Raw genomic sequence first — 59,111 nt, 5'->3', positions numbered from 1 at the left:
CGCTCCACACGGGACAGCGCTCCACACGGGACAGGGCAGCTCTCAGAGCCACCGCTCCACACGGGACAGGGCAGCTCTCAGAGCCACCGCTCCACACGGGACAGCGCTCCACACGGGACAGGGCAGCTCTCAGAGCCACCGCTCCACACGGGACAACGCTCCACAAGGGACACGGCAGCTCTCAGAGCCACCGCTCCACACGGGACAGCGCTCCACACGGGACAGGGCAGCTCTCAGAGCCACCGCTCCACACGGGACAGCGCTCCCTCAGCTCCCCCGCCCTCCGCCACCAAAGGGCACTTACGGACCAAAACAAGCGCACAGCGACGACGGCCCGGGCCGTGAGAAGCGGCCGCGCTGATTGGTTGCGGCTCGGCGATCGGGGCGGGGCTGGGCGAGACGGCTTTGCTGATTGGATGTAGAGCTGGACGGGGCGGTACGAGCGCTCTGATTGGCTGCGGCGCGGCGAAGCTTAGGGCTGACAGCCGTTAGCGCGCGGTTTGAAAATGGCGATGGCGGCCCAGAACGCGCCGGGAGCGGCGGACGGAGGCGGCGTCAGCAGCTCCATCAGCAGCTCTGTCCATTCGGTCCCGCCGGAGGCCCTGGAGGCTGTGGCCGCGGAGTGGATGCTGGAGTTCGCGTGTTCCTGCCTGTGCCGGCACTTCGCGGAGCAGAGCGGGGAGGAGTTCTGGCGGTGGAGGGACGTTGCGCAGGGTGAGGGGCGGCGGCGGTGCCGGGCTCTCCACAGCCGCTCCCGGGGCAGTGAGTCCTGAGGGGCCCCGGGGGCAGCGCCCTCCTGCACACCGGAGCGCTACAGCACTCGTTGCGCGTCGACCTCCGCGGTCAGCAGCGCTGGGGGTGATGCTCGGATCAGGGGCCTCAGGAGGTCCCCGGGCTACCGGGGAGCCCGTGGAGGGCTGGGCGGGTATCGGCAGCACTCGCACACGGCAGCAATACAGCAGTGATAGAAATATTTCAGGGAATTATAGTCTGGCAAACAGAGATGAGATTAAATGAAGTCTGGTGACTGGGTTTTGAATGGAAAAATATATGTATTTAAAATGGGAAATAAACTTTAGAGTGAGGGTGGTTGACAACTAGAAGTAAAGGTCTACGTCTCGGACAAATTTGATGGATTTATGATGTTTTCTTCAGTAAGAAGTAGTTTTCCTGAGGATATGAGGTTAGAACTTTAGGGGATATTTTGTCTGTATATATGTTCTTGACTCAGGTGAACGCAGCAGTATGACTTGTTTAAACTTCTGCAAAGAATGAAATACAGTGGCATGCAGAATGATCACTAAGTAGATTGATATGAGATATGGTAAGAAATCTAGTGATAACTTACTAGAGTACTCTGAATGTGGGCTGTTAGATTAAATTATTTATATTGCTTCTCGATATGTGGCCTTTGGACTGCAATTCAGCAGGGGAATTGTACTGAAGTTTTGTGAAGGTGGGAGGCAGAGACACTGTCAATGCAAAAGCAGAGTGAAAATATCTCCTGGGAAGACTGAATGCATTAGTAGAAACTATTAATTAAATTGTACAGAATTCAAGGTCATGCGGAAATAAGAAGTAATAGCAAATTTTGAACTTGTTCCTACTCTGTTTAGCAACAGAGGAAAGAGTTTGTCACTCTAAGATTATAAAGTCAATATTGTAAAAGTCTTTGGGAAAAGCTAAGCACAGTCATAAGATTGTAATAGAAAAGTAGGTGTGTTTTTTTTCATAGAAACACAGCACTGTTACTCTTGCATGTGACAAAGGGAGACCCTACAGAAATAATGATTAGCTGTCAACAAGAAAGTCAATTCAAACTGAAGCAAGTGCAGAAAGGTAGGAAGGCAGTGGTTCCAGATGATACCCAGCAGCTCCTTTGAACCCCAACTATTCTGTGATTCATTTTTCGTTTTGAATGGTTCTGTATTTTGCTGTGAAGTTGAATTACTATATCCAGCACATTAGCATAAGAAATTCACAGTAACCTGAATGATGGGAATAAATTCATAATAGCTCCCTTTTTAAAATGTGTAATAATCCTTGTGACCTTCCAGCCTTGCAAGGACTATTTCCCTTGTAAATATACATTTCTGAGTAAGCTTTCCATTTTGCTTTTACTGCTTTAGTTCTGTAAGTTGCTATAGCAACATGTTACCAGTCTGTCTGTGGCTCATGGTTTGTGGGCATTCCCTGGAAGTGTTCTTTGGAGCAGACAGCTGCCTTTTGTACTACCCTACTTACCAAAAAACCCCCTACATTTAATATTATGGTCTTTGAATTGGATGAATATAACCCTGTGATTAATTCTGCTGTTTCTTCAGAAAAGTATATATTCTTCTGGTCAAGCTCTTAAATATTATTTCAGTTGTTTTAGCAAGGAAGAATACTAATTAAGTGGGCTTCATTGGTTTCTTAAGGAATTAGAAATTTAGTAAAATCTAATAACACAGTGTCTAGTATATATCTAGCCACACTGTGGCAGTGCTGGAGCAAAACTGACTTAACTTTTCTCTTCTTTTCCAGCTCTTATTAATGGCCTCTCCCAAATACCTCCACATCAGAAAAAAACAGTATATCTCTGCCAGCTTTTGATAAGAATTGCACAAGGAAAAAGCCTTGGTAAATACTCAGGTTCTTTTTTTAAAGTAAAATAGTTTAAAAATAGTTGCATGAACTTCTACAGAGGTACATTACATATTCTTTCACATAGCCTTTACTATACATATATATATTTATTTTTAATCTAGATATAGCTATATATAAATAAATTGAATGAGTTTCACTTTTTAGACTATCTTTTTTACACACGTGACTGAGCTGTCTGCAGCACTGGTGTTACTCTGTGCTGACTGACTTAGCTGCATGGAGTTTGAATGGCCACATACTTCTTAAATTACCAGGCTTTTTTTGTCAGAGTAGTATCAACAAAGGAAATATACTGGCAAGGACTGACTAGCTCTTGGTGAGCAATACTTACAAGTTTAAAACTCAGGATATGTGTTCTTTTCTGCACATTTAACTCTAGAGATTAAAGTAGGACAGACAGCAGGAATGAGAAGATGGATAAAAAGGATGACTGCCCATGTTTCCTACAGAAGACTGTAAGACTCAGCTGGCAGCAAGTCCTTGGGGCTCTTACTCACTACATCTTCTGTTTGGCTGCATTTGCAACTTTTTGGTTCAGCCAAGATGATTTTGTTTGAGTTTCTGGAAGACTAACTTCTTTTTTTTTTCACTGTTTGATAAAACTCTTTGGAATTTAAAGACTTCAGAAGCATGAGCATGGAAGAAAAAAGTGTATTCTAGCCTAGCAATGCCACAAAGTCTTGTTTTTATACAATTAAATTTCCTATGCTTCTTATCAGGTATTATGTCATCCTGATTTAGTTTAGCTTGGTAATCAAATTCTAATATTTAAAATAGTTCATCAAATTATTTAAAATAGTATACAAATTATGTAATTTTTGTCTTAATGCTCTAAATTATATTGTTATATATAAAGCTTGAGAATATTACTTCATTATGTGTTTTTATCCTATCAGTAGGGAATGATCAGTATGCTGAGGAAGATTGCATGTGTGTAGTAGGTATTACATCAGGTGCAGCTGCACAATGTACATAGAAAGCTAATATATGGTAGCTTTCCTATTTTTCTAGTTATTAAAATATTTGATCTGCGATGATCACACAGTAGGCTGTTTCAGCTCTCTAAGAGCTAAACACTTTGGTTTTACACTATTAAAATAAACAATATGAATTGTCATGTTACTTGATTGAGACAACAATTGAAGAAACACGTTTTTGTTTTAGTTATGTGTATATATGCACATAATACTGTTTGAAATTTCACTGTTTGACATTGTAGTGGATATAAAAAAAAATTTTCTCTTCAGTATTTTGTAAATTGTTTACCTTCTATTTGAAAAACACTTAATGAAAGGAATAAGTTATTAAAAGAAATCCTGCTGATACCATAAAATGAAGGCATAAGTGAGGCTGTAGTTCAGTGAACATCTTGAATTTAGCTGGCAGTGCCATGGGAAAGAAGCACTTGTGCACCTGCCAGCTCCTCCTGCATCTGTTACATTGGCACACTCACTTGTGCAGGTGTGCAATAACCAGACTGGAAGCTGCTTGAGAGTGTTAAGGGGATGAATATTTGGCTAGACTAGATTTCTGCAAGAACTGGTGAGTGATCCTTTGCTGGGAGTTTGCACAAACCTTGGTGTTGGCACAGCAGTACACTGGCGTGAGGGGTTGCTTCTGCTTTTTAAGTGACAATCCTGTCTAGACCTGTTTGAGTTTCCCTCTCAGTTTAAGCACTTCTAATACAACAGAAAGTTAAGACATGGAAATAGTGATAGACACAGGAAGAAAAAAACAAACTACTTAGCATGGTGATTAGATATTACAAAATTCATAGTATTAATATCAAATGTTGTGAAATCTCATGCTAAGTTTAATGTATTATTAATGTCAGACCAAATACCTAATTGCAAGTGGCATTTTAAGTGAACAATGATTAGCTGACATAATACCCCCTGAAAATGCAGCAGTAATGTTAGTAGCAAGGGTAGGAAGAACTAGTTTCTGAAAAGAATGCAGTTGCTTCAGGTTTCTTAAACACACCTAAAAACTGAGGAAAAAGGAATTGAATTTGTATAATACATATTACTTTACTGCATATTACTGCATACTGTAATCTATTTAACTCTATCCTTTAATTTTCATAAGTTAAGTACTTCTGTTTTTTCCTCCTTTAAGGATTACAGTTTGAAAATGATCAAAGAATTTCACCTTTGGAATCTGCTCTGTCTTTCTGGACTTTACTTGAAAGGGAAGAAATTAAACTGGAAAAACTTCATGAAGAAATTCGTCGCTTGATTCAAATTCAGGTCTGTGTGACTTACTCATAATGCTTCAGATGCTACCTACTCAATGGGAATGAGTAGCTGGAAAGCTGCCTGGTAGGAAAGGACCTTGGGGGTGCTGATAACAGCAGCTAAACAAGAGCCAGCATGTGTCCAGGAGGCCAAGAAGGCCAATGGCATCCTGGCTTGTATCCAGAACAGTGTGGTCATCAGCACCAGGGCAGTGATTGTCCCCTGTGCTCAGCACTGGTGAGACCACACCTTGAATCCTGTGTTCAGTTCTGGGCCCCTTCGGACAAGAAAGACTTTGAGGTGCTGGAGAGTGTCCAGAGAAGAGGACAGTGTCCAGAGAAGGACAAAGGAGCTGGTGAAAGGTCTGGAGCACAAGCCTTACAAGGAGCAGCTGAGGGAGTTGGGAGTGTTAAGCCTGGAGAAAAGGAGGCTCGGGGGGACCTTGTCATTCTCCACGAATGCCTGAAAGGAGGCTGTAGCCATGTGGGAGTTGGTCTCCCAGGTGGCTAGTGACAAGATGAGAGGAAATGGCCTCAAGTTGTGCCAGGGGAGATTTAGATTGGGTACAAGGAAAAACTTTCACACAAAGGGTTGCACAACATTAGAACAGGCAGCCCAGGGAAGTGCTGGAGACACTATCCTTGGATATGGCACTTGAGGATACGGTTTAATGGTGAACATGGTGGTGTGTGCTAGGTTGATGGGTGGACTTGATGACCTTAAAGGTCTTTTCCAACCTTTAAAATTCTATTCTATCTTACTGAAACAGAGCCATTTTTACAAAAATCTTGGGCTATTAGCAGACTGAATTTAGTACAGAGTAAATAGATCTGTACAGAGGACCTTTTTCTAGCTCATAGAGTTCCTGTTTGTACCAGTTAAAATTTGTTTGAAAAGCTGCCAATCTGAAAAAGATACCAATTGAAATAAATTTCAAAAGTAATTTCAGAACTAACTGTTAGAAGTAGATATGTGTCAGTAACCCTTAAATATATAATCATCTGAATTTTTGGAGTCTTAGAAAACTGTAGAATTTTGAACAGCTTTTTCTGAATCTCAGGTGGAAAATTTCATCATATCTTTTAATTACATTTTTGTAGATTGTAGCAGTCCATATGGAAAACAGATATTTCAAGGAAGCTGCCGAAGTTCTTGAAAGGCTGTTCACAGACTCTGAATCAGATAAGGTAGTAACCTGTTTAAATTGCATTAAAAGCTCTTGACTTTCAGATGAGAAAAAGGGGAGTTGGTTTGCAAAGCTAGCAAATCCTGCCTGCATAACTTCAATTTCATTATTGTCTGTGCAGTCACTTTCATACCTATGTCACTTTAAAGTACAAAAGAAAATTTATGGCCAGGAGATTGATAGATATACTGGATGATTTTTGTGGGAATAAAATGCTTTTAGCAGCAGTTGTCCTTCATCCCCTCTTCCACTTCATATGAGGAGTGAGATGGCACTACAAATTCTGGGAATTTGATGTACCAAAGCATCCCAGGAAAGGAAAACTCATTAGCTTCTGTAGTACAGACTGAATGCTATTATGCCTCTGACAGGAAAAGACAACATATGTGTTATGCCACCTCCTGGTTTGAAGTTGACTGCATCATTCAGAAAGTTGCAAGTTTGAGGGAATATCTCTCTAATATAATAGTGCTGTAGGTGAAAAGAAGTTAAAAATGCTTCCTATATAGGACACATGTTCTATGTAAGTAGTAACCTGTGTATAACTTACTCTTCAGATACACTTCCATTCAGAGGATTTGGGTGTTTGGAAAGTGTAGATTGAGGTAATAGTACTCAAATTCATAAATAAAATGTAACCTATACATAGAAGATAATTCTCTAGCTATATTGGCTTCTGTAAAATTCAGAGGAATTGGTAGACAAGATGTGAATTTATAATTATCAGTATTGATTTATCCTTAATGGTGCTGTAGTAAGTTATCCTTCTCCTGAACACTCTACAATCCCTTTCAATAGCAGTCTTTTTGAGGCAGCAAATGAGAAGAAAGAACCAATAATGGGGGCTTTTTCTGGATGTTTGTCCTCCACTGACAACCCTGCTTTCAGTGTTATTCATAAAGGAAATGAAGATGTAAATCTCTGGTCAGTTACACTTTACCATTTACTGAGCACTTAAAGTAAATACCTGGCATTATGTCTAGTTGACTCTAGAACTGTTTCAAACTCTAGTGTGAACTGTATAGGGATATTCAGGAAACTGTATAATCACCATGTTGAGCTTTCTGTATTTCCTTTTTAGCATAGATACCAAGTTGCTGCAGGATTTGTGTTGTATAAAACTGTGCTTTTCTTAGCCTTTAAGGGTGAAGCTCGCAACCGTAATTAAAACCAAGGATCCATATGTTCCTCTTCTCCAAAGCTTCAGTTACAGTCTTTTGATAACTAAAATCAAGTCTTACATTGAACTTTTCATGAAAGAAAATGAAACTAACTTCTTAATACAGGTATGTTGAAAGTATTTTAAAAACTTTTGAAAAAATTTACCTGATACAATTAAATAGATTTCTCCTTTCAAGGGAGTTGCTTAGCCATTATTCTGTTACTGCATTAGATGAAAAGGAAACTTTGCCTACCTTGGGATTGTCTTATTTTCAACCTTTTTTTTTTAATTAACATGTCTTGGAGAAAGTTAGTAGGAAAGAGACTCCTCTTAAATATCTTCTATTAATGTTTTTCCCACAACAGTTTTGATTAGAAAAATAGTTAGGACAATAGTGTAATTAAAACAAGATCTCTTTAAGAGATGCGGTTCTTATATGGGACTCCTTAAAAAGTGTAGCTTTATATTTAATGCTTATTTTCTTTAAGCCTACATGACTTCCCATACTAAAAATAAAAAATCAAGACCTGTTAATTTGGATAAAAGCTTTAGGAATGTCAGGGGAGTTAGGAGATAGAAAACTATTATTGCTGTCTTCCTGTAAATACAAATGTTCCTTACAAACAGTCTTGCTCAAAAGTGATTTAAAATTGGCAAGAACAACATTCCTTCTTCAGTTCATCTTCAGGAGGATTGTAAAGAATTTCTCTTATGTTTGCTTCGTATAAAAGAATATTGAATTATTCAATTACAAAAGCACAGACGTCTAAAGGTAATAAGAAGCAAATTTTAAATAAACAATCCTGAAGTTCCTCTGTGTTTTTCATTTTCTTACCAGAGAGACTGGACAACTTATTACGTACACTCAAAGTATAATACAAGGAATACTTTTTAATGGTTTCTCTTGAATGTCAGTTTTCAAGTTTATTTTTCAATAAGGCTTTCTTTGAGTCTAAGAGGAAGTGGAGGCTTGGAGGTGTCAGAGAAGGCCCAGAATTCTATACTAGCATGCCTAAGGGCCTCACTGCCTGCATCCCCATTGCCTGCATGTTTGTCCAACTGTCTGCACCCACATTGCAAATCTTACTTTGAACAGAGTTATTCTGGCACGTGGAAGAGACAACTTTGTCAGGGATCCCCACTTCTGTGCAGCACACAGGTTTCCCAGGTTGCCCTGTCTTCTCTGCAGAAGAACATTCTAGTTTTAACTGCTAATTTCTCTTTCTTCTAGTGCCAGATGTAGAAGTATAATCATAGAATAGTTTGGATTGAGAGGGATCTTTAAAGGTAGTTTAGTCCAACCCACTTGCAATAAGCAAGGACATCTTTAATTAGATCAGGTTGTTTAGAGCCCCATTCAACCTGCCTTGAAGGTTTTCAGGGAACAGACATCAACCACCTTGCTGGACAGCATGTTCCTTGTTTTGCCACTCTCATCATAAAACGAAATTCTTCCTTTTATCTCATCCAAATCTACCCTCTTTTAGTTTAAAACCATTAACTCTTGTTCTACCACTACAGGTCCTGGTAAGAAGTTTGTCCCATCTTTATTTAGTGTAGGAGGCCCTTTTAGGTACTCTATAAGGAGTAATGAATTACTACTTCCTTCTCTTGGCACTAGAGGAGAAATAATCTTAGTTTGTGGCTAGAAGTTTGAGCAGAATGTTAGAAATATTTTTTGCCAGTGCAAAAAAGGTTATATTACAAGCCTCAGGTCTGCTTAGACATGTCTTTTGAACATGTTACATGTATGCTTTGTCTTACCATGTGCTACAGAACTAGATAAACTTGACACCTGTCAGTTTTAGTTTTTAACCTAGTTATGAAAACCAGTCTTTGGAGTACTTTGATAGTTTTTGCAGTCTTAGTTAAGTTCTGCAATTTACTTAGCGCATTAAGTTCAATCATTATGCAACTATTTGTTGTATTTCTTTGCGTCCATATAATAATCAATTGCAGCTATGACTAAAATTTCTCCAAGTTATTAGTTGTTAAAGATCTTTATGGATTTCAATTTAACATGCTAAAGTTGTTTTGAAACTACTTACTTTAATGTTAATACCTCTGAAATATCTGTCAAACAAGCACTGCTAGTTCTAATAAAAAGTATGCATATTAATCTTAGTGCCAACTCCCATCTAGGTACTGCCTGGCTTTAATTTTAAGATATCAATTACATTTCTCACAGGAAGCCACAAAACATGTGGTGTCTAAAGGGTTGGGAGCTACAGCATTGCAAAACAGACCAGTGGAAGTCAATGAAAATGGCAAAAGTGATTTGGAAGCAAAAGAAAGGTTTGTATTAAGTCTTATACTGCTAAGGGATGTGCTTGGACAGTAGCATGAAACTTATAGATCAAAGAATAGGTAAAATGGGGGGCATTAAATTCCAAACTGCTGTCCAATGGAAAATTAGCTACAAGCACATTCCCTATTTTCTTTAAATTTATGTTCTTCTGTGGTTGTTACTTTTGGCATTTACATGAAAAAGCTTGTCATTAAGTTTAATTATTTGTGAGGTTGCACAATTTGCAGTTTAAACAGCTGTCATTCTATAATAATAGAAGCACGAAAAAGACTCTGCTTTTTTAATGTTTGATTGAGCTCCTTTTAGTTCTAATTTCAGGCTATAGGTCATCTCAAGAACAAAAAGAATAAGGAAATGGAGTCAGTCTTACATTTTTCTTACAGCTGAACCCTTAATGATACTAGTGTGAAGGGCAATAGTTACATTGCTTCATGATTCTGACAGTGCAAACCTTCAGAACAATTACAGGATTATTTTGGAAAATGCTAAGATTCTAGGTTTATCACCATTTGTTCAGGGAGAATAAGTTGCTGGCTTTAGCTGGGATAGAGTCTGTATTTCTTCATTTTTTGGAATACTTGGCATCATTTAGTTAAGAAAATGCTGATGCAGACAGTATAGAGGAAGACAAGTCATAAGATTTTTTAAATGTTTTTTCAGAAGGGCAGCTCCTGACACATCTGAGAGATATGATAAAAGACTCATTCAAAAAAACCTATGTAAATAATTCCCAATGAAAAAATAGAAGTGCAGAATGTCTCTTATCTTCAACTTAAATATCTTGGGAACAGGCTACCCAAGGAAGTGGTCACATTACCAAACCTGACAGAGTTCAAGAAGCATTTCCACAGTGGTCTCAGGCACATGGTATGACTCCTGGGGATGTCTGTGCAGGGCTAAAAGCTGAACTCAGTGATGCTTGTGGGACCCTTCCAACTCAGCAGATTCTGTATTTCTCCTCCAGGTACAGGGAGGCAAGGTTAAGAGTGTGAATGCATTGATGCAGTTAGTGATTGTATGGCATTGCCTCTGTAGAGAAGTCTTAGGATTTTCTTTCATTAAAATATTGCTGAATCATATAAATGGCAAGTTGCTGCCTAGGAAATGATTTTTTTTGTCTTTTCTTTTTAAGGTTGGTGAAAGAGAAACAGTATATCGCAAGTCAGTCATCTGGAGACATAAAAAAACACATAGGAAGGTAAAAAAATTTGTTGTTACTGCTCTGGTCACAGACTTTTCATCAAGTGCTTTGTATTTTTACTTCAGATCTATATCTTTGCAGGAAATGTTCAGGACAGAAGCCCAAAGAGAGCAGGGCTCTTCAGTGTGAGTATTAGTTTATTTTTTACACTTTCAAAATGGTCATGTCAAACACTTATTTCTAACTGCTATCCAATGTGATTGGGTTAATGCAGAAATAATTGTGGTGGATAAAAACACTCCAAGTTGTGTATGGTTTCTACACAAATGCAAATTTGGTGGTTGCCATATTTAGAAAGCTGTGAAGTGGCTTAATTTTCTCTAGCAATTAATTTTGCAAAATCATTCACTATTTTCTGATTTGCTTGGTTGGTTAACAGGACTTATGGTATTCTGTGCAAAAGAAAGCTGACAGAGGAGTACTGAAATTAATTTCTCCCTGAATTCTGTGCTAGATAATGTGATTGGGAAGGAACTAAAGAAGTTAGCTGATTGGAAAAACAAATTGTATTGTAGAATGTACAAAGTCAGGATGTTTGTGTGATTTCCTGGTCTTACTTCTTAAAAACCTATCACAGATATTATAATAGTTATAACTAAGTTCTTAAGACCATTAGCACCCTCTTACCACAGCAAGATGATGTTATAGTTCCTGTACATGGCCATGGAAGGACAAACTCTTAAGATGCCTTGAATGCTTGCCACAGTTAAAACCTGATACATGTACTTGGAAATGATGGAATTTGTATACAAAGAATCATAACTCTGATTGGTTCTTACTTCCCATTCTATGTAAAATGAGAGTAGTGCGTATAGTAAAAATGTTTTTACCAAAATTAAATGTTTTGTTATTATGTACCAATTTTTACCTATTTGTTTAAAATATAATTCTGTGAATTCTATTGTATTGAAATTAGGGTGGGTTTTTTGAAAAGCCTATTTTTGAAGCCCTTGGACTATGGCAAGATTCATGTGTATTCATTTATAAAAGTATACTTATATGTAAAGAGATGCTGAAATTTTCCCAAAATAGTGTACATTCTTGTCAGGTCTAAATGGTAAAATGCAAAACTGCTGCCTTGATGTTGACTCCTCTTTGTTTTGGATTTCTATTAACTGTCTTCTAGGTCTTAACGACCTGCAAAATGCTGGAAATCATGGAGTTTCCTTGGCATGTAGCCGAAGAAGACAGGTTTGTACCTATTCTCTCTTCTAAATGGAGATAAAATGAATCTGCATGCACAGATTATTCTTCTCAGCTTTAATCTAATTTTTAAATCTAGTGCTTAGATTTAAGATTCTGTAGATTACTAAAGTGCTACTGTTCCTGAAATTGTTACAGTCCCTTTATTTTAAAGACAGGAAATATAACATATTTTTACTGTCTCAAATATTGCTGTTTCTAATGCTTCCAAGGCTTTTATTTGTTGAAATACATCATTTCCAAAGTTTAGTGTGAAATAAAAAATTCTTTCTACAGTTTGGATTAAAGAATTCAGGATGTCATTAGCCTGTGAGAATTCTGGGCAATTTTCAGAGGCAACTCGTTTTCCAGCTTAGAAGGTTAAAGATTTAGCAGTTTTATAATTCAATACTTTTTTTATGTGATGTAAAAACATATTTACTTGGGAAACTACTCTAGTTTTTATAAACCAAATGGTAGGGTCTTATAATCATTTCAAATGGTCCTTTGTGCACTCTTTATAGGTAAGCCTATGAAAAATTGAATTACATTAAAATTACATTACGTTCATTGAATTACATTAAAATAACCCTATTGTGTTCACTAATGCTAATTGTGTTCACTAATTCCCATTGGTGGGACATGCAGAAGTGTCTGCCTTAATAGAATGCCATTTGAAGTTGATTTGATGTTGGGGTCTTTCAAGCTAATTTTTGATTATAGCCAATTTTCCTTTATAAGCCTTCAGCATTTTATCATGATAACTCAAGAAATTACCATTGAATACGTGTATTGCCATTGTTGGATTCCTCTTCATAATATCTCTTAGGAAGCAATGTGGAGTCTTTCTATTTATATTATAGTGCAAGTTATGATCCATTTGGATGTGAGCTGTTTAATTTTTCTGGTGTTCATTTTGATATTTCATTTTTCATATAACAGGGAAGACCAAATCTGCTTTTTTTGTTTCTTCTAGAGGAGAGTTGTACTTAGTCCTATTTCTTTAAGCATTTTTACTGAAATTGATGTACTGTTAAATCTTCAGTTATATGCTGTCCTCAAATGGATTGAAGTCCTAATGAGACCTCATCTATCCTTGAGGTTTAAGCCCCTATAAGTTTTTAACTTTCTCCCAAATCTCTGGAATAGTTAGATCACTGACAATCTCTTTAGAAGCTGCAGATAAAACCAGTGCCTTAAAAAAAAAAAAAAAGGCACTCAATGGATTTGCTTTTTGCCTTTAAAGACAAAAATTACTTTATTCCAGCATATACTTGGATAGTTACCTTGTTAGCCAGTTGCTGGTAAGCATGAGCACTTCCATCAAGCTTGTTTTCAACATCAAGAATTAAACTATTTCAACCACAATGACACAGAGCTAATGAAAGCTTTGTAGTCACATATTTTTATGCTGAGCTAGCCTGTTACGGGGTCACCTACAAGCACTGTGTCTAGGTCTAGGGCTTACACACACATCTTGTTAGAACAAAATAGGAGTTGTTTGCTTAATTATGTTGTTATAGTTCAACCTTAATTGAAATATAAAGACTAAATTTGTAGAGAACTGCATCTGACAGAGGCATTGAAAATTTTAAAAGAACTTAAATGAAACTTAAGATTCAGAACTGTGTTTCTTTCAACACTTAGAAAAGTTGTAGGCATCTGCTCCCTCTGTTATATTTATGCCTTGCTCCCTGCCACTAAAACCTCATAAATGTTTTATAGAAAGCAATGATAATTGGCCTTTTAAACAATAAATCTGCTCCTCTGCTTAATCATCTGGGTTATAAAATTGTCCACATGCATGAAAGAATGCAATGAATGTCAGAGCTGTTGACTTCTAGAACTTCCTTTTCCATGTAGTCCCTCATTCAATGTTGGCATTGTTTGCTCTTGTTTTGTAAATGGCATTTCATTGCAATGGTTCAGTGCCCATTTTCAGCCTTTCATTGCAGTGTTTTCAGTTAGCTGCATAGAACAATCTGCAGTGCTATTGAAAGGACACATACTTTATTTTCTCATTCCTAAATTAGGGGATGCAAGTGTCACAGAATTTAGGGAACTGTTTGTACTCAATTTTGTATCCAGTAATTATATGGCAAGTCCTTTGAGTTGTCTGAAGTCTGGATACTTGATTTAAATTAAACAATGTGTCTGAAAATCTGAGTTTCAGATTCTGTCAGACTTGTAGGGAAAAAAAGATCCGTATATTTAAAGCTGAAGGAGAAAACTCAGAGCAGAGTCCCATAATGCATAAAGGAAGACAGGTTACTAGAGCAGAACTGACTCAAAGGAATAACAAGATCTTCAGATTTGTGAGGGAATGTCTTCGCATTCTGCCTGGCAAACTCAAGCTTGCTCTGCTGGTGTTCAGAGCTGCCCAGATGTCACGTTGCTGTGCACCAGGCACTGCGCTGATATGAGCTCAAGCGTAGTGCTGCATTATGTCCAGGCTTTCAACCACTCTTGTAACAGTGCAAAGCTGCAATCTACATAAATTCCGTCCCAGAGGGGACAGAGAGATTGTCAGTGAGTGGGGCAGGGGGCAAGTTACTGCTCTGTTCTGTTCCTCAGTGAAAACAGTCCCTGATTTACCTGTAAAGCAGGCCCTCATTTATACAATAAATGGAAGAAAATTTTTTTAAAGCTCTATTTGAGCAATTAAAAATCAAAACAAGCTAAAAACAACCTTTTTAACAGCAAATGTAATTAATCATTTCAAGTAACAACGGTTGTGATTGTCTCTTTTGATGAAAGTATTTGAATTATCTGGTGCTGTAGGTCAAGCATAACTGTGTTACTTGAATAAAGATTTTATTTAGTAAAGTTTTCTGGCATGCTCTGAAATGAGATGAACTACATTATTCCAATGGAATCTCTGCCCTTTTAATAAGAGTAGAAAAAAAAAACTATTCACTGCTAATGTTGCAAACCATCTGTGGAACAGGAAGAATTAGAAAAAGGAAGTATTTTTGATAAAGGGTAAACTACTTTAGAGAAGTTTTAGGTTCCTAACTGTTTAGAAATACAGTTGAACTACTATTACTTGTAGTTCTTTCACAGCTTAGTGAGGTTTGTCAGTGATCAGAGTTTACTGAAGAGGCCCTGATACTTGCATTAAGCTGGAATAAATCCAGCTTTGAGATGTGAAGTTTGGTCTTTATACACCTCAGCTTCCACTTTGTGTAGATGCCACATTTTCCCTTTTTGGAGAATAACCAGGATACAGTTTTGATCTGATACAGTTTTGAGACTGAATGTTATCTACGTTCCTTCCCCCTCAGAGACTCCCCCTTGTCTTTCATGTCTGAGCCCTGCTGCAACTTTTAGAAGTTTAAATTTAACAGAAGGGTGGAACCATGCCGAATAGCACTTAAAATTGTCACCTGGCCAGAGACTGTACTGATGATGCTTATAAGAGAAGAATCTTTTAAAGATCCCAGAGGGGTTCCACATCATTTTCTTCCTATTTCTATGGATGTGGGTTCTTGTGCCATTGTCAGTCATATTGGCTGGGTGTTCCTGCTGCTCATCCTCCCTTTGTGCCCAAGCAGGAGGGTATGCATTTGTGTAATGGCAGCAGCCATAAGATTTACATTTCCATTGGATACATTATTTTATGAGTTAAGTGATGTTTGTTCCCCTGTACTTCATGTTTCCTTGCACTTATCAGATCTACTAGCTGGCTTTAAGCTGAGGCTATTCCTCTGCACCTGCAATTTCCTTTCTGCCCAGTTAATCAGTTTTAAAACTTCTTTACAGTTTTGAAGATTTCAGTTGTAAAGGTGAGCCATAACATGATTCTCTGATGTTCACTTTTGCTTTATAGCCAATACCATTTATCCATTTGATAGTTGGAAGTGATCTATTACTTACAGGAGGAGGTTTTATACATACTCTGGGAAGCCAACCTTTCTTTTATTCCACCAAGCTATAAATTTTAGGCTGTCAGATTCAGCCATTTACAATTCTTTTGGCTCTTTAATGTTCTATAAACATTTTTTATTTCCAATCCTGTTACTCCAATTAACCCAGGGCTTTATTAACACAGGTCCCCTTTGGGAGCCCCCATAAAGCTCTACAGGTTCAGTTACAAATTTATCATTTATCTCTAGTTTCCAGATACGGTGCTCAAAAGAACCCTGGGACATCTGTACTCTAACAACTAGACAGCTGTTTGAAAACTTGCTCTTATATTTGCTATAAGCTCTCTCATTAAAACCTTTTTCTGCTCATATATCTGGTGTTTTCTTGCCCTAGAAATGGACTCCAAAAGAAGACTTGGAGCTGAAATCAGGAGTAAGGGAGTTTGGAGTGGGTAACTGGGCTAAAATTTTAGCCCATGGTAACTTCAACAACCGAACAAGTGTCATGTTGAAAGACCGGTGGAGAACATTGAGCAAGATCAAACAAAGTTGATTTGGACTACAGGAACGAACCTTTCCCTACATAAGGACCTACTCTAGCTTTTTCGAATAACATCTTATTTTAGTCTCAGAGTGTCCAGCAGTGCTGCTGTTCTAAAACATGAAACGGAATAGTTATAGGTATAAAACATTTCTGTAAGCTCATGTACTCTGGTAATGATGGCTTAAATGTAAAGTCTGGCCTTTTTTGCTGCATGCAATTACAGATAACCTAGATTTTGAAAGGTGAAAATGTTTGCAATTATTTAAGAAATGTCTGTTATGTAAATAGGGGTATTAGATCTGACTGGCAACAGCCAGTTGGTGGAGGCTAATAAAAAGTCAAGCGTTCTGTATGTTTAAAGGGCTGTATCTGTTTTTAGATTGACCTTTTCATAATTTTACTTCCTGCCATATAACCCATTCTAATTTGTTTTGTTTCACTTTGAAATTTAGGTCAGACTTGATATTTCTGTAAGTAAGTTATATCAAAAAGTATGTAGGTATGTATGTATTAGTATTGCTAATTTTCTGAGATAATGGTTCGTTGGGTTTTTTTCTGCAATTAAAAAGTGTAAATTCATATAATGTTGTATTTTTAAGTAACAAAGGGACTGGTTAATTTTTTACATGGAAAGGAACCCTATTATAGTAGCACTTAGCATTTCTTGGTTAGTTTGTGCCACTTACCTTGTCTTGACCAGTGACTTCTTCCAGACCAGCAGGAAAGGGAAAGCTCAAAAACACATGGCCAAAGTGGGGCTCAAAAATGAGTCTACACTGTCAGTGACAACAAAGATACACTTTAATGGGGGTCACTATCAAGGTCTCTGCTGGCCACTGCAACTCTCCTGCTCATGGGAGACTGGAACAGAGGGATGATGGCACTAGCCTGTATCTCTGGATTCAGATAATTTGGAAGAGATTTCCACTATCTCAGACAACTCATGCTTTCCACTGTCATACCAGTTTGAAGCTAGTGACTTGAACTAACACAATACAGCATTCTTTTAAAAGCTAAATCCCCTGAATTCAGATGTTTTCTGTACCTTTTTTACTTGGCTAAGGTTTTTATTTTCCAAGAACCTTATAAGAACAAGCACTTGTCTGAATTGGTCATATTAAAGCTCTCTAAGATAATTTTCCCCATTAAAAAGGAAAACATATACCTAGGAAGTCTGAAACATTCAGAAAGTATTAAAATAATCTCTGCTCTCTGTTTTGGAGGCTTGCTTTCATTACAATAAAATAGTAAAATGCAGTTCAAAGGTTTGTTTCACAACACACTCTTATTGTGGCCAGAACCTCAAGCAGATCACCTTCCTCATTCTTACTAAGAGACTCTATGGCTTCTTCCAGGAAGCCTTTATGTTGCACGGAGATGGTGCCTGTCTTAACAGGAAATTTTCTTAACCTACATAGCAGTCTTACCAGTGTTCAGATGTTGTAGGTTCCTATGTTAATCATTGTAGATGAGCACTTTTAACTAGTAATAAGTAATTTTTTTTCCCTTAGCCAAGGCCTTAGTCATAAAGTCTTGTCTAAGTTCATCTGCCAGAAAAGTTACTGTGTATTATTGACATGAAAATCTGAGGAGACCAATTCCTTAATAATGCTGACTAGGTCTGTGTCTTCGTGAAGGTGGCTGAATGTGAAAACTGCAGCGTAGAGGAAGAATACGTACACAATTACAGTGTAAAAATTGTCTAGATGATACTGGAGAGGAACAAAGTACCTAAACTGCAATCAGTTTTAGCTTTCAAAAACTTCATTTTTATTCACCCTTGCTCTTAAATGTTGACAGTAACTATTTTCAGACTTGAAAATATTTGGCTGGCTCACTACTGAGTAGAAGTATTGCCTGGAGACAGGGCTATGGCCAGTAAAGATGGAGAACTTAAGGAAAGAAACTACTCTGGTTAGAAACATTAGCTCTTTAATTACAAAAGAGAAACATGGTAATGTGCTTCTTGTGTTCTAATACAGAGATCAGTCTTTGCATTTTGTATTAAGGCAGAATTTCCTGAAATGATTCTGCCACAGTCCTGACTCATTTAAAATTTGTTAAGGCTCCAGAAAATACAGCAGAAATATATAGGTTTCTTGGCATTGGTGTTAATTTTCTTAGTCTTTTTGTTGCAATTTTAAAGGTCTTTTAAACTTTTATGTAAAAATAAAACTATGCACCAGGGGACAGGAACAGTGTTCCAGTTGCCGGATCTTTTTCCAGGTTCCTTGGCACTGAGAATTGCCAATTGCTTCCCAGTGTAAGATTTTATCTCTGAAATGAGAATAAATATGAAATTAGAAGAGTAAAGCTGTGCATTTAGCGTTACTGGATTGTGTTGTATAAAATGTCAGAACATTTAATCATGTAAGACTTTATTAAAGTTATCTAGCTCTTAAAATGCTTTCTGGAGTAGACATTATATTCCGAAGTGGAATACCCAGGATGGTGGGTTGAGCAGCTGGTTGTACAGGTATTAAGTAGTATGCATATTAATAAATATATGGGTCAAATAAAAATCAGTTCTGAATAATAAATATCTACTTTCACAATTGCATTTCTAAAAACCAGGTATATATGCTTGAGGGGAGTACCAATCCACCACTGTTAAATCTGCAATCAGATTTGGACTATGGCAGGAAATACCCTTTTTAAGGAAAAATGCCCACAGCTATAAGAAGTTCTCTTCCACTACACAAATTCCATCACTTCTTCACAATAGTGAATAAAGCATTAAACTCTTATATTGAAATGACTTCCCAATTTTATCTAGGTTTTAAAAGCAGTTTCTGTGAGAAGCAAAAGCATAAAACCTTCTGAGCTCTACAAACGATTGAGCCGTTCCATTTCTTAGGTCCAATAAATGCAGCTGGTAATGAGATCCTGAGAAGTCTGAACTCCTGTGCTGGGTTTTGGCTCACCCGTGTGCGTTGTGGCCGTCTCCGGAGCAGCGCTGCGTGGCCGTGCTCATGGCCGGCGGCTGGCAGGTGACGCACACGGTGTGTCCCTCGCGCAGGTACTGCATCCAGCGCGCGTACGGACGCGTCTCCAGAGCACAGTGCTGGGAAAGAGATTCCGTCCTGAACTCCACACAGTATCTGCTCAGGAGGAAAAGCACCACGTTATCAGAGATCAAGCATGAGCTAAGTAGGTACTTTGAATGGACTTACATATTGTAAGGGTGGTGCAAGTTAGACATCATCATTGCTAACAAATCTCCTGACCCTAACCCAATCGTGGATTCTTAAAAACATTATGCAAACTATTTCTCATTGTATGCCCCCGTCCAGTGTTTTATGTATAATCTCACTTTCTGGTAGTGTCCTGTATTCCTAAATTATTTTGAAAAACAGATCTCAGTAACCCATATTTTTGCTTCCATGCTGCTGAAAGAAAATGGAAAAGAGACTTTAAGAGTATCAATGAGTTTTATTGTTCTAGGAAAAATAGCACAGGACAAAACATTATGAGCATTACAGACCCAGTAATAGCCTAATTTAAACTTCATTACCATCTCTACTGGTAACTAAACAAAATTTCTTACTGCTTGTGTCAAACAGTTTTAAAAAGAAAGGTCTCTTGAGACCAATCCCATTCAGCCCACATTGTTCAGAGACCTACATATAATTTCTCAGACTTAGGATACATTCAGATTTGTTTTAGCATTGTTTACTGCTGGCTTTCAAAAGCAGCTATCATCAAATCTGCCATGATCCCAATGTCTAGTTCGTGACAATTAGCAAGTAATAAAAAATATCTAGAACATGCAAATAAACTGCAGGAGAGAAAACAAGTACAAGCTATAGCTTATTGTCTAATGATTGCAAATTTAATTATGTTTTTCTCTGTAGACAGCTGTTTTCTACTGAACAAGATGACCCACATACATATAATAAATAGATTACCCTGCTGCTTCTTTGTCTGAAGGCCGGAGAGAAGATGCTGCTTGTCTTTTTCTTTCTTTACCGTATTCAGAGGTAGTTATGAAAGCAGGGACTGAGGAAAAAAACAGTTATGGTAAAACAGCAAGGCACAGCTGAGTCATATTTCAATTACTGTAACAGTGAGTGAATGAATCAGGAGCTTGTGGATGGCAATGCTGGCTCACTTTATTGAAAAAGTGATAAAATGTTGGCAACATGGGACCTCAACCCCATTCCCTATAGCTAAGCTCTCTTTATTCAGAAAGAAAAAATCTAATAATGCATGCCATCTAGCCAGTGAGGAAACAGGATGTAGTGGAATCCCACAAGGAGTACTGTTTTGAATTTGTGTTCTAACTTTGCACAGAGATAATCTGATACTTAGATTCAGCTGAAGGAATACACAGAGCTTAGTTGTTTGCTTAACTGAAATTAAGAAAAGCTAGAGTAGAAAAACAAATTACTGAATAGAAATCAATATGACAGTAGAAAGTAAAGTTCTAAATTATAATTTTAACCAGCTAACTGCAGATGGATGCTTGGTTTTTTTGCTGTTCATTGACATGAGTAAAATTTATGATGGCTGTGATGGACACAATATAGAGCAGAGAGATGAAATTGAGAATACCATGTTCGTGGCCGCAGTCCTCCCCCTGGTAAGTCAGGTATTCCAGGCAGCCAGCCTTCTCCTCCAGAGCTGGACACGGTTCCCCACCGTTTTTAGGTTCCTGTTGCACATAGCGCCTACGGACCCGCAGCCCGGGATGACATTGTTCTGCACAGCCACTCCAATGACTCCACTCTCCCACAACACAGGGAATAGCTGCAAAGCAGTATTAAAACATTATTAGTGGTCAGGACTTCTGTTTTATCCTAATTGCTCTCAAAAGCTTGAGATAAAGAGCTTTTTGTTTGGTTTGGGTTTTTTTACTTTCTCTTTTCTAATTCCATTTATATGGGTTTGAACACTCTTCCAGGATTTTGGCATACTCCAATTGAAAATTCAAACCTACCTGCAATGCTTGGCTCCCTATTCCATCCCTTGTCCACAAAGAAACAACCCCTCATCCAAACCTTTCACTACAGCTGTGGGGCTCTTCTGTACCCTCTACTGAGGCATAAAGCATTAGCCTCAAAGGAGACCAGCTCATAGATTACCTGCACCAGACTGGTCTAACCCTCCTTGGCAGCTCCTACACCACTAGATTCTGTTTAAAGGCTGGAACATTAAACAGCAGCATGCTTGATTCCCTTCAGATCAATTTCTAACTCCTTTTTCTTCAACACTGAACTGTGTCCACTGCCACAGCTTTGCTTCCCTGTTTTAACTCAGGTCCTGCTCATTTCCAACTACAGAACAGTCCACTGGATATTTGAATTTCAGTCCTCATAGATAACAAACTTCCTCTGGACTCAGTCAAAAGTTCTGGGGAAAATACCATTATTTCTAAAGTAAACTTTGAATCACAAGAAACTGCATTTCCCTCAGGCAGGAAAAGGTTTTGTGGTATCACTCCTAGAATACAAAAACAGGTGATGGATACATTTTTCCTGAGTGAAAAACTACACAACACAGAAGTCTTCACTTTATTTTTCCATTAAAACAATATGGAACTGTAAAGAACACATGGCCATTTTACATCTCCATGAAACTGCTTTCCTCAGCCTCATCTCCAGGAACACCAAGTCTCTGGTTTTGAAAACTGTATAACCTAAAAATTTTCCCTTTCCCTAGCAGTTAGAATGAATACTACAGCTTTTCAAAGCTTCACTGCAGGCTGAGCCCTGAGGGGTTGGATTAAGATGATCTCTGGATGCTTGCTGATGGAACAAACACAACCCCTCCACCTGGGAGCTTCAAATCTGCACAGCTGTGGCAGGAGGACCCATGAAAGAGCAGATAAGAAAAATGTCTCGCGCATGGGTATCCATCATGTGGAAGAATTCTCTGAGGATAAGCAATCATTTCCCTAAATGAGTTGTTCTCAATTTGTAGCCTACAAGGACATTTAATCTGACTGGTGATCTGTTCCCAGTAGCCTTTATTCCTGGAGGCCACCCAGTAGGTGCTCCAGGTTAGAGAACAGTACAAAATACACATTATCATCAATAGGTGGGCTATCTTAAACTGGTTCTGGATTGTTTTGGGTCATGCTTCTCATTATCTAGTTAAATAAAACTTTTCATTTCCCAGGTGTACTATTTCTCATTAGCTTGTCATGGAACATATCACATGCTTTCAATTTTTTTTTCTGCATTTCCGGATTATGATGTAAATCCCTAAGAAGCTTTACAGTTTAACCACAAGTTGCATCCTTGTATCAGTGTTGCAGGAAAGTGATGGGACCAAACTAGTCTTTCAGGAAAATATTTCATGTCCCCTGGGATTCTGCCAGTAGAAGACACTGGGAAGGAAGAGTAGAATATGATAACCTCCTTGGGATTTGTGACTCTTCTCATAAAACATAGAAATTGCAGTGTTTGCTCTGTCATTACATCTCTAATTTCTTGGACTACTACCAATATCATAAAGCAGATAAAACCTCTAAAACCTCTGAAAGAAGCTACTTGGCAGATGTCCTTACCACTTTACTAAATTCCCTTCCTCTGTTCTCACTGCGCTGTGCACCAGCTGTTCTGACCAAACTCGCCCACTTTGGAGTGCCCTGACAGCACCAGGTGTATTGTGGCTGAGGATGCTGCATCCCACACCCTAAGGAATTCCACTGAAACAGAACCACAGGGCTGCCACAGGTATTGGGCCACCAGTTGTCCATCCTGCTCAACAATTAGTATTCTCTGGTGTTTTCCTCTACTTACCAATGAACACCTTCCCAGACAGCTCCTGTGATTTGTAGAACAGTGCTGGACAATCACAGAAAAAACCCCTTTGACACATGCAGACACCTGACACTGTAGCACCAGGCACTGCCCTCAGACACATCCAGGTACCCCAAAGTACATGACACAAACTCTGTGGCTGTGAAGGCACCACACTGACATGCTGCAGTACAGCCCTCAGACTGTTTGTTCGAAGAATTGTGAACTAGAAAAGAAAACCAGTGATAGTTAAAATATCTTAGACTCCACCATGAGATAACCAGGACAAGTGCTAAATGCAGTATGGACCTCACAGGCTTTGCCACCTGGCCGCAGGGTCAAAACACAGTCCTTAACTCTATTTGATTTATGGTACAAGCACAGACTTCAATGCTTGGTCACACATCTTAGTTCTACTCAAGTATCCAAAGGACAGTAAGTGTCCATCCAGCCTGTTTCCTCATCTATTGATTCTCTTCCAAGCTGGCTGTACGAATGACCTGCATGAATAAGAATTTCCATAGAACTTTAATCCCATATTAGCACCTTGATATGCAGATAACATCAAGTCAAACATCAAATTTTCCATGAAGAAACTCCCAAAGGGACTGAATAAGTGCATAACAAAGTGATGACTTCATGTCTTACTGGAATCAAACCAAGCTGACAGTTAAATATTGGTCATCTGCAGAAATACATGGTAATTTTATGGTTATCAAGATTTAGAATAAGAAGGATGAATTGCCCTAGTCATGTGGAAAAATAAGAATATTGGGTTGCTAGAATGGAATTTAGGCAGCGGGGTAATAATGTCGCCCTTGCAGTCAGTACCCAAAAACTATTAAGGGACAGTGGATCGATTTTGTGCCTTGTTGGAAAGATGTCAAATTCCACAGCATGACAGAGACTGGGTCCATGAGCTGACATAAAAGGAATGGTGCCATCTCTTGGCACACAAAAAGAAGCAACAGGGACCTATAACTACATCTTTATAGATCCCTCTCTGTGTTGCTATTTGCTCAGCTTAGTTAACACAACTATGTTCAATGATGATTCATTGAAACAATGAGGAGGATGCTAGTCAAACAAAACTGAAGGAAGGGATTTGTTCTCAGGTACCTACCAAAATGGAAGCTAATGCAACACTTGAAATTTCAAAAAAAATCACAGAAAAATTGCATTGCTATCTTATGAAAGACAGCTTGAGTAGCCAAAACTTTGGTTCTCTCTTCCATTTGCAGCACTATGAAACACAGATCCTTATTTCTGAGTGGAACTCTATTTAATTTTTTCCCATCTTTGGAAAAAGAAAAATGAGGATTGCAGTATGTTCATTGTACAACATATATTGTAATATATAAGGATTTCTAGATTTTCTTAGTGTAACCACTTTGATTCAGATGGTGAGCCGATTCCTTTTTCAGGCTTTCTCACTGGACAGTAGTTCCTATTAAAATGCTATGTACAAAAATATTCTTTCTTCAAAAATATTCTTCATTTATTCAAAAATATTCTTCAGTGTTAGAACTCTGAGGAAGTTTATTTTAAAACTCTTGAACTTGGCTTCAGCAGTCCATGAACTTCTGCTGAGCTATCTATTTATAAAGTACCAAAACTACAATGATTTTTCAACATGACAGAATTTAACCCTGCCGCTGGCACCTTTAGCATGTTCATTCTTTCAGAGGTTTCTTTCATTTTGGAGCATTGTTTTTGTATGATTCCTAACATTTCTTGCATCCTAGCATCTCTTGATTTCTTACATTTGAGGCACTTTACACTTTCCCCAGAGGATGAAATGTCATTTCTGCAGGTGCTGAAATCATGAGTTGTGAACAGGCTGACAAACAAGCAATAGCATGAGAACCATTGATCCCCTTTCTTCACATTTCTATTTTAAAGTTTTGAACTATACATTCAAAACAGTGAACACCCCTGGTGTCATTAAACACTTAGATTTTAGCAAGACTCAGTGGGGAGACCCCAATATCCAATAGGAAGAAAAAAGACTCTAAAATTTTCATCCATACTTGCGTAAATTGATACAAACTTCCACTGGAACTCTTTAGAATTTCTGTTTCTACAGAATACAAGCTAATGACTATTTGCCATAGAGAGTATATATGACAATTTGCTTTAAAAGAACAACTTCTTGTAAATTTAGAATTTTGGATGTGTGAATTCTAGGACCACCTTGCCAAGGTGCCAAAATTTTGCCCTCCCATGCTGCACCCATGAATGCAAAATGTTCTGTTCCCTCTGTTTGTGTTTGCATTGGTGCTCACACAACTGGGCAGCGAGGCAGTGAAGGGACTCAAACCAGGCAGAAACAGGCAATAGAGAAAACAGAAATACTTCCCTGTGTGTTTAGCTCCCTGAACTGGGCCACCAAAGACTGGCAAATTCCAGCTCTGTTGCAGAAGAGGCAGTGAGACAGGGAGGCTCCACTGAGACTCCATCTTTCTGACTGGATCGAGGGCACCCACCGCCCACACAGGGTGCAAGTGTGGTGTACTTATTTTGTAGACATATAATGCCTTTTGAGGCAATCACCACTGAGCCTGAGATAAAAAATACCATCTTGATAACAGCAGGGCATCATCAGGTGCCAGAAATCACCCCAGAAATCATGGTAGTGAAAGTTCTTAAACTAGAACATCTCAAGCACAATCTTAAGCTTCTTGTTGAAGGATTTCGGCTCTGTTTTAATGCTAACACTACGCATGTTTATCAGCTCTCTCCTTTTATGCTTGAATATTAAGAATCATTTGATTTACTGAAAAGATGCAATATGCTGTGGCTGTAAGACAAGCATCTTGCCAGTTCTCCCTCCACTGACTTTCCTGAATGAAAGAACAATCTATTTTAAAAATGCTAATTTCAAAAATGCTACCCTCTGTCTTACTTTGTGGTGCATTTTTTCCCTTCTGCTACTCTGAGAAGATTATTTAGCTGTGGGAGAGCTGACCATGCTCCTTCTAGAGACCTGGGGTCATAGTTCTGCTCTGCTGAGTTCTTCTGTGCAGTTTTACATCCCTTAGGATGGGTCTACACCATCTGACAATTGTATTCCCCCTTCCCAATCCAGGCAGATGTAAGCCAACTTGGTTCCCAAAGCTATGTGGCTATGTCAGCATGGCGCTGAGCCTGCTAAATACACCCTAATTAGCAGGACTGTGCAGCAGAGGCTCATGACTTTTTGGCTGTAGGCTGGCGTGCATCCAGCAGCCGGGAAGAGACATTAAGCTGACTGAGTACTAGTACTGCACCTGCAAAGCAAGGTCTGTGTCCTGCAAGCCAGGCACAGAGAGGTCTTCAAATTGTGAAGACTGTAAAGGGTAGAAACCCCACAGAAAGAGGCACTATGAATAGCTACAAAGCAGACACGCAGTTTGGCAGTTTGGTTTCCCTCCTTGTCATTGCTCACTGGGAGGCTTTGCCATCCCCCGAGGGCTGGCAGAGGACCCTCTCACTCATGCTCCTATGATTATTTTAAAGCCTTTGCCTTCACAGTAGAGTCCTGCGGATTCATGCTCCTAGACAAAACCTCACCGTGGGGACTTCCCCAATTATTTCATTGATACTTGTTTGTCAGGATGTGAGGAATCAGCTGAGAGACACAGGCAGCGCTAAATTAATCTCCCCGCTGTCTCTGCAATCGGACATCTCCCCTGCAACCAATCTGTGTTTGGGACTTGCCTGAGTGAAAAGTAACATAACATTTTAGAAGAAAAATAACTTGAGACTGTCACTGTACTACAGCTGATCCGGAAACCTTTTCTTTCTAGTGGGAGAAAAGTCTCTATCTCCCCTCCCGAGCCCGCCGCTGCCCTGGCGCTGCCCAAACCTGGTGCCTGGGCTGGGAAGGGAGGAATCTGCCCCTCTGGCAGCCCTGAGCCCATGCCCGCACGAACGCAGCGAAACCTCCGTCCCGCGAAGCCCCGCAGGCAGCTCCCGGACGCGGGGAGAGGGCCGGGGCCGCGGGGTCCCGCCGGCCGCCCTCCACCGCGCCCCCTCACCAGGGCCGGGGGCGGACGCACCTACCCGGGCACGCCTGGCCGTGGTCGTGGCAGCAGTCCCCGGCTCGCCGGCAGCCTCCGTCGCAGTAGCATGTCCCGTAGCCACCTCCCTCCCTCCATCCCTCGCCGACGCAGGCGGCATCCCGGCCCTGGCAGCACCTTCCCTGGCAGCTGCCCCCGGCCCCGCTCCCGGCCCACAGCAGCCCCAGCCACAGCGCTCCCGACAGCGCCGTGCCGCCCATCACCGCCACACCGACCGCCGCCACACCGACCGCCGACACACCGACCGCCGCGGCGCCGCCCGACGTGCGGCCCCCGCCACCGCCGCGCGCTGCGGCCGCCGCCAGCCCCCGGCGGAGCGGAGCAGAGCGGGGCGGGCTGGGCGGGCGCCCGGCGGGGGCGGGAGCGGCCGGCGCGGCCCTGCCCGGCCCTGCCCTGCCCTGCCCGGTCGGGCAGCGGCACGGCTGCCGCCGCAAAGCTTCGGGTGCGGGGGCAGCGGCAGCTGGGGCGGGTACGTGTCCCCAGGGGTGTCCTGCCAGGTGGTGGGTGTTTCCCGCGGGATCCGCATGGCAGGACAGCTGGCGATGTCCCACACCGCGATGTTCTGTATCAGGATGCCCTGCCCAGCAGGAACCGTGTCCCACACTGCAGGACTCCCGCAGGTCTGACCCTCGTAGTGATGTCCTGCACGGGGATGGCCCTCACACCATGACCCACACTGCTATGTCCCACTGCAGGGACCTCCACAGTGATGACCTTCAGTGTCCTCCCCGCGGCAGTCTCCCACATGTTGACAACCTTTACAGCAATGTCCCCCTCAGCTGTGTCCCATACTCAGTGACCCCCACAGCAATGCCTCACATGGTGATGTCCCTCCCACAGAGCCAAGTCCTGTGCAGCAGCAGTGTCCCATGCTCTGTGATGAGCCACAGAGCAATGTCCTTCACAGTGGTGGCACACAGCCGTGTCCTGCACAGGACCGATCGGCACGGCAATGTCCCAACCAGCAGTGTCCTGCACAGCCGCACCGTGTACAGTGGTGACCCACATCACAGTGACCCACAAAGCTGTTCCAGGGCATCCCCAGCCATGTCCACACAGCCCCGTGGGTGGGAACAACCTGGTGCCACTAGCCATGGTTTATTGGTACAGGCACTTTCTCATTTCAGGGCATATCCCACACAGCATTTGTGTGTGTTATGTTTTTCACGTTTGTTTTTCCTTTTTTTTTTTTTTTTAATCTGTTTCCAGAACAAACAAAAGAAGCTGTATTTGCAGGTGCACAAGAAAAACGAGGTTGATTCCCAAGTAACTTCTTAGTAACAAGAGGTTTGGATTCTGGTTTTCAGTCCACTTCAGTGCTAAGAGGTTTTCAGGATTAATGGAACCTGATAATTTTAGCCAAAAGTCAAATCCCAAAAGTAAGTAGTGAGGTGACTGCAAAAATATGTTAGCTTTGCACACTTCAATTTGCAGATAGCTACTAAAGCAAGAGACATCTGGTCTCCCAAAGCTGCCCACGAGGGGAGGTAACAGTTTATTATATTATCTACTACATGTGGGTACTTGGACCCCCTGAGACAGCTCTGGCCAGACAGAGTTTAATTTCTTCTAGCCATCAAATATTACTGTTAAAATGTTTTTTAATCCCTGAGGATTGGGTCTGATCTGTTATCCAGTGTGCCACTAATGAATTTGCTGGCATTCTGCCAGCCTAAAACTTGAACTCCTGAATAGCAAATGTTGGGGGAGTTCCTGGGGTGAGTGAGAGGAGAACAAGACTTCCAACCTGCCTTGGTAAAGCAATGTGAGAGAAGGAACGCCTCTTTATGTTTTCCTTTCCTTTATTGTATTCCTGTGCTTCACCTGAAAGGCAAAATATTAGCAAATAGTAGTAAGTAACTACCTTTGTAGGTGGATAAATCGTGTGCAGATGACTTATGCTGAAAGGATGAGTCAATAAAACTTGGATGAGCCCAGAACGGGTCAAAGAGGGGCTTTCTCTTAGTGGATATGTTTACAGAAAAAACAAGAAAATATGTCTGCATAGTCTAGCAAAAGAAAACAATACAAATGAAACATGTTATCATTTCTACTGGACATAGTAAAGCAGATTCTTCAGAGCAACCAGGAAAAAAGAAATCTTAATTAAAGGAGAGAACAAGCTCACCCAGTTTGTTCCAGCAAATACTTTGGTTTTTTTCTTTTAGTGAATTTCTTTCTATTAGGAGTAGCACTAGGTAACTATGAAGGACAAAGAAACACAGTGATGTGCTCTTGGCAGTGACTCAGCATAGAAACACTTACAGGCAATTCCAAGAAAACAGGCAGAGATTTCTTTCCAGTCTGACATGAGATGGTCCACAGAAAGTAGGTGTTGCTCAGTACCTGCTGTTGGTTATCTTTTTGTCATGCAAATAACTTTACAAGCAATGCAGAGATTTAAAATGCACGTGTAGGTAAGCTTAGGGAACATGCAGAGTCCTTGCTCTTTCTTGTAAGCCACAGAGGAGCATTGCATGGAGCAAAGGTCATCAGGCATCTGTTCCTCATGTGCACTTCATGCCAAAATACTTCTTAATCCCAGAGGTGAGGAGAAATCTAAGGACTGTATTGTAGTCCTCTCAAAAACAGGTGTTACTGTTGGCTCTGAGATTTTGAAAACCATGATCAAGCTGAAGTTGTGAGCCATTTTCCCCTCCATTTCTGCCCTATTTTAGCTTTGGAATCTCTAAACTCAGATTCCCAAACTAAAGAGGGGAAAAGAAACCAAGACTGTGAACGTTATTTTTCAACTATTTTTTCAAACATGTATACGGTTCCAGTGGGTTTTGTTCCATTGTTTTATTTCCAATCCAAGTGTCCCCATTGCCTTACATGGAGTTCTCCCTGGTTTAAAATATCACAAATACAAAACTGAGCCAAGTATGTTCCAACAATAAATTAGAATGAGAACTGTTCTCTGGTATTTACCATGCTTACCAGTATTATTATTTACCATGATTGTTTATGCTTTCTCTATATAAAGAATGTAAAGCAGACCCAAGTTTACTCTCCATCTATTCCTGTGGCACACATCTACTCATAACAGTAGGTAGAAGACTGAAAGCACCTGCAAGTGGGAAAAGCTTCGGACTAGGTACAAAATATGTGTTTGATAGTAAAATACCTTTCTTATTTTCTCAAGTTGAACTTACAGCTGCAGTGATTCTGAGTACCCGATGTAAGGTCTATTCAAGTAAACTTCAAAGTCTCTTTTCAAATATATTATCTGCCAGCCAGCAGCATTCCACATGACCACACCTCCTCACGAGCAAACTCTCTGGAAGGTCCAAACTTGCACAAATAGAGCTAATTTTTCTTTGCTGCTAGGAGGTTAATCCAATGACATCAAACCGAGGGGACTTCAAAAATCCCGCAGGGCATTTCTTTTTCTTTCAGACTCATGTTTGCACACAGCTTTATTTATTTGAGAGAAATACCCTTCCGAAAGCAACCTGCTTGCATTTTGTATTGAGACAACATGGTGACTGATGTAACTACAAAGGCTACAGGCTGTCTCTATCCTGCTACACAGGGCCAGGCTTCCCAAGAGCCCCACAGTCAGCTACAACTTGATTTGTCATAGGACGCCCTTGTTCCCATTGTTCTGGAAAAGTGGACTTTCTCCTGATAAGAAATAATCCCTGCTAAGGTGGATAACCAAATCATGGTATTTGCTAGTGTAGCTGACAGCTTAAAGCAATAGCAACATTTTGTGTGTAAGAGAAATGAGGAGTATTTTGTCTTCACTAATGATCAACCAGTATAGAAACACAGCAGAGGATACATGAAAGAGGGTTTCTATAGTTTCATGGCCCATGAGGTTTTGCAGAAAGCATGATGCTCTTTCAATTACTAGCTTGAGTTTTCTCCATTTAATCACTCCTAAGAGGACAGGCTAAATACCTGGCTGTATTTGAGAGAGGTCATTTGCTGTGCATCCACTTTTCTTTGGCAGTCCTGTCAAGCACAAGCCTGTCATGGGTCATGGGAGATGCATTGACTTGCTGCATCTCAATTACAGCCACTGATTTTGGTTGGGGTTAGTAATGATGCACAAAATTGCTTGAATTGGAGAAGTTAATGGAAATATAGAAGAACTATCTATCAGGATATATTCAGCTGATTTTTAAAGGCCTTCATCCTCCCTGTAAGTTATTGAAGAAATGTCCAAGTAGTGTGATGAACACAGAGCTGCTGTTGAGCTTCCATGCAGAAAAAGTCAGACAAATCTGTGTGTCCAGCCTAAGCATGTAACAACTGGAAGACATCCTTGTTCACATCTGTCTTTTCCCCTGAATTTCTCATTTTCAGATTCAGGGAGCCAAACGGAAATGGAGCACCTGAGCCAGCATGAGGAAGGGGAGGTAACCCAGGGCAGAAGGCTGCAGAACTGTCTCCAGCAGCAGCAATTAAAGATGGCTCAGCTGGTGCACATGGTAGAACATTCCCCTTGCTCTATCAAGCTACAACTACATCTCCTGTCTGAATTAACAGCTTCTGGCTTATGGAATAATAGTATTGCATTAATAAGTAAATTTTCTTATGTTAGTTTTTATTTCATCTTAATTGTAAATGCTGTATAATCTAAAAGTGTTAATGATGTTCCAATTTTCATTTGTCTTAGTAATTTTGAGAACAATATTCCCCCGGGGGTCACTCTTGAGGGAACATGCTGAGTGCCTGGCTGTATTTGGAGAACCAATGATGTGTTTTTAAACTTCTGATCCTGGAAAGTCAGCCTGTTATTCAGACAATCTGTTCTGGTTCTTCAGGCCAAATAGGACACTGCTTTCAAAGGCTTTGCTGAGATGTGAAGGCATCTATTCATTATGTGTGAGGAACACAGTCCACCTGACTCCTGTTTGTTAGCTATCTTACTGCAGGGTTTCCCAGGTAGTTTTACACTTTAAAGGCACATGCTCAGCCAGAGTAAGAGAGGGTGGCAGTTTAACTCTTACCAAATAAGCATCCCAGGATGTTATTCCACACACTTTCCTGTTTCCCCTACTTTGGGGTTATTTTCTTTAGTATTTACAGACCTCCTCTTTTCTGCAACCATGACTAAATAAATTATTTTCCTTCCCGATGTAGGAATAGTTATTACTGTTTTAAAGACAGGATAAAAAGATACTGACAGATTAGGGCACCTATCCAGCAAAACACTTAAGCACTTGCATAACCCAAGGCACATAATAACACCACCATAGGACTGCTCACTTGTTCCAGGTTGTGCAATCTTGAAGGATTTACTGAGCCGGGGCCTCCCGGTGTGCCGGAGGGCTCAGAGGCTCGGCTCCCTCACTCTGCAGCCACCAGCCTCTCCATGCACTACCTCTGAGCAGCCACGCTATTCTGCCAGACCTAGAGCAAACATTAGCCCTGATTTGTGCCCAGTCAGCTCTTTTTTGTCAGCATATAAAGCCAAAGAGATGAATAGCTCATCTTCAAATTCCCTATTAAAATTCATGCAAAAAGTAGCTAAGACTGTTTATTTCTCATTAAATCCAAATCTGATTTTCCCCTGCTGTTTAAAACTATAATCAGTATTAGCATAGTCCAACACTCAGTCAGTTTCTTTCTTTCTCAATTATCACATCCAGTAGCAAAGATTCTTCATCTTGGAGTTATTGGATGATTTTGATGATGGTGCATTTTGCAGAGAATGCAGCTCCCACTCCCGCAGCTGATGAGCATGCTCTGCTAGCAGGAATAAACACACATTTCTGTCAATGAAGAAAGCAGGAATAACTATGAGTTTATTAAATTAGGGCACTGAACTGTTGAGAGAAAGAGTAATTTTTTTCTTATCATAATCCCACTTTTGAGAACCTCTGCCAATCTTTCCACTGGACTGATGAAAAGATGAATTCTGCTGACTTGAATAATTCAAAAGTAAATGATGATTCTGGTGTACACTGGCTGGCAGAGGGAACTGTTTATATAATTCTGGGCTTGCTAATAACCCTCTTCATAGCTAGAAATGGTGCCAGGAAAGCTGCTGGCTATGTAAAAATGCTCTCCCATTTCCTTGCCTTTATTGTTTTCTGTCACAGCTTGTTTTTTTTTAATTAGTACGTGAACTATTTTTAGTGTCTGGAGACAGAAATATATTGTTCAGACTAAAATGGGGCCAGGTACCATGAAAATATTTTCAGGGAGAAATATTTGGAGCCAGTTTATCTTTGGCTGTGTGCAGTGAAAGTTTGCCTGCTTAGTCCAATTAGTTACAGCCATGTCATTTCGCGTAAGTGAATGTGGTTGTGTCAGTGCACAGGGCAGATTTTTGTCTCTCAAGCTGCAGAGGAATACTCTGAACCACACACAGCTAGAATTTGTAGCATCTCGAGCATTCTGAATTTTTTTTTCTATACAAATTCCATGCATATCTTGAGCGAATTAAAGTTTTCAGTCAGATGATGACTTAGGGAAATGTGCAGTTTGATAAAGTACCTCTTTGTAACTCATCTAATCAGCTCTAAGAGATCTTAAAAGTCCCTGCATTGTGGACAGATTAGCTGCACTGAGTTCTACCCATATGTGTCCACACACCTGTGTGCACCATGCAGGTAAATGTGCAGTGAGCATTTGTGACCCACTAATTCAGCCTGGAAGAAATAGAAAATACTCCTTCATATGCAACAGTCCCAGCTGAGAGACAAAATGTGAAGCCCGGCCATATCTGCTCCCTTCAGAATTTCAATCAAGCTCAGTCTTGACCATTTTCTTCATGATTGCCCAAAGCCCAGTCCCATACTAGTCAACCATTAAATTTCTCTAATGTGATGAGGGCTCTATTACCAGGGTAGAGCTTATCTGTGTGGATTATCCATAATGGGAATCAGAGAAGAAATCCACAGGAAACAGAGAGTTCATCCAAAGAACAAAGTTCCTCCTATACTCCAAATACTACCACATTCTTTGATTTTGCCTAATTAAAAAGAAGCATGTCTATTTACCAAAAAGACCCACAAAAGCTACCAAAAGAAGTCACTCCAATGTACAGACTTGCATTTTTTAAAAAGATAGCTATTAATCGTGTTGTTAAACAGACCTGTGAAAGTTTATCCGACACTAGGGTCATCAGAAAAGCAAGACTTGTCAAATTTAGAATCTGTCCTAGCTGCATATATGAAATGGGTCTTGATAGTATTTTCATTAAAAAAAAACCAAGTATTTCAGAAAGAGAGAAAAAAATACTATCTCCTGTCATCTGTCATCAGGGCAATGCAAGCTTTTAACACTTCACTAGGTAATTCCCTTACAGAGGCAGATGACTTGCAGTTAAAGTAGCTCTACTTTGCAAGTAGCAGGTATTTTCAGCTTGAGTCCCTAAAATATTCCATTAGATGCACTGACCTCTGCAGAAAGAGCTTTAGTTTAGAGACCAGTTTCTTATTTCCATTAGAAATAATGGAAAAGTCACCAGATCCTACAATAATCCCAGTAGTTGTGTTTTCATGTGTCCAGCTGTGTTTTCAGCCTCCCATCCTTGGATTCTGCCAGCAGTATAACTACCAAGCCTGCTGTAATTCACTGGAGACCTTCAGCCAAAATGGGACAGGGCTGCATGGAGAGAGAAGAGAGGGCAAGGGGATGAGCCTCAGACCTTGGCTTGGCTGCAGGATCTGCTTTAGATCTGCCACAGGCAACTTGGCTCATTCAATACCACAAGACTGGAGTATCCTTTTCTGCCTGAAAGTACCAGGGCCAGGCCCTGAAGTCCTCAGGGGATGTGTAGGTGCCCCAGCAGTAGAGAGAAGCTCAGAAATAATGCAGTTAGTCCAACTGTTAGCCCTTTTTTCTTGTGTTTAAACCTGTCTTGAAAGTAATAGCCTTTGACTAAGCTGCCACAGAACCACAGTACGTGCATGTGTTAAAAAATGAACTTAATTAGCCAAAAAAACAGTTAAACTTGCAGGCTTGCTTCAAGATCTAGTGCAGGAAGATCAGTCCATTACCACCAATACTTCAAGGCTTCTTTCAGGAAATTCCCTGCAGGTGTCCTGGGGACTGCATTGCCCACCAAACTGCCTCCTACTATTGAAATCCAAGTACACCGCAACATCCTCCCACTTTCTGCACTTGGCCACTTCTGTCCGTGGTGTGCCCAGGCACTGCCTCAACAGCCATGGGCACCCACTGCCCTTGCAGCACCTGATGGGTTTGTGCCCATCATGTGGGCAATTCAGCTGGAGGCAGGCAGCTGGCTTGGAAAAAAATTTTCTGCAGAGACCCTGAATGACTTTTCAGCTGGTACACTCCCGTCCCCTGCTTTAAAGCCTGTCCTTGCAGAGGTAAGTGGCCTCTCCTGGAGGAATGCACGTGAAGGACGGAGAGTGGATTAGTGATTTCTTAGCACTTACCTTACTGAGAGGACTATTCTGTGCTTGTTTCTTTTGGGCTGTGTCCTTATTTATAGAAACACTAACTTGGAGTGCAGGCAAGGACAGTGATCACAGACTCAAAAGTCCCTCCTGCTGCAATGCAAATATTCTTGAGTGCTTTGCAGTTCCACTCACAAAACCCTATGCATATTTTTTTTAAAGACAAATAATGTAATATATAAATAAGAGGACAACCCCAAGTCTCAGCTGGCATCACTCCATGTAATTTACTTGGAAATGTGTTATTTTACACAGAGATCTGCCTTTTCATGTTTTGCCTAATTCACATGATCCAAAATTTTTGGAGTGTTCTGCACTTCATAAAATAGCCTTGTAATACTGTGGGTTTCTTCCTGATGTGTAATACCTGTGTGTGCTCTACTTTTTTTCAAATCAAAGTGATTTCGAGGAGCCTTCTTCCCAAATGGCGGCAGGAAGAGGTGAGGAAGTGAAAGTGCCAGCTGGGGACAAAGAGTGAGAAATAATGTTTTTCTACTGAGGTGTTGAATTTGGCTCCAGTTCAAACTCAGAACTCAGGGTAGGTTCCTGTATTTTTGCTCTTACTTCAGTAATAAGAGCACCAAGTCTAGCCTGGTATGGATGCAGCCTGGGTACATCTTTGTCACCTAAAATGGAGATTACCCAGAGTGTACGGATGGTTCATAAAACATTGACCAGTGCTAAAGAGCACAAACAGCTTCTGCAGCCTGAGCCAAATTCTTCCCAAGACAAATCTACTATTGTGCCATTTTTGAAACGTTCATTCTTTATATCACACACCAGAAGGTTGCAATTTGGATGCAAAGATGTGACAATTCATTTCCTTCAAGCATACTTCAGATGGATTCTAAGATGGTAGCTACTGACTCCTAGACTCTCCCTGCTTATGAGGAAGGTCTAGGACTAATTACTACCACTACATAGTTGGAGGAAGACAGAGCGGATCAATGTGGCTAGGCTTTACATTCTGTTGGGGTGATTGTGTGGTAAGGGCAGATAGAGCACTGAGCTCAAGAGGAGCCAGCTCAGCTTTGCCTGTAGAAGATGAAGCAGAGCAGGCAGTGCCTACAAGTGTGAGGGCTTTTCCCATCTGGGAAACTCACTTATCCATGGCCCTGAATTTATCTCAGTTTATCCCTGAGTTTAAATGTACATGTCAGACGTGTAACTGAATGATATATAAAAAGGTTAAACAGAATAATATAGAAAAGTTTTTTAATTTTAGGGCTACATTGTGTCTTGATTTGCTTGTATCTCTCTCTCTGAAATGTCTGATTTTGTTATCTAGCTTGCATGTGTGAGTACTACAGCTGTATTTCTGTCTCCCTCTGGATTCCAATATTGGCTTAGCTACAAAGTAGAGGTCTCTAGGGCAGAGGATGCCTGCAGTTAGGTTGCTCTGTCTGAAACAAGTTTATGAATTCTTTGTACAATTATCTGTGCATTAATTTGATTGTAGAGAAGCAGAGCATGTCTACAAATTTGATGTTAAAATTTTTTACATAATTTTTGTGTTGAGCTTGAGCTATATCCATGGAGAGAAAACTAGATAGAGTGCACTTAGTGCGCAGAGAAGCTTATATCTCAGAAAGCAGAGCAACTTCTTTTCTCAAGGGATCACGTTCCAGCTTTATCCACCACTCATGAAACTCACAGAACTGTCCTCCTGCCGACTGAATGTGTATAAATACAGAATGGGCCACCAGCAATCTAGTAGTGAATTTAAATTAAATTGGAAAATTCAAATTTGTATGCTTTTATACACATAAGCTTCACTAGCTCCAGTGAGAATATAGTGTAGATACTCTTTGGTGTAACTTTTGAAGATTCTGAACACCTACATTAACCAGGCTACCCATTCATAACTATTCTTTCTGGCAGACAACATCAGTCTCAGAGAGATCTTTTTGTTCATCCAAAACAATCAAAAATACTGCAATCACTCATATGGAAAAAAAAGAAAGCTCAACACCCATTTTGAATGCCTTCAGATTTGCAGCATTAGTAAAATGTTTGACAGCACCAAGTGTTTAATTTTCAAAGGGATTATAGCTATCTTCACAGCATGCACACATCATTAACGTTAATGGGTACTGCACCTCCAAGACTCACCCTAAAAGGTGGGCTGTAAATTGCATCCCAGTAGGATAATTAAAAGTCTGGTAGAAATGCAGCAAGTTCCAACAAACATTTTCTCCCAGGGTAAGTGATCAGAGTATTTGGAATTGAAAAATATAATTATCAGTTTGCTTGCGAAAGGTGGTGCATCAGTTTTACAAACAAGATCACACACAATGGCTTTTCCCTACTTGGAAAAGTAATTTTAGTTGGTAAATTTTGTTGTATGTTTCTTAGCCTACTTGTTTTTTCCTTCATTTCTGTAGTCCTTCTTGACCTGAAGTTCAACAGTGGATATGTTTACAATCATTATTGTATCAGGATTGACAATTCTCATTTCTATTTCTCACATGCTAACTACAGGGAAAGATTATCAAAACTGTTAGCAGAATTATATATCTTTTTATTATTATATATCTTTATTATATATCTAGCAGAAATATAAATCTTTTTTTCTCTCTTAAATTTTTTTTTCTCAGGCTTAACAGAAAACCACGTTTCATGACTGGATGCATTTTCTGGAATAGAGTATGTCAAAATTAACTATCTTCTAAAATTGTAGGGGCATCAGCTGATAAGCACAAAATTGATCTGTCTCATTTTCTTATTCTGCAAAGATTGATGATGAAGGTGAAGCTAGGAATGAAATCAAAATAACCATCTAATACCCATGAGGTCCAAATAACACTGCCAGAAGGAAATAGCCTAGAGCCTCTAGAGTGCTTGTAATGTCCCATATGTTATGCAATTTTGAGATGAGAGTGTTTGCCTATGGGAACAACTGTGGGAATGGTTTTCCTAATGCACAGAGGTTTTAAAGTTTCTAGGAAACATTAAAGGTTTTGTCACACTTTCAGTTGATCTAAGATGTTCATACAGACACTCAGAGCTTATCCAGTAACCTTTGAATCTCCATCACTGACATCAAGACTTCAGACTTAGTCTCCACCATTGCCTTTTTTTGGCCTCAGAGAAAAAAAATCTCCCAGCACATTCCTGCATGTACATGTTTAAGTGTGTGCATGGGATGAGTTCTTTAGCACAGAATATAAAATGCTTCAAACAAAATGGGACTTGATTGTTTATGGGGAAAAGAAAATCTTTTGAAGTTTGGAACTTTGGAAGTTATGCCACAGGCAGCATCTGATTGTGCTGCAAAACACAAGACCTTAAGTAGATTTTGCTGCAGTTTTTCTAGAGATTAAAAAAAAAACAATTTCTTAAAGTGGATATTTTCAACAAGCATTTCTTCAAACTTTTAAAGGAAAAAAAAGACTGTTTCTTTATTTTGTTACTTGGTTTCTTGACCTCCTTACAAATCAATTCACATACTCTTTGGAACTTTCTTGATAAAACAAGTGGTGAGCACTTTTCCTGAAAGAGATGTTTAGTTGTTTACAGAATGGGACTTATTGTACACAAAAACCAGATTAACCACTTGTATTACTCTATTGAAATCAACAGGCACTCAGTGAGGAATTGAATAAAAAAAATTTACAAAAATGGTGTTCAACTTTTTTATACATCATCTTTTTTTTTTCAGATTTTTTTTTCTCTTTCTCATGGACCCAGACACCCTCCTCCAGTTCTGCACAGCACTGGTGTTCCCACTGCCATCACCCAACAAGTGACCCAAAAGGCCTCACAGCCCTGGGAGCCATCTTCTTCATGTCTCTGGTGCCACCTGTCCCTCCAGCATCCTGGCCAAAACATGTGCTGCCCCTCTTCTTTGGCTCTAAGGCTTCATGCAATCCCTTCTTTCTCTGGACTCAATCTCTGGGGATGAACAGACACTTTTTCATAGTTAAAGTGGTGAGACACTGGAAGTGATTGTCCAAAGAGGCTGTGGTGTCACCACCGTCTTTGGAGATACACAAAATCAGTTTGGACAAGACCTCAGGCAACCTGATGTAACTCTGAAGTTGGCCATGGTTTGGGCTAGATCTCTGGATGTCCTGTTAGACTAGTATTACTTTATAATTTTAAATACAGCTCTCTTCTTAATCAAATCAATGCGTGTCTGTAGTGGTAGGAATTGAGGAGTATTGCTTTCACGGCTTGTGAAGCATCTAGTGACCATGCTGTATTCTCTGTTTCAGAGTCATCAGAACTCAGTCAAAAGAATGGTGTTTACATGTTGCTTGGCCTTGCACAGTACACACTGAGGGTTTACAGAGAGTAGATGGAGACATTTAGACTTCACCCACATTGCTCCTTTGAACTGCACACTGTGTGAAGAGAAACAGGCAAAGCAGGGAGACAGGAACCTGCTGTACAGTGAGAAAGGTCAGAAACTACAGATACACCATATTTCCTTTCCATGTTCTCTAGGTTAGCAAAGGATTTGTCTTAGAAGGATTTCAATTGATCAAGTGTATGATTTCTTTCTGATGAGAAAAAAACCACTTGTTTCCCTCTAGTTATTTGGATCTGCTGTGTGTTTGGTTGCTCACATCAAACAGCTGTATATGTGGACTTGACAAGTCATTTACAGTAGACAGTTAATTTTGATTTCACTGCACCCATTTTGTTCCTGACAAAGTGGCAAAGTAAAAGACACAGCACTACTCCTTAGGCTTTTGCTTGCATTAATAGATCAATGCCCTCATATGTTCTACCAAAAAATGTCATGCTATATGGTAGAATTTTCTTCATCCTTAATTTTTTGTTTGGCCTTAAGCAACACAGTGGGGAATTTTCTCTGGGACATGGAAACTCTTACTGGCTTAAGTTTTTCAGTGAGATATATTCAACTCCCTGCTACAGTAAGTAACAAAACTGTGTTGGTTGCTATTTCAGACTATTACTTTGAGTCCTAATAGAAATCATGTCTTTAGCATAAAATTAATTTGATATAGACAGGTGGAAATAAAGCAAAGAGTAAATGATCCCCTAAAATCCCATAGATATAAATGAAAATCTGAACTTCTGCACTCTGGTACTATGCAAACAACTTTTTATTATGATTGCATTAATTTTTACCGCAGTAGTACAAAATAGTCATAAGAAAGAAAAATTAATGCAGCCCTTGGGCTTTCTACTTAGCACATGGTGGGGTGATTTCTGTCTGCAGAAAGCAGACAGAATACACTACCAATGGAGAAATATCAGTTCACCTGCCCTGGTTTTGAAGCCCAGTTTGCACAGGTTGGAAAAGTTTCCTAATGTGCAAGGTAGTGAAAAGGCAGCACAATTAGAATGAGACAGACCTTGTTACCCTGAGCAAACTTGTGATGTAGAGGTCCAATTTAAAGCATAACTTGAGATTTTTCTAAGACCATGCTTCTGTTGAAAGGGTAATCCTGCCTCTCCAGTGCCACTGCTGCCCCCATCTCTGCTCTTTGGGATGAACAAAGAGACAAATCACCTTACTGATTCAGCTAAATGTTATTTTTTTTTCTTTTCATGACTATTTTCAGGCATCTGTGCAAGCAGATCCAACAGTTCTGAGGTTGCATAATATACATCTCAGTATCTGCTACAGCCAGTGCTAATGAGAAAGATGTGGTAGGCACAGGACTGAAGAACAGGTTATTGCACAGACATTTTTGATGGTAACATGGCCTTGAACTGGGTGAAGAAACCACCTTTAAAAAGCATGATGCCAAATATGACTTGGCAGTAGCATTGCCATAAAGTTTTTAAGAAAATGAGTACACAGCTTTATATGCTGTTCACCATGGTGACATATTTACTCTTAAACTTACACTATTATACCCCTTACCCAATGAACTCACTTCAATTTCTATTAAACATTTAACTTAGCTTGATTAATTCAGCTTTTGTTAAAAATAAACAGAAGTGTGGTATATTCAGTATAATTTTCAGTTTGTCACTGCAAAGCCAGTAGCAGAAATTCATATTGGTAAGGAGGAAATAAAAAAATATCCCTGTACGTCTGCCACCTTCTAGAGAGCTAAGGGTTTATCAAGCCAAAGAATATCTGAATTTCAATTTGGTAGCAGAGTACCCTCTCTTCCCTTGAAGAACTCCTTAAGTGAGCAACCTATTTCAACACTGGAGTCAGAGAGAGCTGATTTTGCAATTGGACTTCACTGGAACTCTGAGCAGACCTTTTACAAGATGCTTGTCTTTCATTTCAGGGGAAAAGCTGACTGGGCAAGACTATTTCCTGCTGGTTTATCACTTTTTGCACCAGAAGTATGGTTTTGGCATTTTTTCTTTCAGCTTCAATGGAAATGAAGAACAAACTTGATTGAGGTGTTGCCAGGTCTCACAATTTCCTCACAAGTCTCCCTACTTATGGGTTCTCTTAAAGCCTCAAGATTCTGGCTGAAAGAAAACTAAAACTTTTCTATTTCATGGGACTCTCCCCCTGCATTCAAAGCAAAGCTTCTGTCTTTTTTACTTGCAGACAAAGTATGAAGAATGTGAGACAATTATAGTTTCAGGCCTGAAAAGTCCCAAGTCAGCTATGAATAACCCACTTTTCTTTTTCTTCTTCATGACTTTTACACTATTTAAAGGCTATGGGGATTATATTTTTATTTTCTCTAAGTTTGCAGCTGGCCAGCACTGCAAATGTAGCAGGGAAAACATAGGCATCTTTTATCAGTTTTCAGTGTGACCTATCAAATTGAAAAAAGTAGGACTGGGACTTACAGTGTTGACTCCAAACTAGTAAAAATGAAAGGAAATGGTGCAGATGAATGAAATTGGTTTTCTGTCAAAGGAAACATGATGTTTAATACCCAAGTTGTTGATATTTTTAGTTTATTTCAGTTCAATATTCTTTTTAACTCTAGGTCATCAAGGTTGGTAATCTAAAAATACTACAAAGAGTTTTTTTGAAGTACTAGTTTTCCAAAAATTAAAATGTTGCTGTTTGTTCTGTCAAAGATACTTCATATGATAGTAAAATTTTCATATCCAGTGAATCATCTGGAAATATCATATGTAACAATGTATATTAAAAAAAGAGAATCCTATCCTACCTGCAGCAAACTTAGTCATTAAAATATTAATGTTGGGGAAACTCCTCAGAAACTTTATTCTTTTATTATTTTAGATTTATTTATTATGTTATCAAAGACAATGTACAGTTCACAGGCTCCTAAGCATTCAGGTTTTAACAACTGAATCACACACAAAACAGGCATAAGCACAAGCCGAAAGTGAAAAGCCAATATTTTGAACATTCTCCACTTTTATTTCCCCCATCAGTTTCACCTTTTTATAGAGCAACCCACAGCCTGGCAAAGAATAAAGATTTCCTATCTTTAACTATTCCCTTAACTTATGCTACACAAAAGTCCAAGGGGCAATTTGTTTATCTAGTAAATAGATAAACTGTGGTTGGAGCAATTTACATGGCTGTCCTGAGACATAGGTTTTTACTGCCACTTAATTTATACTAAATGAACACAAAGAAAAGTAAATGACACAGTTATGCAACCAAGCTAAAACTTATTAATCAAATGCAAATTATTTTTTAAATTTCTACAAAGTAAAAATTGCTGCAAAAAGTAGTACATGTTCATGGTTCTGTATTATTTGTTTAATTCAGGATCTTTAACTCAGCCATGATTATGAAACTCAATACCCACACTGTCAGCCCAAAAGAAAACTGGTTTATGAAACTGAAGATGTCCAGTTAAATGAAAACCTGACAATTGTGATTCTGTTGTGTTTCAGATTTTTAGCCTTTAAAAATCAAGAACTGAAAATGTGGATTACTCAGGTTTGACTCCTGAGTGCCATGGTTTGGAATTCTAAAAAAAGATTTTCTAGGGGAACGAAATGGCCTAGTTCTCTCAGAGAGACAAGCCACACCTGAGGGAGGCAGTTCTGCCCTGTCCACAGTCCCAGCTCCTCCTTCTGCTTCTTGCATTGTCCCCACCTTTGCACCACCCCCAAATGTCTTGAAATTACAGTACAAAGTCCTGATCCTGCTGCCCAAGCCCATTGATAACAACCCATATGCATTGGTCATTCACCATGTTGAAAGGACCATTTCCCCTGGAAGTCAGGAGTTATGGAACTCTTGGTCCAGGACTTTGGAGGAATTTGTTAATTTATAAATAAAACACAGTGGGATTTACAGTTAGTCACAAATAAAGTCTGGCGCAGCAGGGGTGGAGAGGAGTGATAGGAAAGCTTCAACCAGCTCTCTTTTCATCCCACTGCGAGGGACCTGAGCTGAAATCCTGGGAAGACTCCCAAGCAACAAGGCCAGCCATTGCTCCCTGGTTGCAGAGGGACTGCTCCCCTCTGCCCTGGCCTGCCCATCCCCAGCTGCCAAAAATCCTCCTCCTCTGCCTCTCCCTCCTCCAGCTGCTTTTGTCCTCTGTAGCAGAGTCTAGCGAGGACATCCACCTGAGGCTCTTCTGATGGCTCACTGGCCCAGCTGGATTTCTGTCCCTCCCTCTCTCTCTCTACTGTATTTTTCCCCTCTTCCATCCTTTTCATTTGGCCACACATGCCACATAAGTGGAGAGGTACAGGAGGGTGACAGGGTATTTTGCGCAAGAGAAAGACTTCATGGGAAGGTGGGAGATGAAGAAAGAAACCTTGTTCCTGTAGTTCTCAAGAAATACTCTCTCAGTTGCAGGGCCTGAAATCTCCTCTTCTGTCTATCCCCACTAAAGCTTCCTAATGGTCCACCAGCCCCAGAAAAAGCATGGATCTGCTTCAGCATTTCAGCTCCACCTTCCTCCCTCAACCACAGTGTTTCAGAACATGTTCCATTCCCTTTGGCTTTTTATAGCTTTCTTAGAGGCAATAAACAGAATTGGATTTCCTCCTACAGGAGAATCAATCAAACCTGCATTTTTAAGCACTCTGGAGCCTGCAGAACTGGAACATGTAGAACAAAATGCGTCTCACTTTCCTGGGAGGTCAATATCTCTTATTTCTGCAGGCGGGATGTTTCTCTGAGGCTAACAGGATTTGTGCCCGGTCCTGCTGGGTGTGCAATATCATTTGGTCCAACACAGCCTGTACTTTATTTTTATTGAAGATCAGAATGGGATTCATATAAATAAACTATATTTCTTTTAACCTTCTTGGAACAGGTGCTCACGAAAGAGTAGAGGTTTTCATAACATTTACTCAAAATATTTATTTAAACTTTGGAGGCCTTCTTCACATACAGTTTTACTGTTAGCATTTCACAGACATTATCTGTAGATCAACTATGTTAATTTTATCAGTTCACACCATATGTGGTACGATATTGGGGCTTTTCCAGGCTGTTGCCCATTTTAATGTATTTTTCTCACTGGTAAAATCAAGTCATTTTATTTGTATGATTGCCTCCACTAAAAGATCTGGTTCTTTATTAATTGTTTTGTCCATACTAGGAAATGTTGAAGGCTTTAACTCTGAGACCAAAAATGCAGGGAAGGAAAGAGGGTGCCAAAGTTGTGACCCACTTTTTCCTTCACTCCATTTATATTGCTATCCCCTTAAATGCATGAGAAGAGCTCTGCAGCTCTTTTGAATAAGCTCCACAAACCAGATTCAGAAGCCTGTGGAGTTAACTCTAGACTTCCATTAGTATAAAGGAATTTAGACCTGGGAGTTCATGTTGTATATAACATATGCCCTTCATAGGAAGAAAAAAATCCAGCATGATCCCTGCCCAAAAGGCTGCAAATGAAATTCCAGACCACTTCTACATTTTCATGTGGCAATACTGTTGTTATTTCTCTGCAGAATAGCAATTAACATCTTTTTTCCAACCTTATTCTGGCATATTTTTCTTTGTGCCAAAGTGTCGTGGACCCAGTTGATATGCATAAATGCTCTTAGTCCAGAGGCAAATACATTCCAGCAACAGTGAATTGTTCCTGCAGGGATTAGAAATGGGCAAAACATTCCCACTGTGTTTGATTCTAGTGCAGCAGACCTTTGGGAAGGAGTGCTTGGTCCAGCTAATAGTAGACTTCACAATAGCCCACTTTCTTCCCAGCAGGTTTCTGGCATGTTTTCCATAGCCTAGTCCTTCCTAGGGCATCACAGGGGACCAATGTCTCCTTCCTCCTCAAAATACATCCATTTCTGTGTTGCTCTGCCAGCAGCAGGAGGTTTCCACAATATCTTGAAAATCAGTTTGGAAAGCTTAAAAGAAAAGTGGCAAAACACAGTTCTTAATGTTTGAAAATGACAAGGAAACAGCGAGGGTTTCTCAGCTGCGTTTCTAAACTCACTTTCATGGGACAGTCCTGCTGAACTTTGGCTGAAGCTAATGGCCAAATCACAAAACCATGTCCAAAGAGTTAGCAATTTTGTTGCCATAAATTCGTGAACATCTAGCATTGACACTGCGTTTAATTTTAATTACATTTTCATTGAACAGTAGGAATATACTTCTGCCAATTTTTATTTGAAAATAAAAGTGGGGAGAAATCTTCCAAATGTTTCAGACAGATGTTAAATGTTGAAATGTGGTTTTGAAGCATTACACAGTAACACAGATAACTGAGGAGAACATTTCTGACAACTTCAGGTATATTTTGGTAAGACAGTTTGACAAAGATATGAAGATTTTTTATATATTTGAAAAACTGAAAATATGTTTGAAGAGAGAGAAACCTGCAATACATTTAGTACCTGTAAGATCTGGGAAAATCAGAAGATGAATAGAAGGACAAAAATAATCTCCCTAACAAGGAAAGGCAATTTAAAATGGTTTCTACTGTGGTGCAGCATCCATTTGGTCAATGCACCCTGCTACTTCTTGTTAAGTTAAAGAGGATAACAAAGGAGCTGATTATACTGCAGTGAGGAGAGGGGGCTGAGAGAGAATGAAGACATGTAACATACAAAGCTCTATCATTATATATTATTTGTTCAGCTACACATAAAATCATTTTTGCTTGCAATATGTAAGGGTTATTACTTGCACAGATAGGTTTGATGATTTCTTTCTAATTTATTTGTTGAAGGGTGTTGAGGGATTCGTTCAGTGCTAATAAGAATACTGCAATACAATGTTAACTGCCAAAATGCTTATCTGAAAAGGACCTTGCAGTTGCTTTCAGGTAGAATATGTGTCAGCAATGATAAAGATTTAGTTATTACTCAGTAAAGCAGTGCTTGAAAGTTTTCCTGAAACGCAATATTAAAATGATATTGTCACAGTAAGAAACGCAAACTATTGGTTTTGGCATCCTTTCTCTACATTTCCTTGCAAGGAGAAGAGGAGGGGATTGATCAGACACTGATCTTTTCTCTCTGCCAACCAGTGACAGAACCCAAGGGAATGGCCTGAACTTGTGTCAGGGAAGGTTGAAGTTGGATATTAGAAAAAGGTATTTCACCAGGTGGCTGTTTGGGCACTGGAAGGAGGCCCTCAGACATGTAGTCACAGCACCAAAACTGACAGAGTTTAAGAGTTTGGACAATACTCTCAGACATATGGTGTGATTCTTGTGGTTCTGGGCAGGGCCAGGAGTTGATGATCCTTGTGGGTCCCTTCCAACTCGGGATATTCTATGATTCAATGAATATAACCTAATACATTTATAGTAATATTCCAGTCAGATCACAAAATGCACGTCTTAGTGAAATGATTGTGGCTAGCATTTAGCAAAAATGAAATACTCAGGTTGTAATTTTTGCAGTTGCATAGGCAAAAATTCTGAAAGTAACTGTGATGAGAGGTGTTTGATCATGAAGAAGAGAGATGCATGCATAATGCCAAGATACAATATTAGCTTTGAATGCAATTATGTGTGCCAACGGTTCTTAACATTAGTAGATATTGTATCCTAAATGAGCAAGATCATTACGTGGGGAAGAGCTCCTTTATAGCTAAAACTACTTGCAGGAACAAACATATGCTCAGTTAATCTCCACAAGTCACTGGCCTCAGCAGCCCCACATGCTGTCTGGGGGCTAACCAAGTCACTGGGAGTGGAGGCAGACTGAGCACTTGGATGCTCCTTTCATTTTTGTGTGGAGAACACCCACAAGTGCCCTTTATTTTTCAGGTTGCTGTCACTGGTCTTTGAAGGAATACCCATCTTTTACTTCAGTGGCTTTGCTGTTTCATGGTTTTGTGAATAGCATCACTTTTTCTTCAACCTCTTAACAACATCATTGCCATGTGAGCCAGGTGTCTCCTGCAGCTCTTCCTCTCACATTGTGCTGAGGGTTGGAGCATCTGCCTTCACAAGGCCATTGCTCTTCAGCTGGATCATGCAGATTGTGGCTCTTTAATATCATGCACAAACATTCTCCCTCCATTCTGCAGGCACAGTGCTCATACATTCCTATTACCTTACAGTGGTTCTAACAGGCCAAACAATTCACAGGGAGCCACAGTATTGCTTGGGCAAGGAATAATTATTGAGCAGACAGGGAAGTTTCTTTGCTGGCACAGTATTTCTCTGTTTAGAAGCTCTTCAGAATTCTTTCCTTATAACCGTGAGTAGTTACAAGTTCATTAATCATGATATCCTATTTGAGGTTACCTGATTACATGTTATATAAACTGGGGAGTGGGAATAGCTTCTGTCAAGATAAAAACACATTAACACAATCCTGATGCTTTTGTGGCTTTGCTTTATTCCAGAACAGGAGGTGAGCTGGTCCTTAAGACATAGAATCATTTGTAGTTTTGAATATTTCTCTACAAGCAGGTGACCTTAGGTCAAGTCTTTGTGTATTTTCACCAGTTTTCTTTTTATAGCTACTTCATTTGTGGGTTTGGTAGATACTGACAGCAGTTTCTGAGTTCCTCTGAGGTTGTATGTCCCAGCTGGGTGGAGGAAAACTTTTAATAGGATTACATAGCATTTTTTTATTTGAATATATTTTTTATAAGATAATATAGTCCAGTCTAAGGATTCTTGTGGCTGAGTGACTTAAACAGAAAAGCTTAGGGAAAACAATCCTTTCTTCTGCAAAGTATTTCCAGTAAGCCCTCTGTATCCTCAGGAAATGTGGCATGGTACTGCAGAATTCTGTAAGGTAACATAGCAGCTGAGAATCTGTCTTGTAGTCTTTACCTGCGTTTTGTGGTATAGAAAAAAAAGTCTTGGAATGTATGTCTGCTGCTTATTAAACAATGCAGAAGAAGCAGCAAACATAAAAGTACAGATCCCCTGAGATCACCACAGTCCTTGAGCTCTGGGAGGCAACAACTGCAGCCAAAGGGCTCTGGTCCCTGTAAGATTACCTTTTGATAATGGTAAGGTCAGTCTTTCTTTTACAGGGAGACCATTTGCACTTTGATAGTGAAAAATAAATAATGGTGTTGACATTTTAGAGTGGTTTAAAGTGGTTAATCCTTTGTTTGGAGTCAGCATTTCATATGGTAATCTTAATACCCATTTAAGATACCACTCAAGAGCTTAATATCCATTCCAGTCCCTCCCTCTGTTCAGGCACACAGTTTGGGTATAAAAAAGCTGTGATGTTTCTGACAGCTAGAGTTTTGTGGCAGGCACCAGATGGATACACATCCATCACACTTTGGAGTCACCTGGCCAGAAGGGCTGAGGAATTTAGGCAGTTCCCCCCCGAAAGGTAGGGCAGAGACAGTCCCTGGGGGACTAAACTCCCCATGCAGATTCAGGGACAGATACCATAAACCACTAACCCCCAAACACCTTAATGTTTGACAATTTGCATAGCTTGAGCCAATTCTAAAATCCTCTCTGGGTGTGTTGCTGCAGTGATTTAATTTTTCTATTAAACTGATCTTGATCCAAGACACTCCTTGGAAACTTGACTTCCAGAGAAGTAAGAAAACAGGGTTGTTCATGATAAAACACCTGTTAGTTCTTAATTTAGTAAGAACCTTTGGAGCCTTAGTCTGTCATGATTCTGTCTTTCTGGTTCTCCTTAAAGACACGAGTAAGTAATGTAGCTAAAGGTAATTTTTCAAGTGCCTTTCATCTAATCCTTTTGAATGTAGTTCTGGTGCAAAACTAAGCTTTTCATTCTGAGATTTTTGTAATGTGGGACATAAGCCAGACACTAATAATAATGCAAAGGGAAGTTTTACATCCAGGATTTTTGAAGTTTCTACCCTGGGCTGAGCCAATTCAAAGATCTAAGTGGACAGAAACTTTTTAAAGACTAGGGCTAAAGATGTTATTTTGAGGGAATAATTCATTCCACAAATCTCATCTCTTCTTTCTAAATGTGGAATCTTACAAGCAGCTGCCTTGTTTTCTTATTTACCCAAGCAGGTAATAAATTTTATATATGTAATTTGCTATAGAAATTATGACAACTGAACTGTATCCTTTAGATATCACAAGTTAGATACATCCTCAAATAATGCTCAGATTTCTCAACATGCAAGTTTTTAATACTACTGCATTAATGTTCATGGAAAGTGGGTTTTGTTATTTGAACACTATAAATCAGTAAAATGCTGATTTATATAATAAGCACCAGTACAGAAAAAAAGCCAGGCTGTGCTGTAAGGGCTTCTGATTGCCCTACAGTTCTTTCTAAAGGAAGCAGGCAAATTTGTCTCTGAATAAACCAGTAAAGGAAAGATGGAGAAAAATATTCTTCCTTGGAGTAAACTCTCCTAGGAGAGGGATTTTTAGTTGGTTTCTTCATGAATGTTTGTCCTGCAAAATCCTAGGGGAAAAAAATCCTAATTAAATGTAATTTGACACTTTTTCTTTCTAAAGAAAAGGAAGGAAGACTATTCCCATAAGAAAATAGCTTGGACTCCCTTGTATTACATCACACCAAATATGGAAGAAAGTGTTCATCACTGGAGGTATCCATGACAGCCAAGGACCATTACTAGGGTGCCAAAAAAAGAGTCAAAACTTAAATTGTTCCACCTGATCCAGGAAGAGGTACATACCCTGTGGGGAGCAATCCCAAGCCATGCAGATCCTGTCTTTCTCCATTGGGCAAAGAAAGAGTTTAATGAAATCGCCCACCTAAAGCTTTGGTATTCACATGCTCCCTAGGTTTCTTGTTCATTCCAGTGATGGTCTTCTTTCTGACCCTTTGCCTGTAAAAGCCTGTACTGCACAAGATTCCCATAGCTAGTCTAATCCTCAGTGCAGTTCATGTTGCTGTTCCATATCAGAGATGTCTCTTTTGGCTGAGTGGACAATCCTGGGTGGGTTTTTTCAGGCTACACTTCTGGTTTCTGCATTGTGAGATAGAGAAACATTATCACTGTAAATGCTGCTGTCATTGCATTATCTGTAGCTATTCCAAAATCCACTATAAAGGAGCATTCACAATAGGCTAAATCTTGCACAAATTGGATAAGATAATGACCATGATCTGTACAAGGATTCAGCTTCTTTGCATATACAAAAAGGGCTCTGTGCCTTACAAATTCCAAAAAGTATGAGACTTAAAATGGTGTTCAACAAGTTTAGAAAGTTAAGATTTGATCACAGGCAAAAATTTGATCACAGAATTCCAGCTGCTTCCCTCTCCTGAAATAATAAGTTTTCATAATACTGTACTCAGAGTCCCCTGTGCACAAGGAAAACATTCCCCAGCCAAGGATGCATGATGAAGTGCAGTCCTTGTTAGTGACACAGGTAAAACCTCCAAATGTAAAACACACAAGGTAAATAATAAGGTATTTGAGATTTATTCCACAGAGACAGGCATTATCAGTGATACTTTTAATGGCGTTCTGGTTCACCAGGAAGGCTCAGAAGACACATACCATTGGATTACCTCCTTTTGTGACAGAATGGCACATGCTCAGCTGTGTTGTATCATATTTGGATCAGTTATAGGTCCAAATAGCACCTAAAAGGCAAATGCCAAATGCCTAGATGAGAGGTTGGACTCACACCTAAGGATTGAAGCTTCACTCCAAACTTTTGAGTTTGGGCCAAGCACAAACTACAAAAAATGCATTTGCCAGATTTTTTCCAGATCAAGCCCAAGGAAGTAGAAACTGCACAAGGCCTGAAAAATCAGCAGGTTTTTCACCATTTGGATGCAAAAAGTTCATCCATCAATTAACCCTGGATTCAATGCGGATTTGAGCTTTGAAAGATGACCAAACACAGCTGGACTATACTTTTGTTGCACCATTTTCCACACTTCGACAGACAATGAACTCCGTTTAAATCTCAAAAAATTAAAGTCAATTGCTCTACCTTGTTTCAGTGTCTAAATTTTTCATCTAAACTCCTGAAAGCAAACCTAGCTTGACTACAAGTCTGCTGGGTTGATGTAAAGCCACAAAGCCACATCTAGTTTTCCTTCAGACAGGGCTCACTTCTATCTCCACTGAAACTGAGATGAAACTTCACCAAGCAGTGGCTGAGCCGTGGCCAAGGCTGGAAAAGGCCAGCTGGAAACGTTTCCTCTCATGATGATTCAAGTCCAGGTTGGATGGGGCTTTGTGCAACTTTGTCCAGTGACAGGGGGCTGGAAACAGACGATCTTTAAGGCGCCTTCCAGCCCAAACTATGCCACAGAGCCACGAGTCTATTAATTATTTCCATGCACCATCTGGTGGTTCTTCGCAGTGGGTGCAACAGCAGCTCCCAGCGTTCCAGCGCTGGCTGCAGCACTCCCAGCTGACCTTCCAAAAAATCTTGGGCTAATGCAGGAGAGAGCACCTGTCACCAGACTAGTTAATAATGTAAAATAACGCAAATCCCCCTGGTATGGCAGAAATATGCTGCTTTTTGCTTCAGGTTGCTCTTCCATCATTCTGATCACAGACCTCTTCACAAAATCACATGGAGAGTGAAAAATGAAATCTGACGAAACTCTATAAAGGGGGAAAAAAATTCAGTCAAAGTTTAACAAATGCTTTAATCAGGGTATTCTATAAAGCCTGCCAGAGATATGTGCCAACTAACAGCAACTTTTGACCCTGATTTTTGGCTTCATTGGCTCTTGGCACTCAAACAACGTGCTGGCTCAGCGCTTCGACAAAGCCGACCGATTGGACCAGATTGTTTTTAAGTGCTTTTGGAGGAGGACTGTCATCATCATTAGGTGATTAAAAAATCTCAGGCTCAGGAGTCATCCAACAAATGCATGTTGAACTATCTGACTATGGAGCACAGGTTACGGGATAGCTTAAGGAATTGAAGAAAAAACCCAGAAATAATGTGTAAACCAAGTGATTTACAAGACATTGTAAACCAAGTGATGTCTTCACTTCCTGCTTATGGAACCTGAATCTGGTGACTGTGGTGAAATGGTTTAAGGTCTCAATTCCTAAAAGCATCAAATCCAAATGGATCTGATTAGACAAGTTCTGCAAACATTGCCAGATGCTGAACTGCTCAATTAAAACCTGGACTAACCCCACCAAAGCCAGTAGAGAAATTATGAGCTAACGGAGTTCCTTCAGCCCAGAGTCATGTCCTTCTTGTACTTTATAATATATTCAAAAAGCAAGATTTCATGTCTTTCTGCTTTGGACAACTTCCTTTTTGTAAGTCATATAACTTCTGTACATTCTGATGGTCTCCAGACATGTGAAAATGGACCATACTACTAATGGAACCTGACCTTTGAGAATATTCCCTGCACACAGGGAACAGCTCTCAGAATGGTGAGAGCCTGTGGCTCCTGTCCCTGATACAAGAGCTGTGAAGAGACTGGTGAAGCTCTTAGACTGCTCTGACTAGGATTGGGATCAGCAATACCCTTCCCTAGAGACACACACAGCCCAAAGCTGCAGGAAATTTCAGTAAGGGCTGAGTCCTCCACTTCTTCCTGTCCTCACACACCCAAGTCAGTGAAGGCTTGTTCTCTTTCCCTCCAGATCAACTAAAATTTTGACCAGAGGCAAAACAATATTTAAACTTTCCAGCGTGGAAGGAAAATCTCTGTGTCCCAGTTTTACTGGGTCGTATCATTCCAGCCTTAACTACCAAGCCTATTCCCCACCTGGACATCTGTGAGAAGGACCTCACACAATCAGGTTGTTCTTTCGTATGAAAGATTTTCCAGTCAGACACACCCTTTTTGAAATACATGGGATACAGTAAAAGTTCTTCAGAAAACATTTCCTCTTTCCCTGCTTCTGAACTTGGATAGCTGAAATTTCACTGACTTGCCAGCCACTGAGCCCTGTTCAAAGGAAAATACTGTACAGACATCTTCTGTTGGAAGAAATAATTGAGCTGTTTAAAAACCTCAGCAAGACACAAACTGAAAACCAGGTTTGTTTTTAACCTTAATGGTTTTGATCTCAGCAGTAATGTGAGTTTCTCTCTGACCTGACATATCTCTCTATTCAGTACTGATATTCTTCCCAAAGAAAAATTCCCATTAAATCACTTTCATGAAAAATTCAGAATACCCTCCTATTCCTAAAATAATAGCGAGTTTTCCTGGGTTTTTGAACCTTATCTAGACTGTATCTTTTAAACCTTATTTTTTTAAAGTTGATCCAGCACACAGATGCAGGACATTATATGCCACGAACCCATCTTTAAAACACCTTTGCTGAAATTGATATTTGTGAGTAGTCATCTTTTAAAAAGATTCATTTCTCAAGCTTGCATTTACATCTGAATTCAGGGTAAGGATTTGGCTCTCACAATTTCTTCTATAACAGTCCTGCCTCCACTGGGAACTACTTTCTTTGATCTGTTATAAACTGATCAAGACTTAATAGTCATCTGAGAAAGTTCATAACTCATTTTTACAGCTATCTGATTTCTTTTCTGTTTTGGGTTTATCTTGGATATGAGGCCCCTGAAACAAATTTAAACTTCTCCACAAAACTATGAATATAAAACCTCCTGTGAAGCAATCCAGTTTATCTGTTATCATGATTAATCCCACTGTGACTCCCCAGCAAGGCTGTCCCAAGGCCAGAGCAATTAGCAGACTTTCATCCCTTTGCAGTTCCTGTTTTGTATTTATTTTTATATATTCTCAGTAACTACCTAGCCATTTCAGTTTAACTGCTGGAGTTCTGTACCCCTACCTCCACCTTGAAAAAGGAGCTCTTCATGAACTTTTTGTCCCCCAGCACTAATCTGTTTTCGTGACCTGAACAGTATTTATCCCCTGGTTATAAATGAAATCTGTATTTCATCACATTCATCACTCTTTCTCATGCTACAGCCAAATAGCTGCACTCCTACAGCTTCAAATGATGGCACAGAAGAGAATTGTTAGATATGCACATTCCAGCTATCCCACATCTGCCAGGTCTGTTGTGGGCAAAAATGAGCAAACCAGAGCCAAAAAAACAACCCTGCTTTGTGTGTATGTTTTATTTTAAATCGTTCTGAAGCCAAGAATGTGAAGATCAACCAAATGCTGACATGCTAGTAATATTTTGTTTTACACAGATCTATAAATATACTTATCACTGTTTAAAGTAAGACTGAATATACTGTAGTCATAAGAAACACACATGTTTTAGAGGACAGATAGAAATAATTATATGAAAGAAAGACTGGAAACACTTTCTTTTCTGGGTGGGGTTAGACTTCTTATAAAACTTCATTGGGGATAATCTTCCATTCCTTGTGCAGGTGATCTTAATGGGAGCTTTCTCTAGGATTGGGCCCAAAAACAAATATAATTTTTGTCTTTGGTTTTCAGGTTTTCTGCAAACTTCTTTTATCCTGGACCCACTTCTAAGCCATCTGTAGCTATAAATAGAAAAACTATTATCAGTAACTCCGAACTCACCATATAGGAGCACCTCCACGGGAAAAAATGTAGGCTCCCATAAATAATAAAAAAAATGTTCAAAAGAAACACAGAATTGCCTCATCTAGGATTCAGCCATGATTAATGTACTTCACTGTGCTGTCTCTGACAAAGACCAGCTCCAGGCACAGGGCTAGAAAACTGGTATGAAAGGATATAGAAGGACTGGGAAGAAATGGATGAAAAAAGGTAGTGAGGTACATGCTTTATGTGGACAGAATGCACACACTGACCTTCTGGAACTTTCTTATGCTGAAGCTCAAGGAGAAGGGAGGGACAGATTTCACAGACTGTCAAAGGATAAAAAAGAAAAAATGGTAGTGTTAATAAAGGGTTGTAAGCAAGGAAGGGACTTCTTCTGTATAGAAGAGACAGTGCAGGCAGGAGTGGAGGTAATGCAGCAGGAAGTGCAGGATCTTTGGATAAGTTCCACTGGAAAGAAAGAAAATGCACACACCTGTGTGCCTCTGGGGGAGGCAGCTGAGTAGGTCACTGGCAGATTATCAGGTAAGAACAACCCCATCGGTGAAGGGAAAGATGTTAGAAGGAAACCAGATCTCGAATAAGAGGAATTAAAGGTATCAGATGAGATTTGTCAAAGTTTAGAGGACTGCCTGTCTCTTTAGCAGTGACTGGGGAGCATTCCTGTTTCAGAAAAATAAAATGCAGTTTCCCCAGTCAGTGCCTGAGTTGGCTGAGCACTTCCAGATGGAATAGATCTGAATTCAATGGCTCCTCTCTCCAAGCACCATACAAGGTACAACGCCCTGGGTTTGAGGACAGCTCTGTGAGTCGCTGTACCATTAGTAGCTCCTGGCTCTGAAGGCAGACCTGCATTCATAGGTAGCAGGAGATGCATTTCAAAGCACATCCCCTTCTTCATTCATGGAGCACAACACATGCTCACAAGCACAGTAAGAGGCAGCTTGAGGGAAGGAACCAAAAAGCTCTCCTCTGCTTGCTCTTCAGGAGTGGCAGTGGACCAGGGGGAAGCATCCAGTTACCCAGATCTGACTTGTGTGCTGGCAGCTGGGCCACACTGCTTTTGCATGTGGTGTATAAAATGAACAAACATAAAAATGGGTATTGATGAAGTGTGATTCCAGCCTTAAAGTGCAGCTGAATTCACTGCATCAGCCCAGGCAAGTGCCAAAAATGTGAGGGAGCTGCAACAGCATCACATAATCTGTGCAATGAAAAAGCTCAGGTTAAATGGACCTCACAGCATGAATGTGAGATTGCCCATCTAGTGTGAGAGTGTCAGTAAAATTCAGAGATAAATCCTGCAGGAATTGCAACAAATGGGATACATAAACAAATTTCAGGCCTGTGCAAAAACTATTGTTCCAACCACTTAGTGGCAGTACCAGGGGAGCATTGAGCTCTGCAGGTTGTACATATCCATGGGTAAGCCAGTGACCAAGCTGTGTGCTTATTGTCTGCACATTTACACTGCTTAGTCCTTGAAAATTTGTCATCTTTGTATGGTTCTATTTACTCAATTGGCCCTAGGAAAAAAAAAGTTGGTTAGAAAGGAATGAGTGACTTTTTTTAAACTTGCTTTTTTTCCCAATAAAGGAGCAGAATAAGCTCCATTTTTTTCCCCTTGTTTTCTGCCAGCATGCTGAAAGATGGGCATATTATCAGGCTGATAAATTTTCCAAAGAATTCTAAAGAGCTGATCTGAACCAAATGTAAATACTAAGCAACACAAGCCTTGTCTTTTTTTTTTTTTTTTTTTTTTGTTCAGTGCGTTTACAGAAATCATTAAGTTGAGTAGGGCTTGGACTGAGATCTGTAATACTTTTTTCCATGTTCATCAGAGACCACTAAGTAACTTGAAAAATGTTCTTTTGTATCTTAGTAAACAAAAACAAAAATTAAGACCAAGTTTTTCCTCTATGTCATTCCAAGGTGAAACATTTTAACTTCCTTTGTGGTTTGTTCTTCCCTTGAAAGATGTATTAGAGTTTTAAAAGTGCCTTTAGACTGACAGACTGGCATGTCAAAACTGGTTGGGTTATTACTGATGCTTTATGCTCTCTGGAGCATGACTGCCACAGTTATTTGGTTCTCAGTTAAATGTTCATGTGGGTAATTCCACTGCAGTCTTCCAAGGAGAAGTTCAAAAACATCAAGATTTGTGCTACTCCTGATCCCTGAAATGTGATCTCTACACATTGTTTGTAAAATGCCTGAAGTTTATTAAGTGCTTGGTGCTCATGGGCATCTTTTTCACCTAAAAGCATCCACCTACTGTTTATTGAAATCTATGTAGATCTAAACAAACTCAGCCTGGGGCTGTATCATCATGACAGGCAGCCACAGAGGAGTTAACTAAAATGTGCAAGCTAAGTCTCAATTTGTAATTAATAATTAACATTCATAAGATTGCAAACCCTTTACTCCCACTGTTAGGCTGTTACTTATCAAAACATTTTCAGTGCAGTCAATGAAAGGTGTGTAACTGCTGACAAACTTGAAAATCAGTCTGCAAGTCTTCAATGCTTGGTGTACACTGCTGAGTCTTAAGCAAAATCTTGCTGTCACCTTTTCAGGACAAACTAGATCCATTATATAGCTGTTGTTACTTTGAAAACTTGTATTATTCATTTATTTATTTATTTTGGCACTCTTGCAGGTTTTTAAGAAGATTCATAAAGGTTTGGAGTAGCTCACCCATGTCTACAACATGTGTGGCTAACAATTGGGCAGCATATGTCAGTAAGTCAGAGCAGTGTGGAGCTGGCAGGATAAACCCCCCTATTTTCTGTGGAAATAAATCTGCAGCAATTCCCTTTGATATCTCAAACCACCCATGCACACAAATTGTGCCAGAAATTTGACCTGATGCATAACAACATACATATCCTGACACTGAATAACACTGGCTACATTATTAGCTGCCATAGGAAGCTGAATTTCTTCCCCAGCCAGCTTCCTTCACTTCATATGTCAGTCCCTTCGCTTGATAATTTGCATTAACAGAACTACTGACAGCTAAAAGCAAACTGAAATGGAATGTGAGCATCTCCCCTTGAAAGCCACAGCAAAAGAGACACCATGATTTTTGTCCCTCTGACCAGACTTGCATTGAGGCAAAGAGAGGCTGGCCTGTGACAGTTGCCCTTGTTTTCACCCTTTTCTTACACATTTTCATGCTATACCATATACCTTGACTCTGGAATATCTTTCATGGGTGCAAAAGTCTTTTACTCATAATTGATGCCCCACTGCCCAACCAGCTATCAGTGCTGCTCTGGGAAACACAGCACTGTAAGCAAACTGCTATTGGCTGTCACTCAGTTGAGCCTTGCATGTGATATATGATTTGGGAAAAACAGAGAATAAAATGCACACTGGAACAAAAATACCATAGTAGCCACCTTCTTACATTTTCATCCCTCTTCAACCTGAAAAATTACTGTGGCTTCTAGAACTAGGTGTTTAACTTAACATCTCCTATATGTCAGGTCCCCTTGTATACCCTATTTGTCTCCACTGATCTCAGTAATACAAAGGAACTGAAACCTTAATTTTAGCTGCTGCATGTTGATAGATTGACATGAGCCACATTAAGTTAACATCAAGCTGTGAACCCAGACACAGATGCTTTATTAGCATTTAAATCAATGGTGGGTGATCACAGGACATAGTATGAGAATTGTATTCTTAGAATGACATTAGCATTAGAACCCTTGAGGCACAGAATATTTACTAGAAATTTCAAACTTCTCAAGCATCTAGAAATGTGTCTTATCCTGCCAAGTACTGAACATCCATCTTTTGTAAAAAGCTGTTCCATGCATTGCTGAAAGCTGGGAAAAGGCATGCCACCTCCACCCTTA

General features: G+C 39.9%; 2 protein-coding genes across 2 annotated transcripts; one reads left to right on the top strand and one right to left on the bottom strand.

Moving 5' to 3' along the window:
- Positions 1-512: 512 nt before the first annotated feature.
- Positions 513-16,344, top strand: TERF1 (telomeric repeat binding factor 1; the record flags this gene model as incomplete). Its single annotated transcript, XM_084202777.1, has 10 exons — positions 513-714; positions 2,527-2,622; positions 4,768-4,898; positions 5,987-6,073; positions 7,209-7,358; positions 9,423-9,529; positions 10,675-10,740; positions 10,825-10,868; positions 11,870-11,934; positions 16,186-16,344. 10 exons carry the CDS (start codon positions 513-515, stop codon positions 16,342-16,344), a joined length of 1,107 nt encoding a protein of 368 aa, XP_084058903.1.
- A 2,126-nt stretch (positions 16,345-18,470) lies between these two features.
- Positions 18,471-27,342, bottom strand: SBSPON (somatomedin B and thrombospondin type 1 domain containing; the record flags this gene model as incomplete). Its single annotated transcript, XM_084203561.1, has 5 exons — positions 18,471-18,612; positions 19,260-19,436; positions 20,244-20,334; positions 20,890-21,084; positions 27,126-27,342. 5 exons carry the CDS (start codon positions 27,340-27,342, stop codon positions 18,495-18,497), a joined length of 798 nt encoding a protein of 265 aa, XP_084059687.1. The 3' UTR covers positions 18,471-18,494.
- Positions 27,343-59,111: the final 31,769 nt, after the last annotated feature.

This window comes from Fringilla coelebs, assembly GCF_963513975.1.
Source record: "Fringilla coelebs genome assembly, chromosome: 1".
NCBI classification, from domain to species: Eukaryota; Metazoa; Chordata; class Aves; order Passeriformes; family Fringillidae; genus Fringilla; species Fringilla coelebs.
The sequence above is the reverse complement of the archived record's forward strand: the minus strand, read 5'-3'. Positions and strand labels throughout refer to the sequence as shown.